The 72,089-nt window shown below is 36.7% G+C and overlaps 2 protein-coding genes and 2 long non-coding RNA genes across 12 annotated transcripts; all 4 read left to right on the top strand.

Moving 5' to 3' along the window:
- The first annotated feature begins 6,786 nt into the window (after positions 1–6,786).
- LOC103411304 (replication protein A 70 kDa DNA-binding subunit B-like) lies at positions 6,787–11,769 on the top strand. 8 transcript variants are annotated; one of them, XM_070822599.1, is made up of 12 exons: positions 6,787–6,927; positions 7,037–7,072; positions 8,351–8,506; positions 8,605–8,878; positions 8,979–9,078; positions 9,499–9,623; positions 9,706–9,787; positions 9,910–10,030; positions 10,279–10,436; positions 10,526–11,003; positions 11,103–11,197; positions 11,436–11,769. In XM_070822599.1, exons 3-10 carry the CDS (start codon positions 8,363–8,365, stop codon positions 10,998–11,000), a joined length of 1,479 nt encoding a protein of 492 aa, XP_070678700.1. In that variant the 5' UTR covers positions 6,787–6,927; positions 7,037–7,072; positions 8,351–8,362; the 3' UTR covers positions 11,001–11,003; positions 11,103–11,197; positions 11,436–11,769. The 8 variants fall into 8 exon arrangements, with proteins under 8 accessions (XP_070678700.1, XP_070678703.1, XP_070678697.1 ...); XM_070822602.1 differs by having other exon boundaries at positions 8,955–9,078; positions 10,299–10,436; XM_070822596.1 differs by having other exon boundaries at positions 8,955–9,078.
- A 21,167-nt stretch (positions 11,770–32,936) lies between these two features.
- Positions 32,937–36,287, top strand: LOC139195952 (uncharacterized). The gene is made up of 2 exons (XR_011581036.1): positions 32,937–33,277; positions 36,095–36,287. It is a non-coding gene; the product is annotated as an uncharacterized lncRNA (long non-coding RNA).
- Positions 36,288–44,472: 8,185 nt separating this feature from the next.
- LOC103411704 (uncharacterized methyltransferase At1g78140, chloroplastic-like) lies at positions 44,473–45,776 on the top strand. Its single transcript, XM_017325860.3, has one exon. It carries the CDS (start codon positions 44,643–44,645, stop codon positions 45,759–45,761), a length of 1,119 nt encoding a protein of 372 aa, XP_017181349.1. The 5' UTR covers positions 44,473–44,642; the 3' UTR covers positions 45,762–45,776.
- An 18,018-nt stretch (positions 45,777–63,794) lies between these two features.
- LOC114825247 (uncharacterized) lies at positions 63,795–65,822 on the top strand. Of its 2 annotated transcripts, XR_011581502.1 has the most exons (4): positions 63,795–63,833; positions 63,953–64,146; positions 65,063–65,100; positions 65,584–65,822. It is a non-coding gene; the product is annotated as an uncharacterized lncRNA (long non-coding RNA). The 2 variants fall into 2 exon arrangements; XR_003773897.2 differs by lacking the exon at positions 63,795–63,833 and having other exon boundaries at positions 63,842–64,146.
- The last annotated feature ends 6,267 nt before the right edge of the window (positions 65,823–72,089 follow it).

Here is a 72,089-nt window from a genome sequence, read left to right as displayed (position 1 = left end):
AGTACGTTTTTTAAAAGGAGAGAGAGTTCAAGGTTATTAAAAGTTGAAGATGAAAATTTTATAAAGAAAGCCCAACTACTAATGAAGAACAAAAGAAGAAAAGAGGAAAATAAATCATTATGAGTCACAAGTGAGCTGCCATCATCAGATATTCATTGTGCAGTTATGTGTCGTTCATCAAACTGCTCAATTTATTGCCTTGGTTAATTGTCGCACGTCTCTCTCGGTTTCATTTCCAACTACTCTATTAGTTTCTTAGACTTTGTGTTTCCCATATGCTTCATTTGATTAACCAAGTCATTGAAGCGCCTTTACAACCCTTCACAAAGACCTACTTGATCCAAAGAAGGTAATTTTTTATGTGTGGAGATGAGATCAATCTGCATGCTTATGGTAGAGCATTCATATAATGATCTTTTGAGCGTATACACTTTAACCCCAAACACTTTGAATGACAATTTGAGCATATGTCTTGTGAGCTTAAGGGTTAAATTTAAGTGTGTGTGTGTGTGTGTATCTCCCCTCTTTTTTTCCCTCTCCTTCCCTTCCCTCCTATTTGAACAGTTACGGTTAAGCCACGTCAACATATATTAGATTGATTTTATATAGAAAGAGAAAGACAAAATAGAGAATATGATCCAAAGTTGTCAGCAATGATATCATTTGATCCAAACTATTCCTCAATTCCTCTTTCAACGTTTCTTTTGAGGTCAAATTAACTAATTTCTACCAAAATTTTCTTGCACGTTTAATTAAGTACAACACATTCTCTTCATTTTCCTCCAATAATATTTTAATACACTTTGTTCGCTTATTATCGTTTTGGATTAGCGACACCTGATTTTCATTTTTTCGAAGAAGATTATAAGTTCAAATTTCACAGGGAATCATTTTAGACAACCTTTCTAGACATCATGACTTATTCTTATTCAATTTATCCTATAAAAATAAGAAAAAACAATACTAAGGTCTGGCTAGTGGATTAGAGAGGTCTTAATTAGTTTTGAGTTGTCTTAGTTAATTTAATAAACACGCTTGGACACATTTCAAGTCAAATAAGACTTGAGTCATCACAATATGATTCAATTTTTGTGTGTGTATGTGTGTTAAAGTATTCATGTCGTGTAAAAGGTTAGCACACACCGATACTATACCTCAGCGTACTAAAACTTCAATTAAAATAGTCAACGTTCAAACTTCAAAGGTCTTATACACGCTTTTACTTGCATGCCAAACTCCAATCTCAGTTAAAAATTGCGATGCAAGAAAATTATATCTTTATATACTAAAACCCAATCAGGGTGGTACTGTGGATGACCAGTGGTGGGACGATTTTGCCCCTCCAAATTTTTTCCTCTTTGCGCTTTGTTTCAGCTTTTCTACACTGAAATGACGCTTATACCCTTGCTTTCCAGGTGTTAGCCATTGCTGCATCCTCTTCATGCTTCTATTGCTTTTCATTGTTTTGTCTCGAACTGCTCTTTCATTGTTTTCGGTTTTGCTGTCCGTGGCTCTGTGTCGCTATCTTCTTTCTCGGTCTCACTCGCTCTCAGACTGGATAGTTTTTCGGTGAGTTATTCGAATCTTGCATCTGGGAGCTTTTTTAACCAAATCTATCGATTTTGTTTTGTTCAATTTGAAGTGTTAAAAATTGAATAGTTTTTGGGTAAAATTTTTAATTAGATTGTGTTATGGGTTGTGATCAACCATTGACTTGGTTTGGGAGTTTTGATTTAATGCGAGAGGTGGGGAGTTTTCTTGGGTGAAATTTTAATTAGATTATGTTTTGAGTTTGAGAATTTTCTAGCTTGCTTATCCAAGCATGCAATTTTGGTAATAGACTTGGAAGGAAATCGGTTTCGAGGTTTGCCAGATTTGTGGAGTTGTGATTGGGGGTTGAAGATTTTGGTGTTTTTGCGTTTGTTTTCATCTGCGATTGACGAATTTTGGCCGGATCTGTTCCCTGTTTTTTTTCTCTGTTTGAACGACGGCTGCCTTTCGGTTGTTAAGCGACGACTGTCTTTAGATCGTTGGAGAATAAATTTATTACAACTGAGGTATATTTCATAACTGTTGTGTTTCACTTTTGGTTCTGTGTTTTTGTTAATTTGGATGAAGTTCTAATAATTTTGTTTTGGATTAGTTGTTGTCCTCTGTTAGGAGGTTTGTGTTTAAGACTTGAGAGTAGTGGGGTCTCTTTCTTGCAGGTCCTGCTGACACCAACTCATCTAGCCATTGTGATGGAGTAACTGGGGGAGAACTCTTCGAGAGAATAATCAGTGCTGGCAGATTTAGTGAGGATGAGGTAAAGTAGTTTCAAAGGCAGAGAAAATTTTATCGAAAATGTTTTTAGTGTACAGTCGGAAATATGGGATGACTGAATGTCCCTTGAAATGGAATCCATCTCGATTTTTGTTTAGTTTTAGATAGGGAAAGTTAGGTCTGAAGCATTTTTACGTAAACAGTGTCATAATATAACTAAAACTTACATAATTTTCCGATTTAATTGTTGTTTTGCATCAGGCAAGGAGGAAATAATTTGTTTCAACAGTATACAACTTAGTGTCAATAGTATACGGCTCAGTTTTTGAATAACACTCAGGTAGTTTTCGAATAACAATATTACTAATTAGTTTTCTAAATGCCAATTACAGCTCTAAATTTTGTCTTAAGTGGAGTATTCTTAATAATGTGTCATTTTGTTGGCACATCAGTATGTTTTGATTGTATCTCTGCTTAGACAGAGAATTGTTAACGTCTGGGTGAGAACGTGGGCTTGCTCATGTTTTAGTCTCTCTGTCGTATGCAATTTTACTTGGCATTCTTCAATGTAGCTATAGTTAAGGTAACACTCTCAGTATTTCATAATCAAACCACCATTTGAACTTTTTTCATCCACAAAGTTAGGCTTTTATGTGTCATCTTGAATAGTTATACGTTATTGCTTCAGATTACTCCAGTGCGACATTGTTGTTCTCTTACTTACCTCTCAAGCTTGCTTAATATACCTAATCTTATTATTGTTGTATTGTTAAGGAATACTCAACCGCGGTTCCAGTTCATCGTTATGAATCGGCGCAATACGGGTACAAATTCTTTACACCCACGGTACGAATTCTTGACACCCAATGTTAGTTCCTATATTCTCTCATTTGGTTGATTTAATGACAGAATTGGTGGACACCTACAAAATTAGTTGAAGTTCAGTGTAAGCATATCCTATATGTCTGATTGTCTGGGATATTGTAACTGTTTTTTGGTGCATATTGGCGAATAGATTGCTTTTAATTAGAGCTTTTCTGATGGTTGCTACCAATACTCGCCTATATTGGGCAATTATTATTTTTTGTTTATCAGTTGTAGTGGCATACTAAGTCATGACTGCTATAACCTCTAACCTTCACCTTTTTATTTATTTTTTATTTATTTTTATTTTTTAGCTTATTTAGGTGAAGTTTGCAATCCAATACATGAGAAGAGTTATCCAGAAAAAGGCAAAATATGACATATTAACGTGAACACCATTAAGGTATCTGATCTATGAATATTTTTTCTATCTGTTCTGAATCTATGACTAAACAAGTTGACATCCCGTATATATGATAGGTTGAATCTGTTTGTTCATCTATACATATAACACGCCCTTACTCTTTTAAACCACTATTAGAATTTAATTATGATTAGAATTAATTGATGTCTGGGGTGTTTCAATTGATCATCTAGGAAGAAATATATGGTTCTTTAGTAGCACCAAAGGCTTGAGAGTAGGAGTTCTTAGTCATGCAAATGGTTTGCTTGCTAAATCTATTTCAAGGCTGGAAGAAGAGTTAAAACATATGTTATTGTGTTATATGTTTGTATTTGAATGGTAATGATGTTGTTCTTCTGGTGCAAAAATCTTCCTTTGAATTCATTTTAGCTTAGGCTCTACTTTTCTTTCATTTCAACTTCATTTTCATGTTCATCATTTACTGTTTGTATGTGTGTTGTGTTGGCATTGGAGGGTGGTGGTCTGTCATTTTGTTCTTCTTTTGTCTAATTGTAAGACCTTCTAACAATTGAATTTATTTTATGTGGAAACAATCATTTTGATCCCGTAGTTTGAGTTGTTTCAGTTACGTATCAATACTTAGCATTATTTTTATCATTTACAGATGTGTGCTTTTCAAGCTTTGTTATATTCAAATTTTAATGCACTTGATACTTACTTCAGAATCATTGGCATTGATCAAATAAGGTGACCAAATTCTTATCATTGATCATTCAATACCTTCTCTCTTTGCAAAGTTTTTTCACCCCTCTTAAAGCTTATTAACTTTGATATGCTTCAAGTTATTCCTTGGTATAGAATCCACCTCAACTGCTTTCAAAATAATCAGATATTCCTTTGAATTATTGAAATTTCAAAAGAAATTGATTTAATTTTTAATTTTTATATTTTTTTTATATTTAGGCAGGCGAGAGAAAAGAAATTGACAAAGCAGAAAGCTTTAGTGAAAGCTAGAAAGCTTCAGTGAAAGCTAGAAAGCTTCAGGTAATAATTTATCAAGTTATACCTTGGTATGGAACCCACCTTAACTGCTTTCAAAATAATCAGATGCTCTTTTACATAATTAAATGAATTTTTGAATTTTCGAAAGAAATTGATTTAATTTTTTTTTTTGTATTTAGGCTAGCAACAGAAAAGGAATTGACAAAGCAGAAAGCTTTAGAGAAAGCTATTAGAGAAAGCTAGAAAGCTTCAGATAATAATCGTGAATATATTTTGGGTGAATATATTTTGGGTTATTCTTCTTTTCATAAGCTCGAAGTGCAAATGGTACTTGAAATGCAATGCTTATTTTGTGGTTCACAATTTTCCTGAAAGGTATTAAGATAGCTTCTTTTGTCAAATTTTCCTTCCTTTTTGGTTATGGTGGGAATAATAGCGGTTCATCTTTCAGAGGAAAAAACACACCAGTGCACACTCGGAAATAGCTGGAGTTAGGCAAACCTCACATTGTATATACATGCTTTACAATTTGTGGAAAACCACATGACTTCTGAAAATGATAGGAGAAAATATGATGTATTGGGACTAATATTTTATTAACATGCTTCTGGCGGTATTGGAGTTATACCAGGATGGGTAGATTGGGTTGACAGTTGTGCACATTACATTTGTGTTATGATTCTTATAAATAACATCTTATTTCGTGGATGAATTTATTTCTACTCTTCGTTTAGGCATTGAAGATGATGCAACTCTAAACTTTAACATCTTGATAGATTGGAAGTAGATATCTGTTTTTTATTCTCCACACTTTTGTCTAACTTCTTTTCGAGTGATAGTTTAGTTATTTTCTTACTACTTTCTTGCTGGTTACATACATATGGTTTATACAAAGTAAGAGTTTCTGGTGATGGGAATTATCAGATATCTGCAATAATGAGAATGCAAAGTAATAGGTTTGTCATTTTTTGATTTATATTAATTTCTTATTGTTTCGCAGATTAATAATTATGAGACTGATTATATTTATTGTGTTACTGTGTAGTGTTGCAAGGTATAAATTCTATTATGAATTCTTCAGCTGATTTGGGGCAGGTGATATGAACTTTTATCTAAAGTTTATTTGTTTTGTTTCTTCACGATGCTTAATGTCATCCGGAAACAAATAGTATTTATCATCACCAAGTGGTACAAAAAGTATTTTAAATTGTTCTTTAACCAATCTATCGCCAAGTTTTCCAATGGGTTTCTTATTTTATTATCCATTTTTTCTTTTGCAATAAACCAAAGTCTTTCCATGCTCGAGAGTTAATGTGTGCTCAAAGAGATAATTTGTTTTGTTTGATCATTCTGTTATAATATTCTAAGTAGTTGCAAGTTTTAAAAAAGGAGGATAGGTCTTTTTGTTCGCTGAGAAAAAAGGAAATGTAGGGAGACAGGTCTGTTATATGAACAAATTAGCATGGTTCATCCTAATGCTATATAAGTTAGGTTACTGATTTGTTCATCCTAATGGTATATAAGTTAGGTTACTGATCTGTTTCCTCATTTCTTCATTGGTGATTCGTATTTTCAGTGATTTTAAGAATGGGTAATAAGTTTTTGTCAAGAGTTAATGTGTTTAGTTTCATTTTTTCTAATTTCTGTTCTATATGGTTTTGTGTCATGTGATTGGAGTTTCATGTGATTCGAGGTTCTAAAAGAGAAACATAACTTTTTATTTATTTGGTCAGAGGAGGGGGGAGGAAGTTCTGTTCAAATTTGGTTTTTCCAATGGCTTTGGAAGAAATTATATCGCTATTGTTATTACAGGTGTCCAGTTTGCAGAAATGACAAGGTATGCTACAATCTATTCTTTGGTAGATTTGATTCAAATTGGTAGATTTCGGTAAGAAATAAACTTTTATCTTTTCTTTTAGTTAAAGACAGTTAGGACATCAATTTGTAAAAGATATGAATATTAACAATGGTGATAGAACCATCAAGCCATATAGTTGTAAATAGATTTGAACATATATGTAAATATTACATATTATTGCATATCGTGTGTATTTATAACTTTCTACATGTTTTATACAGTTTTGAACCCGCAGCATCGCGCGGGCACCGTTGCTAGTATATACTAAAAGAGAAAAAAGCCTAAAACACTGTTCATAGCACAGTGCACTGACGATTTTGCCCTTGCTTTGGTTCTTTTATTTCCTTTCTGCCAAAATCGCAGTTGGTGCCCGTCTTTGGCGCCACTCCTGATTTACACGTGTTGTTGGTAATGTACACGTGTTCGTAATCTTGAAAGAAGAAGGCGGAAAAGCCGACCTTTATCCATTTGCTTCCAGAAACAACGAGCTCTCTCTCGCGCAGCAACCACAAGCTCTATTTTGGAGAAACTACGAAACATCTCGACTTCTCTCTCAGAGCCCAGCTCGAGTCCTCAGGTAAAAAGGAGAAATGCTGATGGATAATTTTTCTACGAAACATCTCGACTTCTACTGATCTTTTGTTTCTTGGGTTGATTGCACTTCTTTTTCGTTATTTTTGATGCAGATATGAAGAGGATTTGTGAAGTTGCTGTGATTTCATGCTAAGTATCTTTGAACGGATTTGAGAATTTGGGATCGTATGGGGTGTTTTGAAGGTTTTTATTTTTATTTTTTATTTTGGGGAAAAAAATGGTTAACAGGTCCTCTGTTAGGATTTTCCTGGCAAAGAGTATAGAGCAAGGGAAGGGAAAAATGAGAGAGACATGGATTGGAGCATTTTTTTTTTAATACGGGTTGAGGCTTTTTTTTTAATTGATTTGGGGTTCTGTTTGGGTTTGGGGTTGTGATATTTCTGTGTTTAATTTGGTATTTCATAGTTTGGAGTTGAGCGGTTAATTTTTTGGACCTTATGATCTCATTTGTGATTATCAAGTGCATAATGGTTAATTTTTTTTTAAATGGTGCTCAGAATTATCACCATTTTCCCCTTTAATTTTCGGTGGAAGCACTGTTCTCTTCATGCTAATTGTTGAATTGTTCGAACCAGTCTGTTGTATATATATATTTTCCCCGTTCCTCTGTTTGTTGTCTGTGTAAGTACGAATTCATCAATTTATCAATTGGGTTGTTCTTCGTTTGTAATTTCATTAATTGGGTCTTTAGATACATTTTATTGTTGAGGAGGTGAGATGTTGCCTACAATAGGCATCAACTATTACAAAAACCTTTTTAATGAAGAAACAAGAGAAATAGAGACAATGAAGATTGTAATCAACAGCTGGGGGGCATGATCGTTTATGATACCTTAAAAAGAATGAAAAACAAAACTTAGTGCTTGGATACAAAGAAAATTAGGAAGTCAGATAGATGTTAACATAAGGAAAATAATTCCACCGCTTCCCTCCTCTAACTTGATGACCATCCTTTTGGAACAATGTTTGATGAGTTCTTATTTCGAATGTGTTTGCCTTACCATTGTAAATTGCTGGAGGTCCTTTTGTTCTTTATCTTGCTCACAAGCATATTGATATGTAAATGTATGTAATAATTTGTGTACTGATAGGATATATGCATTACACATGTTATGTTTGTTACTATTTTAAAGCATTATTAGATAGCATGTTGCATATTCTTTTAATACTTACTTTATTATTGCAAATTTGTGAATCTTATACCATAGCAAATCTTATGAATTCTCTTTTTCCACTGTATCCAAGGTTGGGCAGATGGTGTGCTTCGATGTATCATTTTGATAGCTTTTGATAGCTTTTGTGTAATTTTTTTTCACTGCAAGTTTGTAAACATTTACATATTGCCAACATAGATTTTGATATATAAACACACTTTCTTTCTAACAATATATATACTTTGTCTGCAGACTTACAAAACAATGAGCATCGTACCAATCTGTGAATTAAAGCCTTTTAGAAACGATATGAAGATCAAAGTTAGAATATGCCGGTTGTGGAGACCCAAAATGTTTGGACGCCAAAACCAATTCAATGGCTTACAATGTGTACTGGTTGATGAACTGGTGAGAAAACCATTTTGTTTAAATGTAATATAGTTAAAACTATAATTTCAAAAAGAAGAGAAAGCTATAAATAACTCTTTATAATTTTTGTAATGCAGAATGATGCCATTGAAGCCTCGGTCTTAGAAGCAGACTATGAGATAGTAGCTCCAAAAATTAAATTTGGTTGTATATATGAGATCACACGGTTGCATAGCCGTTCCAGTAAACAAACGTACAAGGTCGTACCACACACTGTACAACTATACTTCAATGGGAAAACAACTTTCAAACAAATACCAGAAAGACCTCCACACATTCCTGAGCACCGCTTTTATTTAGTGGATTGCAGTGAATTGTTATCCCGTGTAGATAAAGTTGAAATTCTCACAGGTAATTAAATACATTTATAAACCTACATCTATATGCCATTTTTGTTTGTCAACATTTTTTCATGCTATAATCTTAGGATATTGGATTGCCAAATTGCAAGATGTTATGGGACATATCACATCAGTGCAACCATTGGAAGACAGAATGGTTAACAAAGAAAGACTGGAAACAAAATGTGACGTTCACCTTCAAAACACCAGGTAATCATTTTATCATGTGGTAATCGTTCATTAGACATTGAATACGTGTCAAGCGTATATTCAACTATAACATGACTGACATTATGGGAAAGAATAGGCAATTGTATTTAGATGGGTGGAATACAAAAACTATTGATGCAGGAACCTGAACCTATGGTGATCCATATGCAATTTAAGGTGATTTCATTAATGAGTAATCAAGTTCTGTTTTTAATTTTTTCTTCTTTTGATATGTGAATGTTGATTGTCGAAGAACTGAAGGTTGCTAGGTTGGTGAAAATCTGAAAGTAAACAAGTTGGAAATGCTGTGCACAGAAATGGAGTGTTCTGCAAAATGGTTTTCACACACACATATATGGACTCCAAAAGTAAACGAGTTGGAAATGTTTCGTAATATTTTGCTCTAACTTCTTTGGTCAGAAACGAAGAAGTGAGAGTTACACTTTGGGGAGACTGCGCCAGGACCTTTGATATTGAAGTTGTAACACAACAACCATCACCAATTGTGGCTGTGTTCACAAGTCTCAAAGTAAAACGGTTCCTAGGTATACAACTTAACTTTACTTCTTTCCAATGTTTACATTGTATTACAAAAAATAACATGCTTCCATATCTGCAAACCCACAGGAAACACAATGCTTAGCAGTACCGGATGCACTTTGTTTTTCATAAACCCAAAAATACCAGAAGCAGCAAATTACAAATCAATGTAAGTTTTTTTTACCATTTTCTGAACAATATATATATATATATATATATCACTCAAATAATATTAAAATTCAATCTCATTGTGTTACCACTTAACACAAAAATGTGCAAAAACTTTGCCAGTTCCAGTCATGCTTTGAAAATGATTCCAACCTCAGCACAACTAATGACACCAGATCAATTGGATGCCGCTGAAAAACTATCAGTAGGGCAATTGAATATCTTGGATCTAAATCTTTATCAGGTAAAATGGAATGCATTCCAAATTTAACAATGTTGTATATTTAACAGTGTTATATTGGTCTCAAAATTCGTTTTTCTGGGTTGTCAGCTTTTGTATCCATGCAATTAGTATAATAGAAATTCTGTTTTGATTGCACATACAGTTTTCATTGATGTCTAAAACATTTCCTGAAAACTGGATGAAGAGTATAAGAATGTAGGTTCGTGTCTGTTCAAATTATACTCATCATTCTTTAACAAATATTGCAGAACACTCCATTTCTGTGCAGAGCAGCAGTTGCACGGTTTGATTTGAGTAACGGCTGGTGGTACAAGGCATGTCTAATCTGCTTCAAACAACTAAAACCAAAGCCTCAAAGTGACATGCTGGTTTGTCCAACTGATGATATTCAAAACCCTATTGCTTGGTAATACAAAATTACTCTGAATCTATTACTATATAAAACATAAACTTAATTATACTTCTTTATAAATAATCACATCAATTTCAACGCAGGTTCAAAGTTAGTTTAATTCTTGAAGATGCCAATGACGAAACCAATGCCATCATTATAGGTAAATCAGCCGAAGAACTATTTGGAATCACATGTGAAGAATTAGTAATCAACAAAAGTTTCTGTGACCAAAAGGAATTACCACAACAAATACTCCGAGTAAAAGGTCAAATCAAACTTTTCCAACTCAGACTTGGGAAAGTTAAAAGTGACACAAGCAGAAATGACTTGCTCATCCAAACTGTTTTCAAGGATCAAGCACAAATTCACCCTTCAAACAACAACAAAGATGATGAAGCAATAAGTAACCTTGGGAAGAAACATATGGTTCATGAAATGTTACCATGCACACCACCACTCTCACTCAAGAAATCTCTACCTTCATCTCCAACTGAGAGCAGTTCAAGTTCAAAGAAACGACAAAGGGAGCCAGTCAAAAAGAGTCTTTTCACCTCTACACCAACAAAAAAAATCTAAAAGGTTAGTCTTTATAAAAAAATAAATAATTGACATAAACCTTTTTTCCATTACTAGATGTGCACTGATGCTTTAATCTCTCTTCATTTTACATGATCCAAGTGATACCACAAGTGGATACAGTGAAGAGACCTATGCATTTGAAGAGACCGATGACGAGAATGTAGCAAACACAGATATAACTCCCAGTGAATAGAGTATGGATCCCAACACTCATAAATCAATTTTCTTAACAATTTTTTTTCCCATCTTCAATGAGTAGTTTCTCTAACACAGAACTATATCTTATAAATATTGCATAATATAGATATAAATATTTTATTTGGGTTGTCGATGAGACCAACTGGAAAATCTAGAGAGTTTATTTATTATGGCTGCAAAATATATGCAATTTAGAGTCATTCAATTCTTATGTCAATGTTTTTTTTTCTTCAGTTCATCGTTGTCATGCAAGATGGAGGAGGCACCATTAACGTGAGGAGTTACGTATATGGGTGTCTTTAGTGAAACAAATCTTACTTTTTGAGTTGTGTACAGTTTTAGATGTAAAAGTCTCCCTGGGATAGGACCATAGCTTTTGAAAAACAATCTCTGAGGATGATATACTAACATCCTCAACTTTTTGCATGTAATATATAAATGTAAATAGAACTCTCTGGCTATGGCGTACGACCATCCCAATTTTTGTCGTGTAATATAAGAATGTAATATATGTATATCCCTTACTTTGGCACATATTTTCTCATGTATATAAGCCCTACTTTGTACACGTTTAAGATCATTTTGAAACCCACAGCATCGCGCGGGCCTCAATTGCTAGTAGTAACAAAAACTCTACAAGAGTTGGTCAAATTACCTCTATAGTATTAGTAATTGTTAATAAAACTAAAAGAAAACATAATTGAATCAGGACAACTTAATAAAAAAATAGGCCTAAAAATATATAGTAAAACATCTTTATAAGAATGCTCTATTTAAGAATAACCTTCTTTATAGTCATAAAAATTTATGGTCAAAAATTGGAGCTAGTTATGTATATAAATAAACTCTACATTGTAATAAGTTATAATTGTCATATGTCCCGTATTAAGGAAAATCACCTCCATATAATAATAATTGTCCATAAGTACAAAAATATGCAATGTCACAAGTAAACATTTAAGATGAACTAAAATATTTCTCTATAATTATTTGAGACAATATTTTATTTTTTAGAGTTAATATCACGCCTTTGAACTTACGAGTACGTAATACCTCGTCAATATGAACAATTTATTGTTGAAGCCATACTGTTTTTAGCTTCACAAGCATGTTTATAGATAGGCATTTAACTTAAAGAAAGTACTACATACGTACATATATGCAATAGATTTTAAAGGTTGAGTGTATTTTTTTTTTTTTTCAGATTTTACATCTTGGAAACCAACGTACTCCACTAATAGTTCTTCTTATCTTTTTTTTTTTTTTGGTCAATAGTTCTTTGTATCTATACAATTTTTATTGAGGATAACTAAGTAAACAATAATACTATTTTTTTAGCTGCACCTTTATTAAGTAATAACCTGCTTAAAGCAGGGTCGGTCTTGAGATTTTTAAGGCCCTGGGCGACCCAAAAAAATGTGACCTAACTTTATATAAGAAAATTATTGTTTTCGCACGTAAAACTTCAATAAAGTTATTACTTACAAAAGCACTTCAAGCTCAATAATTTAGAAGCACGGAAAAATTAATTTCTTTTGTACAGGAACGAAAAAACCTCGGGCTTACAAGTAGATGGATGATGAGTCTTGTTTTTCTACCTGAAAGTTTTTATATAAATCGTGATGTGTTTTTTCTTATTTACTAATCTTGTCAATATGGGTCTATAAAAATAATGATGCTTTCGAGTCTTTAATTGATATGTATAAGGAATAAATGATACTAAATTAAACTTATTGGTGACACATCATATGATTTGCAAATTTGGTCTATGCATTACTCTTTGTTTAAATTTAGACTTGAATTGACACAAATGTTTTAAAATTGCAACCCACATATCTAATAGCTAATAATTAAAAAGAAATTAACAACCAAATAGAAACTCGTAAAAATTGAAAAGAACAAACATGCACACAACATTTCGAACTCAAGATCTCTCATTAATTTTAGCAACAAAAACCATTACTTTTGATTAACCTCTAGATCATTTAGCCAATTTTCATAACTTTAAACCCATGAAAAGAAATTCGTAAAAGTTGAAAAGTAAAAGAGACATATATTGTTTTGAACCCGGGACCTCCTTGTTTATTTTAAATAAAATAAACAACTACTTACCAAATTTTATACATTTATACTCATATGAAAAGAAATTTGTAAAAATTGAAAATAAAATAAACACACATGGTGCTTTGAACCCAAGACCTCCTCATTAATTTTAACAAAAAAAAAAAACCACCAATTATAGTTAAATTTCTTTGTCAATTAACCAAATTAAAATCTATACTCTTATAAAAAATATATATCAATATAACATAACACTTTAATAATTTTGGTGCCCCCAATTTTTTGGGGCGTCGGACGATCGTCCAGCCACATTCAAGTGAAGAGGAATACCACTAGACCATAGTACTGAGTGGCAGCTCAACTTAAATTAGGCGTAAAATGTTTCTTGCAGGAACTTAAGAGTAGAAAAAATGTGCTATTTTTGGGCATCAAGAAAGGATTGTGTTATTATATAATTAAGGCTTAAATGTTAAAAAGATCCATGTGTTTTAGTCATTAAGTCAATTTAGTCCATATGTTTTTAATTTGACCAATTTGGTCCTTGTGTTTATCTCCTTTAGCCAATTAAGGATATTTCCATCTAATTTCTGTATAAACTATTATAACTTAATTATTAAATTATTACAAAAAATTATAATTATTATAAAATTATTTATTTGATTTTAAAATGAAATAAAAATTAAAAATTAAAAGAAAAATTAATGTCCTCCCAACTCCCCGAAGTCTCCTTCCTAACGTTACCCGCTCTATTTTCTATGTCACAACCTTAATCATTTTTCAGATTGGAAGTTTTATCTCTTATATGTGTTATTTCTCATTGATTTGCATTTTTCTGTAAAGAGAAAGGGTAATCATATATCTTATAATTTTTCTTATGATTTTTTTTAACAAGACTGAATAAAATGTCCTTAATTGACTAAAGGAGACTAACATAAGGACTAAATTAGCCAAATCGAAAACATGTGGACTAAATTGACCATATATAGTTATAACACAAGGACAATTTTGACATCTAAGCCTATAATTAATTAGCTTTGATTTTTTACAGGTCCACAATACAGTGAAACCCTAAAACCAAAACCCTTGCGGATATGACTACCCATTCAATTCTAAGTCCTTAGCATATAATCATCATTTAATAGTCAAAACAACGAAACAAATAGATTTATATTAAAAAATCAAAGTCATATGAAAGTTGGTCTTAATTGATGCATGTAAAAAGCCCCATGTTCCCCATCTATTCATTCATTCCTTAATTCCTTCAATCCTTTCTGTTTTTCACAGACAGATAAAAGAAGCAAAATCTTTGTTTTCGCAACAAACCTTTAACTTTATCTTCATTCATTCCTTCATTTCTTCTTCCGCAGAAAATTAGATGCAAAATAGTCTTTGTTTGCCCAACAAAATGAAGTTTCTAAAAATATTTTTGGTGGCAGTGTTTTTAATGGTTTTTCTTATGAACATGCAATCGTCCGAGGCCTGCAGAGTGTTGCATGGGGAAGAAAAGTTTATGCATCAGATGGATCGTCCCTTCTTCCCTTTGATCAGGCAAATACTTAGGAGCACTACCCCTTCCGGAGGTCCAAATCCGACCACACCTTGAAGTAGTACCAATTCCAAAGATTCTACATCGAAGTGCAACCATCAACGAAAAGCATTAGCAGAATTAATTTTAAATCAAATTAAACATTTTATATATTTTCCTAGCAGTGAATAAGCACAGGAAAATGCCTGCAGTCTAGGTTTTTTTTTTCCTTACATGTAAAATTAAAGTGTATTAGCTTTACAATGTATATGAAGAAGTTGACTGAATATGACGAAGTATAGAATAAATTCTTTATTTACTATTTCTTTTTGGGCATGTATGCATCTTTAGCTCTAGCATGAGTTTATTTACCTTTTAATTTATGAAGTTTTAACAAAAAGCCCACGGTACTGTTTACCTTAACGAAAAACCACATTTTTACACTAAAAAGTCAAACCTGGTACTATTTACTTTACCCTTTATTTTGTCCTTATCGTTAAAACTCAAAGTTTTCAAGCTCTTTTCATTAGTTTTCTTCTAATTTAAGGTAGTGCTATTCACACACCTCTTTTTACCTCTAACACATCATTGGTAATTTTGTCTATTAATTTTTTTAATTCATTCAATCTGATGGCTAAAATTAAGAAAAATGTGTGAGAGGTAAAAAAAATGATGTGTATATAGCACCATCCTTAATTTAACAGTGAGTTTAAGAGCAACTGCCATTTTATTGACAAGAAGTTAAACTGCAGAATTGCGAAAATTTATTACCTGCTCCACAAAACCTCTGACAATGTTTGCAGAGATGCCTATTATACCATATATATGTGTGTGTGCATAGTGAGGACTCTACATCTGGTTTAAAAGGCACCTTTGATGCCAACCTTGGATTGAGACGGCTCCACTGTCACTTGGTGTTAGTACTTCGCACGTTATAATTTGATGGATAAATAATATTGTGGAGCCAAAACTAATCATAAGGTGACACGTGAATTTTTGATGAAAAGGACAAACTTACCCTTGAGGCACACCGGATTTCCTACGATCGAGCAGTGGACAACCATTCTTCAATCAAGCCAAAAGTGCCCAAAATAGGTAACAAATTCAAAATTATTTCATCTATCTTCATCCTATATTCTCCATGAGGTATTTGTTCCATAATCTTCAAATTCCATATAAATTGAGTTAATTGGCTAATTAATGGATTTATTACCTAATTAATCTATTAATTGCCAATTAAATCACCCATCTCACACAAAAATACCCCAAAGGGCCGGCCACCTTTTCTCCAAAGGGGACCGGCCATGCCCTATATATATCACCCCATTTTCTCTAAAAACCTAGGTTCGACACTCTTGCAAAACTTCCAAAAACTCTCCAAACACTTTTCTCTCTAAATTCTAACTTTGACATCAGAGGTTCTTCGGCCAAAGCCCCCCCCATTCATTGTGGGCGCGTGAGGCTTTTGGCCTTGACCTAAGGTGTTATTTGTTTTGTAGATGTAATTTTGTCCAAGAACAAGGAGCAAAAGAATTTGCATCCACAAACATCACATGACAATGTAACTGTCACATCGAAAAAATGACTCAATCGGTATAGTAAAACCTTTTTAATTATACGTGATATCTAAATTAATATGCATTGACGTGAGTCATGTAATAATGAACGTTTTCTTTTTACAATGGCATGCAATATCATGAACGATATGCCTGTGGACTCTGGAGCATCAAAATATATATCAAACACTTGGCGTGCACTAATTGAATTCAATTCATATACTCCTCCCCATTGAGCTAGTTTGAGTTTAAACTAATTAATGTTGTTTTGCATCGTTTTAAAATTTGGAAATCATCAAGAAAATTTACATGCAAAAGATATGATATGTAATGAAATAAAGAAAGGGGTGTGCTATCCACACACCTCATTTTACTTCTCACACACCCCTTGATAATTTCTGTCTGTTGATCTTCTTCAATTCATCCGATCTGACAGCCGAAAATTAAAAAGGTGTGTGAGAAGTAAAATGGGGTGTGTGGATATCACACCCCTAAAGAAAAGTTGCATGTCAGAAAGATGTCACAATGCAAGTGATGGATTTGCTTTGGTGAATAGAGTCTTTCTCTTCAATTTATTGTGTTACGGATTAAACTCTTTTCCTTTTCTAAGTGTACGTAAACTTAGAGTAGTATATTATTATTTTCATTTAAAAAAAAGTTGTCACAATATATTACCCGAAATTATTGAGAAACTCTTTAAGTGTAAGTTGTAATATCATCACCTGATATGTATTATTAATCAACTCTTTTGTTATAATAGCAATCTCACACATGCTATGCATGTAGGAGAAACATATCGAAAGAGAAGCTGGAGAAAAATGTGGAAGAATTTTAAATAAAAGTCTATTTTAATCTTATTATATTAAGGTTATTTATTGCAACTAAGGATAAAAAAGGGGACCTGTGGGGACATAAATGGTATTTGAAGAAAAGTCAGAGAGAGTGTGTTCTCTAAATAATATTATAGACAACAATCACGGTAAATGGTCTAGTAGAAATGCAGTAAAATTCCAAACCATGTATACTTTGTGGCCTTTGAGTTCGAGGTACGAAGTTGGCAAAAATACATATGATTTTTTAGTTGAAAGTTTTAAGAAGATGTGTGCCATTTGACCATAGCCAAAAGTGGAGTGTAATTAGGCCTGGCAAACAGGTCGTGTCAGTCGTGTTCGTGTCGTTTTTATGTAACACCTGTTATCTTAACGGGTCGTGTCGTGTCACACCTGTTATCTTAACGGGTCCTGAACAGGTCGGGTCACTTTACCCAATGGGTAAAGTGACCCGACCCGTTATGACCCATTAAGAAAAATATTTTTTTTCTTCTTAAATTTGCACATACCACACATTGTCACATAAATATTACTTCAAAACATTAAAACACATTTTTCGCTTCAGTACTACATCTACACTCGAAAATAAGAGCCTCATAAAAAATACACTACTAATCTATTACAAATATTAAATGTGCAAGGATATGCAAAATGAAAGCGTTTTTGTTTTCAAGGTTGTGAAGCCTTTCTCAAAAATTTAAACCTTGCCAATGGAACTCAAAGCTTAATGAAAGTGACCCACTAGTGTGTTTATTCGTACTTTCATTAAGTATAACATAAGATTTTGTGGTATCCACTAGTGTAAATATTTTAAATTGAAGATCGAATTCAATCATTGTATTCATATAGGGTCAAGGAGTGTAGTTGTAAAAAATTATCAAAATTGGAGTTAAAATAACAGTTAAATTGTGATTTTTCGTTTATAACCGTCTAAAAGTTTTGTCCCGTTACTTAATCTTTAAATGTTTGTTTTTTGCAATTTTTGGCGTATGCGATCTCGAAGCATATACAAACAAGTATGACGGTTAGATCGTTGAAACTAGTTTTGTAGAATGTGTATCCCATCAAAACAATAGATTCACTAACACTTAAAAGTTTATTCTTACTTTCATTAAGTATAACATAAGATTTTGTGGTATCCACTAGTGTAAATATTTTAAATTGAAGATCGAATTCATTCATTGTATTCATATAGAGTCAATGAATGTAGCTGTAAAAAATCATCAAAATCGGAGTTAAAATAACCGTTAAATCGTGATTTTTCGTTTATAATCGTCGAAAAGTTTTGTCTCGTTACTTGATCTCTGAATGTTTGTTTTTTGCAATTTTTGGCATATGCAATCTTGAAGTATATACAAACATGTTTGACGGTTGGATCGTTGAAACTAGTTTCGTAGAATGCGTATCCCATCAAAACAATAGATTCACTAACACTTAAGAGTTTATTCATACTTTCAAGTATAATATAAGATTTTGTGGTATGCACTAGTGTAAATATTTTAAATTGAAGATCGAATTCATTCATTGTATTTATATAGGGTCAGGGAGTGTAGCTGTAAAAAATCATCAAAATCGGAGTCAAAATAACCGTTAAATCGTGATTTTTCGTTTATAACCGTCGAAAAGTTTTGTCCCGTTACTTGATCTCTGAATGTTTATTTTTTGCAATTTTTGGCATATGCGATTTCGAAGCATATACAAACAAGTTTGACGGTTGGATCGTTGAAACTAGTTTCGCAAAATGCGTATCTCATCAAAACAATAGATTCACTAACACTAAAGAGTTTATTCATATTTTCGCTAAGTATAACATAAGATTTTATGGTATCCACTAGTGTAAATATTTTAAATTGAAGATCGAATTCATTCATTGTATTCATATAGGGTCAAGGAGTGTAGCTGTAAAAAAGTTTCAAAATCGGAGTTAAAATAACCGTTAAATTGTGATTTTTTGTTTATAACCGTAAAAAAGTTTTGTCCTATTACTTGATCTCTGAATGTTTGTTTTTATTGCAATTTTTGGCGTATGCGATCTCGAAGTATATACAAACATGTTTGACGGTTAGATCGTTGAAACTAGTTTCGTAGAATGTGTATCCCATCAAAACAATAGATTCACTAACACTTAAGAGTTTATTCATACTTTTAACAAGTATAACATAAGATTTTGTGGTATCCACTAGTGTGAATATTTTAAATTGAAGATCGAATTCATTCATTGTATTCATATAGGGTCAAGGAGTGTAGATGTAAAAAATCATCAAAATCGAAGTTCAAATAACCGTTAAATCGTGATTTTTCGTTTATAACCGTTGAAAAGTTTTGTCCCGTTACTTGATCTCTGAATGTTTGTTTTTTGCAATTTTTGGCGTATGCGATCTCGAAGCATATACAAACAAGTTTGACAGTTGGATCGTTGAAACTAGTTTCGCAAAATGCGTATCTCATCAAAACAATAGATTCACTAACGCTTAAGAGTTTATTCATATTTTCATTAAGTATAACATAAGATTTTGTGGTATCCACTAGTGTAAATATTTTAAATTGAAGATCGAATTCATTCATTGTATTCATATAGGGTCAAGGAGTGTAGCTGTAAACAATTATCAAAATTGGAGTTAAAATAACCGTTAAATCGTGATTTTTCGTTTATAACCGTCGAAAAGTTTTGTCTCGTTACTTGATCTCTGAATGTTTTTTTTTTTTTGCAATTTTTGGCGTATGTGATCTCGAAGTATATACAAACATGTTTGACGGTTGGATCGTTGAAACTAGTTTCGTAGAATGCGTATCCCATCAAAACAATTGATTCACTAACACTTAAGAGTTTATTCATACTTTCATCAAATATAACATAAGATTTTGTGGTATCCACTAGTGTAAATATTTTAAATTGAAGATCAAATTTATTCATTGTATTCATATAGGGTCAAGGAGTGTAGCTGTAAAAAATCATCAAAATCGGAGTTAAAATAACCGTTAAATCGTGATTTTTTCGTTTATAACTGTCGGAAAGTTTTGTCTCGTTACTTGATCTGTGAATGTTTTTTTTTTGTAATTTTTTGCTGATGCAATCTCGAAGCATATACAAACAAGTTTGACGGTTAGATCGTTGAAATTAGTTTCGTATAATTCGTATCCCATGAACTTCAATGGTGTGTGTATGTATATATATATTTATTTATTTATTAAGTAGATTTAAATCTATTTATTTTGTATGTATAATTATTATAGTTTTTAGGGGGTATAAAATTTAATATATATATATATATATATAACTATTATAGTTAATATTTTTGGGGTATAATTATTATAGTTAATTTAATATATATATATATATATATAATTATTATAGTTTTTAGGGGTATAAAATTGTTAAATTAATATATATAATTATTATAATAGTTTTTTAGGGTTATAAAATTATTAAATTAATATTCTGCTTATCGTGTATCGTGTTACCCACGTGTATACCCGAACCAACGCGTTATCTTAACAGGTGCTTATCGGGTTACCCGATAACGACCCGTTTCGTTATCGTGTCGACCCGAACACTTGTTAATTTCGTGTCGTGTCGTGTTGGATTATCGAGTCGTGTCAGGAATTGTCAGGCCTAGGTGTAATGCCTTAGCCTTGACAGGCCTCACTGAGAATTAATCTTATTCTTCGGGATGTGAGATACCTCCAGATTTGACAAAAAAAATAAAATAATAGTATATACAACACTTATATTAGTAATACCTTATGATTTTTGAAATTTTACAACGAGGATTTATTAATCATAATTTATATTCGTTAAAGACACTTTATTCTCTCTCCAAATAATGCATGATAAATTATGTCAAGGTCAAATGGGACTTTAGCGGCCAACGATAAAATTCAATTTTTTTGTCCGAGTATAAGTCACGTCGTGTAAAAGGTTCGCATATTACAAACATTCAATCGTTCTATGCACGTGGGAGAAACATATTGAAAAAAGATGGAGAAAAACGTGGAAGAACTCTAATTTAATTTAATAATTTAAATCCACAAAATTCCTATTTTAATCTTATTATATAAAGGTTATTTATCGCAACTAAGGATAAAAAGATGTGTGGACATAAATGGTATTTTCACAAAAATTATGACAAAGTCTGTCCTCTTGATAGTATAAACAATAACCACTGCAAGTGGTGCAGTAGAAACACGTTAGAATTTCAAGTTCAGTATGCTCTGTGGTAGGCACAAAGTTGGCAAAAATACAAGTGATTATCTGATTAAAAATCTTGGGAGGAAATGTGGTATTTAATTGTGGCCAGGGATAGGCTGGACTGTTAGCCTTTCCAAGCTCCACTAAAAATTAGTCTACCTTTTGGGATGTGAGATACCTCAAGCTTTGACAAAAAAATAAAAATAAAAAAAGAAGACAACACTTGAATTGTAACTACATGTGATCATATCCAACAAATTTTCAAAATTTACAACGAGGACTTTTTAAACCATAATTTATATTCTTCAAGACACTAAGTTACTCTCCATATAATACATAATACATAATTCAACTTTTTGAGTATAGATAAGGTCGTGTAAAGGTTTGCATACCCAAATACTACAAACATTCAAACTTTCTTGTGCTATTTGTAGCACTACTCCTCAATTCCTATTTCAAAGTTTCTTTTGGGGTCGAATTATTTCTACCAAAATTTTCGTGTATGGGTTACTAAATACAGCACCTTCTCTTAATTTTTCTACAACAATATTTATTACACTTTCTTTGCTCATTATCGTTTTGTGTTGAGAATTATCTTTGTAATATATTTGCAAGATTTACCTTAATTTCCTGTTTTAGTCTAGATCAAAGGTGGATCACGGATTCCTAGCCTTAGAAATAGGCGTAATTGGATGTTGAATTTGTATGTGTGTGTGTGTGTGTATATGTTATTGTTGACATAGAGTAATCAGAAAATCATTCACCTAATTATCTATTATTAAAATTTTAGCCCTTTACCACAGTAGTGGAAAGTGTTGTGCCCTTACATGATGACATAAATTCAAACCTCGTTGGTAGCTAATCTAACATTTAATTTACTAACATTGTCGCTCGACTCATAAATAAAAAAGCAACAACTCTAGCCAATTCTCTAAACAATCTTCCCTAGTTTGGTTTCTTTTAAGAGCTCTGGGTTAGCGGCTCTAGATTTCCCTTTTTTTTTTGGAGAAGATTATGAGTTCAATTTTTTTTTCTTTCCAAAATATAGAATTTATTATAATCGAATAGAAAAGTTAATATCTTGCACTAATTAATATTAAACAAGAACTCATGACCAATACAATCTCATACAAAGGAATGACCCTCCTTAAACACAAACTTAACCACCGAGTGAGCAGCACGGTTACTCTCTCTAGACACAAAGTCAAACGTTACCGACCTCAAACTTTGCGCTAGAGTCTCAATGTCACCAAGGATACATTCAAGGCTATAATCATGAGTCAGTCATTTGAATAATCACCTTTTCATCGGATTCAATAATCAAGTTGTCAACTCCAGCTCAATGCAAAACTCCAAAGCTTCACAGATTGTTGTAGCTTCAGCCTCTGCTGCATTATGACAATGCATAACTCCCAAGCCTCCCGCTGCTTGCAGCAAACCTGCAAAATCTCGAACAACCCAGCCCACTCTCGCACGCAACGTATACTTGCACCAAGCCGCATCGGTATTAATCTTAATTGTCCCAAACCCCAATTTCTGCCATTGTTCGTTCTGTCGTTTCAATGCCAAGGTCGTCGTCCCCGTATTTGGACTCACTCCCGCTACCCCATGTGCCTTCGCATCTCTGAATTCAGAGATGTTCCTCTTCCATACCTCCAAAACCTCTAAAGGCCATCAGTGCACTCCATTTAAAACCACCTCATTTCTGTTTTTCCATAGTCTCCATAACCCGAAGACAAATTCTTGCATGATCTCAGCTGCATTTTCCATTCCCTTAACACGGTTACAGAATTTCTCCTAGCTTTCTAAGAAGTCAGCGCATTCCAAATCAAAGGAATTAAGTTGAAGCGGCGAACATAACCAAAATAGGTGGCTGAGTTCGCAGTGGAAAACCAAATGGTTTTCCGTTTCATCACATAGGCTACACACCCCGCATACATTATCAGTCTTCATATGTCGTCTCTGCAGATTTTGTCTAACCGCCAAAGCATTTTTGCAACACCTCCATACAAAAAATTTCATTTTATTAGGGACCTCCAAACTCCATATCCTATTCCACACCTGATTGTGATTTGTTTTCTCGCCGATCCCGGCCCTTTCCTCCACAGTGCTCCATTTTCCATAAGACCCAACGCCACCCCCTAGCCGGATTTAACCGTGTACACCCCATTCGTAGTGTGGTGCCACACCAACCTGTCACTACAACATTTCCTGCTTAAACGGAATGCTTAAAATCGGTGCCACATCGTCCTGATTAAAGCCCGCCAAGATCACGTCTGCATTCCAAGTCTTTGAGTTCGAATCAATCAGTTCACTCGCCATTGTTGCTTGCAGGTGTTAACAGAACTAAGGAATGGTTCTATGAAGAACAACAAACTGAAGAATGAATGCGAAAAGAGAGAGAGAAAGAATGAAAAATATTCTGTGTATTGATCTTTAGAGAGAGAATGAATTATTACAAACTGTGTTGTATTTCAGACTTTATACACGGGATCTCATCTTAGCTAGGAAGCTATCTCACTAACTAACTAACTGACTTTCTATTTGAGCTGGCAGCTATCTAACCATTGAAAAACTGACTTGATCTATCATGCCATTCTAGCCGTTGGATCTCTTATCATTCCCCCTCAATCGTGGCTTGGGCACCAAGCCTAAGATTGTAACAATGTTTGAGAAATGTTGGACTATGCAGGCCTTTTGTAAGTACATCGGCTGTTTGATCTTCTGTTGGGATGTAAACAACCTCCAAATCCCCTTGTTGAACTCTCTCCCTTATAAAGTGAAAATCCGTGTCAAGATGTTTAATTCGAGAATGAAACACTGGATTTGCACTGAGTGCAATGGTGGACAAATTATCACAATAAATCGTAGGTGGCAATGGCAAAAATACTTCCAAATCCTTCAATATTCCCCTCACCCAAGCAACATCAGCGGCAGTGTGAGCAAGGGCCTTATATTCTGCTTCCGTGGAGCTTCTTGACACTGAACTTTGCTTCTTGGATTGCCAAGACACAGGATTATTGCCCAAATATACCACATAACCTGTGATTGAACGGCGAGTGTTAAGATCTGCTGCCCAATCTGCATCTGAAAATGCAGTTAATGTTGTCACTGTGTCAGCAGAATATAGTATTCCATAAGTCAAAGTCCCTTGTAGGTATCTTAGTATGCGTTTCACTGCTCCATAGTGCATTTCTGTAGGGGAATTCATGAATTGACATACTGTGTTAACAGCATATGCAATATCTGGCCTAGTGAAGGTCAGGTATTGTAATGAACCAACAAGACTTCTATAAAGAGAGGGATCGGTCATGAGAAGACCATCTGAAATAAGCATTTGATCATGTGGTTTACAGGGAGTATTAGCAGGCTTACATGAGTCCATACCTGCCTTATGAATCAAATCCTTTATATATTTGGCTTGATTCACAAAAATGTCCCCATTTGACTTGTAAGCAATCTGCAATCCCAGAAAATATGTCAATTGTCCCATGTCCTTGAGCTCAAATACTTCAGACAATTCATCAATCACTTTCTGTACGTTAAGAGAATTTGAGCCTGTAAGGATTATATCATCGACATATAGGAGAAGAATGACAATATCATTGCCATCTTTCTTAGTGAATAGGCTTGTATCAGAAGCAGAAGGCTGAAAATTCATTGCTGCCAGATAGGAAGTGAACTTCGAATTCCATGCTCTTGGGGCCTGCTTTAATCCGTACAGGGACTTGATTAGTTTACACACATATGTAGGATGAGATGCATCAACAAATCCCTGTGGTTGCTTCATATAAATGTCTTCTTGTAAGTCACCATGCAGAAAAGCATTTTTGATGTCAAGTTGCCTAAGCTTCCAATTATTGGTTGCAGCTAAGGCTAATACTATCCTCACAGTAGTGTGTCTCACTACGGGACTAAAAGTCTCTAAGTAATCCACACCTTGCTCTTGAGAATATCCTTGAGCCACCAGTCTGGCCTTGTATCTTGAAACACTTCCATTTGAATTTTTCTTCACTTTATACACCCACTTGCTACCAACAATGGATCTGTCATTGGGAGGAGGTACCAAAATCCATGTGCCTTGACTCCTAAGAGAGTCATACTCATCTTGCATCGCTTGTTGCCATTGAGGCATTGAAGCAGCTTTCCGAAATGTAGTTGGTTCTGATACATCAGCTATTGTAGACAAAAAACTATAGCCTCCCACGAACTGATCTTCTGTAGTTATTTGCAGAGTTTGTAACTCAGGAAATGATGCTATAAAAGCATTATAATTCCGTCTTTGAATGGTGCCACTCTTCAATCTTGTAACCATTTGATGCATCGAACAAGAATTATTCACACCAGTAGAATTGTCAGTATGAACATTTGTTTCAATTTGTGATGATATTGGTAAAGTTACCTGAAGTTGAGAAGCTGATTGGACAGGCAACATTGATGATGTACCAGAGTGATGATGAGGAGAATTTGGAACTGTTGAACTGGGTACTGTGTTTTGCTGTGAATTGTCATGTGATTCCCTTGACTGATCTGTACTATCACTATATCTGTGTGATGTAGACAAACTTGGAATTGTAGACTGACTTTCAGTACTTTGAGAATCTGATAACACTGTGTTTTCTTCTTGTATTCTATATTCACCATCATGTACATCAAGATGTCTAGAACTGGGAATAGGAACCTGAATAACTACATGACCTTGAGTGGACTGTTGAGAACGACTATGATCAATATCCTTGTTGACAGACTGTCGTTTGAAAGGATATGTATCTTCATCATGTATAACATGCCTTGATATTATAAATTTCCCAGTATGTATATCATAGCAAATCACTCCTTTATATCCTACTGCAAAACCAAGAAAAACAAACTGACTTGATCTATTCTGCAGCTTATTTGCATTGTAAGGTCTTAGATATGGATATACTGCAGTTCCAAATATTTTAAGATTGTGAATTGTAGGATTTTCACCAAAAAGCAGTTGATAAGGTGATCTATTGTCAAGACTTTTACATGACATTCTGTTGATTAAGAATGCAGCATATGAACAAGCATGATACCAAAAACTAGCCGGAATGGAAGCATCTGTCATTAAGCTTAAGGCTGTTTCAACCAAGTGCCTATGTTTCCTCTCAGCAATGCCATTCTGTTGAGGTGTATAAGGACATGACACCTGATGTATAACACCTTTTTGATCTAAGAAACTCTTCATCATTCTATTCACATATTCTCCACCACCATCTGTTTGTAAGCATTTGATTGAACTATGAAACTGAGTATGAACAAAGGCATGAAATTTGACAAAGATTTGGAACACATCTGATTTATTCATCATAGGAAAAATCCATACAAACCTTGAGTAATCATCTATAAAACTCACATAATATCTATACCCTTCTATGGACTTATGAGGAGATGGACCCCAAACATCAGAGTGTATCTTTTCAAACATAGAAGTAGTTCTAACTTGTTTTACAGAAAATGGTAACTGACACATTTTTCCAGAAATACAAGCTGAACAAAGAGATTGAGAAGAATCATTATTCATTAATATTCCTGCATGCTTCAACATTGTAGACAACACTTCCTCAGATGGATGTCCCAGCCTTCTATGCCACACTGAAATCCTTACTTTCTTCCCAAGAAATGCAGCACAATTCTCTAATTTTGCAGCAAAGGAACTTCTGAAAACTGAGACTGGTATCTTGAATAATTCTCCATCATCACTCTTTCCTTGGTACAGAATCACCCGAGTTGCCTTGTCCTGTATAAAAAATACCAAATCATCACAAATAAACCAGCATCCATTATCTCTACATAGCTTCTTAACTGATAACAGATTCATTGTAATTAGTGGGACATGCAACACATTATTCAACAAAAATGTATGTGTATCAGTAATGAGTTTAGATGCACCAATATTCTTGACACTCAAACCTGCTCCATTGCCTATAGTGATTTTAGCTTCACCATTATAAGGAGTGACATGATTGATGTGATCAAGATTGGCTGTCATGTGATGAGTTGCACCTGTGTCCACCACCCATGTATCTGCATTTGAAAACCCATGGACACTTTGAGCCTCTTGCATTGTAGTTGAAGTCTGAGCAGACATTCCCATAGGTGATTGATTCAAGGTTTGAGGTGGAGGAGGTCCTTGATACGAGTAGTTGTTCCTGTGATAGCATTGGAGTGCAGTGTGACCTTTCTTGCCACAGATTTGACAAAAGATTGGCCCTCTAGGATTAGCTTGACCATTATCAGTCCTGTAGTAACAATTTGGTGCAGTATGCCCTCTTCTAGAACATATTTGACACTCTGGAGACACAGCAGACTTGTAGTTTGTGTTACCAGTCCATCCACTTCCTTGCTTGAAACCATTTTCACCAGAAAAGTTGTTTGAACCACTATAGTAATTCTGAGATCCCTTGTTGTTATCAGTCAAACCATTAGAGCCATAAGATTTGTTACCAAAGTTGGAATAAGATCTTGAATTGCTGCTGTTGTTATTTCCATTAAACCTTCTGTTATTATTAAAACCAGATCTCTGTTGAAAAGATCTACCTCCATTCCCAGCAAAACCAGAACCACCATTAAAACCTCCTTGATATCTTTGTGAATTAGAACTTTCTCCTTGCTCGAAATTCTGAAAACTACCTTGAGGTCCTCTTGCATTTGACGATTCACCATTCATATACATTGCTGACATTGTTCCAGCAAGAGTATTCATCTTTGTTTCAAGTGCAGCTTCAACACCCATCAACTGAGCTCGAAAATCTTTTAGAGAAATGAAAGTATCTCTTGCAAGAATTACAGTCTTGATAACTTCAAACTCTGATGGTAGACCTGACAAAACAGCAATCATTAAATCATTCTCAGTAATTCTCTCCCCTGCAGAAATTAGTTGATCTTTGATCACCTTCAGCCTTAACAGAAACTTGTCAACAGAATCATTCCCTTTCTGTGCAGTATGAAATTCAGTTTTCAACTGATTTATTCGCACAACAGAAACAGAAGCAAATCTTTCCTGCAAATTTTCCCATGCTTCTTGAGCAGTCTTGCATCCGATTACATGATCCATAACCTCATCACTTAATGTAGCAACAAGTAAACTGAGCAAAGCCAAATCTTTTTGAACCCACTGTTTGTAGGCCATTGAGATCTCATTTGTAACCCCACCTTCAGATGTAATACAATATTTTGGCGGACACTGTGACTCTCCATTGAAGAAATCAAACAAATCATAACCCTTTAAAACAGATGAGAATTGATAGCTCCATTTGACAAAATTATCTTCTTGCAACTTTACAGTAATCAGTCCAAGTAACCCTTCAATCTTGACAAAATTTGCAGCCATTGTAACGCACGGAGTAATAGACAAAAAACTACTTCTGAAACTTGATTATCAAAGAACAAAATAGTATACTAATGGCTTTGGCCTTTCTATGAAGTGACACAATTACAATCTTTCAACTTTTCAATGTATCAACCTTCCAATCTTTATCAAACAATCAGACTTCGAACATCAAACTTTCTTAAGCAAACAACTATCAGATTCAAACAATTGGCATCGGCCTTCATATCACTTGTACATTTCACTGAGGCAATATATCAAACACATCATATGCAACAAATTTCAAGCACCAATATGAATCAAAGATCGAGAATACCAGCAACCCAGAAATGAAAATGAATTCATCAGCAAGAACCCCGAAATCTTAGTTGTAACAACGCCCTCAGAGTATGCAGCTTCAGCGGAAAACACCAAACAGATCGTCCTGAGCGATTGATACCATGTTAACAGAACTAAGGAATGGTTCTATGAAGAACAACAAACTGAAGAATGAATGCGAAAAGAGAGAGAGAAAGAATGAAAAATATTCTGTGTATTGATCTTTAGAGAGAGAATGAATTATTACAAACTGTGTTGTATTTCAGACTTTATACACGGGATCTCATCTTAGCTAGGAAGCTATCTCACTAACTAACTAACTGACTTTCTATTTGAGCTGGCAGCTATCTAACCATTGAAAAACTGACTTGATCTATCATGCCATTCTAGCCGTTGGATCTCTTATCAGCAGGCCCTCCCAAGGCCGTACTTTGAAAGTAGTGGGTTTAGGAAACCACGGGTCCTCTCTAATATTGATACAAGTTCCATTACCAACCCGCCACCGAATACCATAATCTAGCACCTTACGTGCTTCAACGATACCCTTCCAACCCCAAGACGTTATCCTCCCACCACTCGCCTCCTTAAATGTCTTTCCTGGAAAATATTTGTCTCTCAACACTCTAGCTAGGAGAAACTCCAGGTTATGGATCAGTCACCACCTGATCTTTGGCAGAAGGGCAAGATTAAAGCATTGAATATCTTTAAAACCCAAACCACCATATCGCTTTTGCTTCATTAACTGTTCCCAAGAAACCCAGTGAACACCCTTCCAATAATCGTTTCCCCTACACCAATAATTCCTATTAGCTTTCTCTATGTCTCTGCATACCCCAATAGGTAACTTGAAACATCCCATGGCATGATTTGGCATAGCCATGGCCACTGCCTTTATAAGGATTTCCTTCCCCACTTGAGATAGGAGCTGCTCTGCCTATCCCCGCCACACATGTCTCAATCCTTTCATGCACCTCCTTAAAGACTTTTTTTTTTAATGATCAAAATCTGCTTGTAGTCCTAAGTACTTCCCAAAGCCTTCATTTCTTTGAATATTCAAAGTTCGTTCAATTTTTTTCTTATTTCGTTTCGTAGCCTTGGAACCAAAGAAAATCGAGCTTTTTAACATATTAATTTCCTGACCTGACCCGGATGCATAAACCTTCAACACATCCACCACACCTTGCGCTTCCTCAACTGTTGCATTACAAAACAACTTTGAGTCATCCGCCAAAAAAAAAAAATTATATCGGCACCCCATTAGGTGTCACCCTGAATCCATGTAGAGCTCATCTCTCCATACCATTCTGAAGTCAAGAAGAGAACCCTTCGGTACAGAGAAGAAATAAGTACGGAGATAATGGATCCCCCTGCCTCAGCCCCCTCTTCGGCAAAATATACCCCATTAGGTTTCCATTCACTAAAATACTAAAGGAAGCAGTGGAAGTGCATTCCTTTACCCACCTACAAAACATCAGCACAAAACCCAATTTAGCCATCATAGCTAATAGGAACTCCCATTCTACAGGATCATATGCCTTCGTCATATCCAATTTTATTGCCATACCCGTCTGGTCCTCCTTTGTTTGATGCATAAGGGAATGCAAGATCTCATGCACAACTAGGATATTATCCTGAATATGCTTCCCAACCACAAAAGCCGATTGATTGTCACTTATCACCTTCGGCATCAAACTTTTAAATCTATTTGTAAGAAACTTAGCGAGGACCTTATAGCTTGTGTTGCATAAAGCACTAGGCCGATACCGCGTCATGTTCTTCGGACATGTCACCTTTGGAATGAGTACCAAATCTGTATGATTTAGTTTCTGTAAAACCATGTCGGAATGCCAGAAAGCCTTGACAATATTCACCATATCCTTCCCCACCACCTCCCAATGGTCCTGATAAAAGCTACCGGAGAACCCATCTAGTCTTGGAGCTATCGTAGGAGGAATTTGAAATGCCGCCTCCTGTATTTCTCTATCCGTCACTGGAGCCGTCAGAAACATATTGTCCTCGTGTGTCACCCGATTATCCAAACAACTCATAATCTCCTCAATTTGAATCGGCCAACTAGACTGAAATAAGTATGAAAAATAGGACACCTCAATCGAACATATTTTGGTTTCACTCTCACGCCACACCCCATGCGAATCCTTCAACCCCTAGATCTGGTTAAACCTCTGCCATTTCATTGTTTGCGCATGAAAAAACTTTGTATTATTGTCTCCCTCATTGTACCTTTGGATCCTCTGTTAGAATATGAGCATGAGTATGAATTGGTAAACTTGGTTGTAGGATTAGAGATTGAGTAGGAAGTCTTGTTGGGAATGGATTTGTAAATCCATGTTGTAACTGGACTGCTATTTAGGATAAATTAGTATTCTATATAGATTTTAATAGGGGAATCCTTATAGAATTTGGCTAAGATTGTATAGTATATATATGGTGGCCTCTGCTCTTGCAGTGTGTACTCAATATAAGAGTAAGACCTATTACTAGTTGAGAGTCTCGTTCACTGAAGAGAGGAGAAGATGCACCACGACTTTGCTGCAGAAATCAGACATGGCAGTAGCTTCGAACTCTTCTGCAGGTATGTTTTCTCTCTGTGCATTGCTTTATGGTTTATGGTTCTGTGTTTTAATCACGGTAACTTGCTTTGCATGATCATGGTGTTGTGTTTATGCTAACACCCTCGACGTCACTCGCCAAAAAGTCTCTTCTTCCTTATGCGCTTTCCTAAGCTCCATCTCCTTTAGGTGCACCTCATTCATGGCAAATCCATTTGACTTATATGCCATCCTAATCTCTCCTTTCAATTGGTCAATAGCTTTCTAGTTCCTGCTTCTCCCTTTATACCAAACCTTAAGACTCCGCCTAAGAGTTTTCAGTTTTTCGCAAAACCGAAAAGCATGTTAACCACCATAATTGTCACGTCATTCCCCAACCACCAAGTCACGACATTCAACTAGCTTTCCCCATCATGCATCATACGTGAATCTTCTTTCCCTCCAAGCCCTCATCTTCTCCGTGGAAAGAACAAGCATTGCGTGATCGGATCCTTCTAACACCACATGCAGGATTTTAGTACCCAGATAAAGATCATGCCACCCGATGCTCGCCAACCCACGATCGAGCCTTTGTTCAATTGGCTTAGACTCTCTATTATTCCTCCAAGTAAACGGATAACCTTCGTAGCCCAGGTCTATAAGTTCGTTCTGTGCCACAAACTCTTTAAAGTCCCTTATACTAGCCGCTGTTATGTAGTTCCCACCTTATTTTTCTTTGTTGCTCAGTATGTCATTAAAATCCTCTCTCAGGAGGTACCTATCACTTTCATTCTCTGTCTGTTTACTTAGCATCATCCATTGGTCCCGCCGTTTTTTCTCATTAGTACTAGCATAAATAGCAAATAAACACCAATAACATTGTTTACTATCATTTCATATTTTAACGTCAATCACATATTTTAACGTCAATCACAAAGTCCGCGTATTTCACCAAAAGCACTTGTGAATCATCTTTCCAAAACAAGCACAAACCACCACCAATCCCTCTAGGTTCCACTGCATGCATTGTAATATCCCTCGTTTAAATTAAGAGTGAAGTGTGATTATAATTGTTTTTATACAAAATTTTAGTCTACTTAGTGTTTATTTTGTTTAATAGCTTTTAATAATATACTTTTTATTTATTAGATTTCCTATTATTGTTTAAAAAAAAAATAATAATAATGATAATAATAATAAAATAATATTCTACAAAAGAAAGGAAAGGACCATCCTTTCATACCTTTCCTTTCTGTACGATGGAAACAAGGAAGTAGGGAGGAGGTGGCCTTCCATACCTTTAGGAAAAAAAAAATCTTCTTTCTTCATATCCAAAAATCAGATAGAGATTAGGACACCTTGTGATAGGTCGACCTTTGATTGATCAAAGGAGTGTGTCATAGATAGTTGTTCATCTCCTATTTCACCAAGGAGTGTGTTCAGCGGAGGGTGAACGGAGAAGAGACACAGAGGTCTATAAGCAGGAGGTGGACGACCTAGGAAGCTAGGTTTTTATCAGGACTCTGATAGGAGTTAGTAGGATTAGAGAAACTATAAAAGGGGTTGCAGAGAAGTGGGAAAGCATCAGAAATCAAAAAGGGGTAGAGAAATTGAGAGTTAGAGAACGTGATTGTGAAGGAAGGATTCAGAGATTTGAAGGGTTCTTCAGAGAAGCAAAATTAATCGAATTCAAGGTAGGGGGTTCTGGGAAACCTTCTATATATATATATATATATATATATATATGAATTTAAATATTTCTTACTTAAGTATATATACAAGTTTGATATACATGTTTCTATTGGATATTTGAGTATAATGAATGTTCGAAATGAAATTTGGGTCCATGATGTGGGAGTAAAGTGGGATTGTTGGAAAGAACTTCGGGAATCTAAGGTGGTGACTATTAGTTTTGTGTAGTTGAGCCAAACTCTTAGTAGGTACCAGGTCTCAGGCGAGCCCACAGTGCACAGATTCTTTAAGGGTAATTCGGGACTGGAGACGAAGAGTTTAGGCAAGATGACTAACAAAAAGGGGAGTTCGGGGATGTTTAGGGATGGGGGTTAGTTCATATATTTAAACACTCGGGATCAAATGGTATAAGTACGGAATGGGACGTACAAGGTCTGGGTGTTTAGTTATGTGGATTAACGGGTATAATTAAGGCATTTGCATTGCATACTTATGCACCATTCTGATTTTGGTTTTAATTCTGCTATCATAATTATACTTTATTATTTTAGAAATGAAGGTATTGATAGGAGCATATTTATGCGACTTAGTTGGCTTGTTCTTGTGCATTTATGTCGTGTTTCCTTAGTTATTTTAATGTTTAAAGTAATTTTCGTGTGTTTTCAGACTCTAAGTACAAAGTATGCAAGAAGATGCATTTTGGAGGCCTTTGGAGCATGTTTCGGGCTTGGAATGGATAGCAAATGCATGGGCCAAGTGGATGGACGAATTTGAGAACTAAAGAGGCCAAGAATATGAAGAATTATGGTCCAAAAGATGAAGAAAACAGCCCAAAAATCTGTCACCCCAACTTGCATTCCTTGCCATGCAAACCACATAGAATTCCCTTTGGATTCCATGCCATGCTTGATCACTCTTGTCCCCTACATAATTTCTAATTTCATGCTTCAATTCATTTAATTATTACACTCAATTGCTTGATACCTCTTGTTCCCTTCACTCATTAGATTTTAGACAACATTTACATCCATTACATGCACCAATTGATGCTCCATCATTCACATTTGGAATCCCATGCCTTGTGTACCACATGTTGCTGCACCTTTGACCCATTTATTGACACATTTTCACCTCCCTTTCCATCTCTATGCAATGTACACAATCATTCATGCCCCCTAGCTACAAGACCACTCCATTTTACCCTTCACACTTTGCATCATCACTTCATTTTCACCCTTGGACCATTGCACACCACACACACAAATTGCCATGCATTTCATCCTTAACCTAACCTGATTTTCTAAGGTTTTTGGGGCCTATAAATACATGTTTACACCCCTTGGCCAAAGAACAATCCCCCATATTCATCATTTTATCACAGAAATTCGTCCATACACACCCTAGGAAGCAAAACACCCCAAAAACACCATTCTAGTGCCTAGAAAACATAACAGCCACTCCACCTTCTTCCACCCTCTTTGCCTAGTTCTCCACCACCTTCCAACCATCAAACACTCTTCCACACTCACCCTAAACCCCTCCATATCATTCCCCATCCATTCTACACCATAAATCCACCCAAAAATCTGTCCACAAGCTTCATGCCGCAACAAGGAGGAAGGGAGATCCATTGATGCACTTGCTTTCCAAGTTGGAGCATTTTAGGTGTTTTCTTTCCTTTGATTTTGATGTCTAATTTTATGTATCTTTGTATTGCAAGAATGAGGAACTAAACCCCCTTAGTTGGGGGGTGATTCGAAACCATGTACATGCTTGCAATATGATTTGATTACATTCAGTTGTTATTTCATAAGTTGCGGATTCAATTCGTTCATCTACTTGATTGATAACTTATTTGTGTATGTTGATTGAGAGTGCACGCTTAGTTTTCATGCATGAATATGATGCTAGATTATGAGGGAGTTTCACCTAATAGTTACAATCTTATAATCACAAGTAGTGAAGGTCGCTTGAAAACGATCGCGTTGAATGAATTCTTGGCACTAGTTTCATGCTCATCATAGTAACGAATGCCTCGTCAACACTTATAGTTCTCATTGTGCTTCATGATTCTTGATTGTATCTTTATTGTGCTCATCACGTAAGGAACCTTTGAGGAATGCTTTGAATTGTTGTATGCGCTTTTCCATCCAATTCATTAACTTAAGGAGAACTTGAAGGTTAATTTAAGCGTATCTAATTAACTTGGGGTGTTGAGTTTCATAATTTATTGAAAGAACAACTGAAAATCATTTTGTTTGCAAGTGTGTCATGTGTGGAGAAGAACCTCCTAACTAGCCTTTTATCCATCATTTTCATCCAAAAACGTTTTACAATCTGTTTTGTTTTAAAGTTTCTGTTTTGTTTTCAATTTTCGTCCAAAACAAATCCCCCTTTATTTTGAAGTCTTAGATTAGTTAGAAAGTGTTTTGATTTGTGTTTCTAAGTGTTTTGATTCAAGTTTTCATCCAACTTTGTCCAAGTTCTTGTTAGGTTCTCAAAACTGCCCAGAAAGTGGTTTTTAGGCAGTTTTGAGTCATTAGGTTGCTGTTTTGAGTTTTATGTTTGTTTAAGTATTTTAAAGTATAGTTTTGCATTCTTTGAGTCTAGTTTAGTGTTTTAAATTTTGTTTTTATGTTTTTAAGTCAGTTTTCAAGGGTTTAGCAATCCCTCCTAATCCCCGGCCTAGAACGATCCCTACTTACATACTTTACTACATTTGATAAAAAGAGGGTTTAATTTTGTGTGTTAACTTATTTTACGCATCAGGTATATGCCCCTACTGAGCTTTTTAAGCTCACCCTAATGAAATTTTGCAGGTACAGAACCAGAAACCTAAAAGTCTACTTGCTGTCTGTTGTGTAATTATGTAGGAGAAATAAAAAGATGAGCTTGTTGGCTTTTGCTCTCTTGTTTGAATAAAGAACTACTTTTGTGTGAACTTTCAGTAGTTCATAAGTTGTAAATTTGGCTGAAACTTTCAATAATGAATCTGTTATTCAGTTAATTTTATTCCAAGCGAGTTATACATGCTTTTATTTCATGTCACATTCTTAATTATATTAGTTAAGCTTATAATTAAGGTGTGATTCACGTTCTAAACCAAGGTTTACGTTAATCCTTGGGTTGGGGCATGACATGCATAAACTCCCATAATGCCTACTTTTATTCTTTGTTTCTAGCAAGATCACTATGTAGGGGTTATGGAGCCTATTTTGCTCCAACAATTTGTTAACTATCAGGTCACCCCCAATACCCTGACAGTTCCATGCTATTAGATTCATGGGGACTTGGGAGACCCCTCAAGGCTGGTCTCCTCCGCCTCAGTAATATCATTGGACGATCGACGTCTAATGCTCCTGGACTTCGTTGCCATTACATCTTCGAACCCTTCTACCTCTATTAATACCTGCTTATTTGCCTTTCTCTCCTGAGAGATGGCCTCAATAATTGGTCCCAAATTAAAAAGATCAGAATCTTGGGTTCCAAACATCGAAACCAACTCCTGAGCCTCAGGTAGCTCCTCCCTCACTCTATTCAACTTTTCCATAGGAACATGAATAGCCCTCTTATCACCAGTTATTAGATCATCTTCCATCGGCATGAGATTTAGGTCAATCACCACACCAAATTTCTCGGGCACCAACACTTTTGTAATTCCTTTCTCCACCTCCTCTAAACTAAGTAGCACCACATTTCAACCCCCAGCGCCACCGTTCCTCCCAGCCTAATCAACCTCTCATCGAAGGCTTTCTCCCTTGCCATTCTCTCCTATCCCTCTCGCTTTTTTCTTGCCCGAATCTTTTCCGTTAGTGTTAACCTTGTACTTTCTGTCTCATTAACAAATTTCTTTTTCACTGGCAAGCTTGTTGTATCTACCATTTCACCATCCCCATCAACCTCCACCTTCCCATCACCACTTCAACTAACCCCTCGATGATATTCATGGCAATGGACGCCACTCACACTACTAGAAAACCAGTTATTAGTGGCGTTTTGAAAACCGACAAAAAACATATATTATTGTCGGATTTTAAGCAAAATCCGACAGAAAATGGATGCAGTGGCGGATATAATAAGCGACAGAATTGTTTGCGTCAGGAAATTAATTTTCCGACAGAAACTACTCTAAAACCGACAGAAATTGTGTCGGATATAACCGACAGAAATATTTCTGTCGGATAAAACCGACAGAAAATCATTAAACCATCCGACAGAAATTAATTAAAAATGAATAAATAAAACCATTTACTGTCGGCTAAAACCGACAAAAATTAATTAAAAATAATAAATAAAATCATTTACTGTCGGATAAAACCGACAGGACTTATATTAATAATAAAAAAAATAAAATCACTTTCTGCATTTTCCATATCCCCGCATTCACCATCCAACCTCGCCGGAGCTCGATCTCACCGGTGACTGTCAGGGAGGGTCATGATCATCCTTTCTAGGCTATAACAAATTAACAATATAGATAAGAGAAGCTTGCTAATATTCGTTCTAAATCCTCAACCTAAGTCTTCGTATGGTTGCAATCAGGGAAAGAAAATCACAATGACAGACAAGATATCGCAAAATTATCGCAGGTAGAAATCTTAGAAGTTAAAGAAACGAGCGATAATGTAATCCATCACCCAACTGCGGTTGCATTTGGATTTTATACAGATACATTCTTGGCCAAACAAAATCGGAAAAAATGGTTGTATCAAGTACCCTTATTCATGTCAAGCACATCATTTCATTATGTGAGGAGACTAGACAAACATCCATGCTAACATGAACAACATCTCTTCAGTTCGAGGAGAGGAACAAAATAACACAGATTTCCAGAATCCCGTAAGCCTGCAAGAAGCCAAAACAAGCTAAGAGTCGTTGATACAATATAAACACGAAAACAATAAGCAAGCAACGCCAAACCTAAGTACATAACCTGAGAAACCAAAGGATATAAAATATGCAAACACAATGACAGGAACCAAGGAGCTGAAGGAATATTGTTGATTTCCAAGGCAGCAATAACAGCTAGCACTAAACTGATCGATGGATTGGAGAGAGCACCTGCATAGCTGCGCAACCAAAATAGCAAATCCAATGTTTAATAATTTCAGATGAGAAGCCATTCATGTACCTTTCGAATAGGAAGGATGCAGCAGAACCCATACCTCTAACTCCTATGTCCCTTCCTCACTCTCTCTCTGTACCCGTTCCGTTCCCCTCAACCCTAACCCCATACTTTTCCCCATCTCTCTCTCTCTCTCTCTCTCTCTCTCTCTCCCCGCAACCAACGTCAGTGGACAGAACCCACCCCTCACCCCCCCTCTCTCTAGCTCCTACCCTTCCCATTAACCCTCCGTCCACGCCCAACCCTTCCCATCAACCCTCTGTCCACGCCCTCTACAGTGTGTGTGGAATTGTTGGTTGGAATAGGTTGCAAGTGTTCGAACAGAATAGAAAAGAAGAGAGGAGAAGGAGAAGGAAATGAGGACAGGAGAATAAGGGAAAGGGGGAAGCAGGAAGCATCGGCGCAAGGAAGATGGATGGGTTTTAAAAATTTAGGTTATTTTATTTACTGTCGGTTAAAACCGACAGAAACATTTTTTAAAAATAAAAACTGACAGAAAAATTCCATTACTGTCGGTTATAACCGACAGACAAAAAAATGGCGGCAAACTTCCTTCCGAAAATTTTAAAATTTTCCCTCAAAATTTTAATTTCCCCCCAAATTTTGTTACAATTTAAAAAAATAAAATAATAATTGTTTGGTTTAATAAATAAATAAATAATATGTATTTAAATAGAATATGTTTTTAAAAATTAAATAAATAATTGTTTGGTTTAATAGATAATTTTTACACTTTTGGTTTAATAGAGAATAATGCATGTAAAATATGCGATAAAATGTCATCACACAAACTAAATATTGTCTAATCAATACTTGAAAAACATAAATAAATATTGTCTAATGAATAAATTTGATATTCGATTTAAAATATTTACACTTATACTTAATGGAAGTATAACATTAACTCTAAGTGTTTATTTAATCTACCGTTTTGATGGGATACGCATTCTACGAAGCGTTTTTCAACGATCCAACCGTCAAACTTGTTTGTACACACTTCGAGATCGCATACGTAAAAAATCACAAAAAACAAACATTAAGAGATTAGGTAACAAAAGAAAAGATTTCAACGGTTATAAACGAAAAATCACAAATTAACGGTTACTTTAGCTCCGATTTTGATGATTTTTTACAGCAACACTCATCGACCCTATAAGAATGCATTGAACGAATTCGATCTTCAATTTAAAATATTTACACTACTGGAAATCTTATTTTATACTTAATGGAAGTATAACATTAACTCTAAGTGTTTGTTTAATCTACCGTTTTGATGCAATACGCATTCTACAAAGCGTTTTTCAACGATCTAACCGTCAAACTTGTTTGTACACACTTCGAGATCGCATACGTAAAAAATCAAAAAAAAACTGTAGACATCGAAATTTCGGTAAATAAATGTTGACCGATAAATCAAAGTGTCAACGCTCATGTATTACATAAATTTTACACGTAGCGTGTGACTCAACGAAAATTGAAATGAGTTGGAAAAGTCATCAAATAGGAAACGTGTCAACACCTGACAGAAACGACTTATTTCATCTGAGATATTATATTCAAAATTAGGCCTTGGAAAATTCTATAAATACAAGCCCATTTCATTCATTTGATCAACCAATTCATATTACACCTTGAAGCTTTGAAGCTCTGAAACTCCGAAGCTCTTAAGCATCTAGGTACCCGAAGAATCAAGAAAGTGTTCTTCGTTCTTCGTTCATCGTTCTTCCAAGATCAAGCCCCAACGGCCCTTTGGATCAACAATCATCCACCAATTCAAGATCAAGCCCCGACGGCCCTTGAAGAAAGTGTTATTCGTTCTTCGTTCTTCGTTCTTCGTTCATCGCTCTTTCAAGATCAAGCCCCGACGGCCCTTGAAGAAAGCACCATCATTCATCATCCGTTCATCCAAGATCAAGCCCCAACGGCCCTTTGGATCAACAAAAGATCAAGCCCCAACGGCCCTTTGGATCAACAAACGTCGACAAATCCACACATCCAACCATTCTTCAAGATCAAGCCCAAAAGCCCTTGAAGATCCGCTCATCACCGTTATTCAAGATCAAGCCTCAAACGGCCCTTGAAGAAACATTCATCCTCAAGATCAAGCTCCAACGGCTCCTTGAAGATCCGCTCAAATCCACCTTCAAAGATCAAGCCCACGGCCATTTGAAGAAACTTCCAACTGTTCATCCAAGATCAAGCCTTGACGGCCCTTGGATCAACGAAACACCCACAAATCAACACCTTACGGAGATCGAATCAGAGGATCAAGTTAGAGAGAGATTGTAACCCAAAATCATCAAATACAAATATTTGTTTGTGCACGTTGTTCTTGTCTCTTTCGTTCCAGGAATTTTCCGTGTTCACAAATTGGCACGCCCAGTGGGACAATCTCTACCTCTTATCTCTTTCTCCGTTCAAGGAATCCAAGCACACCTCAAAGTCAATGGCATCAAGCAAGGGACAAGCCGTTCTTGCAACCACGGAGGGAAGGATCCTAAGCACTTCTGCCGCAAACGGACAATCCATTGGCGCCACAACCGCTCCTCAACATGCCACTTCAAAATTGGTACCGCTAAAAGAGCAAGGGGAGCATCCAAGGTGTGAGTATGTCATCAACCTGACCTCGCTGGGGGCACCGAAGCATGATGTTGGGGCACACAAGATGACATCCCAAAGCAGCCAACGACGTTCTTCATCAGCATCCTGGATGTCTAAAGGAAAGTCACGTCTATTGGTCGCACAAGTCATGACTATCGGCGTTACCTCCGTTGAAGAACAACTGGCTCAAATGAATGAAGCGATCACAAGGCTAACACGGATTGTTGAAGAAAAAGACTTGCAAATCGCTGCACTCATCAGCCGACTGGAGCCACAGGACGACGAGAACCCCGACCCAAAGAATGATCCACTAAAGAGAAGAGATGACGAAAAAGATGAGCCTCAGGTGGAGAAAAACGATGTGAAGCCGAAGCCAGACCAAGCAGCGGCACTCATGGGATCTCTTTCTATCCAGCAGCTGCAAGAGATGATCACCAACACCATCAAGGCACAGTACGAAGGGAGCTCATATACCTCCGGGTTGTACTCAAAGCCGTATTCAAATAAGATCGACGCCTTAAGGATGCCGAGGGGTTATCAACCACCAAAGTTCATGCAATTTGATGGAAAGGGAAACCCGAAACAGCACGTTGCCCACTTCGTTGAAACTTGCAACAACGCAGGAACCGAAAGGGATTACCTCGCCAAGCAGTTTGTGCGCTCGCTGAAATGAAACGCCTATGAGTGGTACATAGACCTAGAGCCTGAGTCCATCAACAGCTGGGAGCAATTAGAGCGGGAATTCCTCAACCGCTTCTACAGCACCCGCCGCACTGTGAGCATGCTAGAGCTAACGAGCACAAAGCAGTGGAAGGACGAGCCAATCATTGACTACATCAACAGATGGCGCACTCTAAGCCTCGACTGTAAATACAGGCTCTCGGAAACCTCTTCAATCGAGATGTGCATCCAAGGTATGCAATGGGGTTTGCAATACATCCTTCAAGGCATTAAACCACGGACTTTCGAGGAATTGGCCACTCGCACCCATGACATGGAGTTGAGCATCGCCCATCATGGGAAGAAAGAACCGATCGCCAACTACAAGAACGACAAAGTTCTTGGGCCAAAGTTGGAGAAGACTGCATGGAAACCCACCAAGGAAGCAATGACGGTCAACACAGCTCCCGTCAAAATCCCTACACGAGGCAAGGCGATTCAAACCGAAGCTTTTCGTGATCAAGAGATGCGTAGACGCACTTTGAAGGAGCTTGAGGAGAGGACTTATCCATTCCCCGACTTTGATGTGGTTGCTATGTTAGAAGACTTGCTGGAAAAGAAGGTGATCGGTTTGCCTGAGTGCAAACGGCCAGAAGAGATGAATCGCACTGACAGTCCAAGGTACTGTAAATTCCACCGCTTCATCAGTCATCCAACAGAAAAGTGCTTCGTACTGAAAGATCTCATCCTGAAGCTAGCACAGCAAGGGGAGATCGAGCTTGACCTCAAAGACACGGTTGCGGCACACACTACTACTATCGTGTTTGAATCACTCGATCCTGTGCATCTCCGAAGCATGCATGACCATTCTCGTCAATGTTCAAGTCACATGGCACCTCCTACACAACCATCACCGGGGGCAAGCAACCAAGATGCATCTACTGGTGATAAGAAAGGGTGGACATCGGTGACCTACAAAAAAAATGAGGAAGCCAAGACCACAAGCCACAAGGCCAAAAGAGGAGCCTAAACCCGCCCCTAGAACTTTAGTCTTCGAAAGGCTGAATTATTCAAAACCTAGAATTGCAGCACTTGATCGCATCAGTGGTCGAGACCAAAATTCCGTCTTCAAAAGGCTTGAGACGCCAACACCGCAAAGATCAGTCTTTGAAAGGTTATCAAAACCCAAGAAACAAAGCGGCACAGCTAGATCTCCTCCGCAACGGTCGGCTTTGGACAGACTTGAAGAAACTAAGAAGCCTTCTAGAAACAGGAAGACAACGCCAAAGGGAGAGAAGCTCGACAGTCTAGCAGGAAAAGACGATGTTCAAAGCTTGATTCCTTCAAGGATGAAGCGCCAAGCAACTTTGGAAGTCGACACAAAAGGACCACTGAAGGTAAGGAGGCGCACCATCATCTACACCGGCCAATCTTCACGGCAACAAACCCAAGAAGGCCACACTGAAGAGAAGGCCCAAGAAGACAAAGAAGACGAAATCCTGGAAAAAGACGTCACTTCCGGCTCTGTCAACTCAAAATTTTCACCTCAATCACTGGGGGCATGCTCCAAAAACATGCCAGTCAAGCCGAGTGAAGTTGAAGGATGAACTTATGTCACTCTGAAGAAATTGCACAAGAAGCATATGTCTTCTCCACAAGCTCACCAATGGGAAAGGGGGAAAAACAGTTCATGTTCACCTCTAGAACAATGTGAAAGTGTTGGAGATAATGAAACTTTGACACGAAGATCATCTATCCCCATCACGATGCGTGACATCTTCCCAGAAGACTTCTTCAACTACTCAGTCAAGGCTCCTTGCTACGAAGATTGCGAGGAACGACTCTCTCAGATCGCTTGACGAACCATGCTCCTTGTTCGCACGAGCCTAAACTGCACGAACCAAAGCTCCTTGTCTGTAAGAGCCTAAACTGCAAGACACAAGGCTCCTCGCCTGCACGAGCCTAAACTGCATGGCACAACGCTCCTGGTCTGCACGAGCATAAAAGGCAACATCAACGCTCCTGGTCTGCACGAGCATAAAAGGCAACACGAAATCGCTTCTTGCCTGCATGAGCTGAAACTGCAAATGGCACAAAAAAAAAGAAAATCCAAAAAAAATATGTATTTGAACTACGTTACGACTTGATCTCTTCTTTGGAGGGGTACGTAGGCAGCTTGAATATTCAAAATTTCGAGTTCAGTCACATCAAAATATAAATAAATGTTTTATTAAAAAAAGTCAATTTTATTACAAAGGTAACAATAAATAGTTCTTTGTAATTTCAAAAAATAATAATAATAATAGATAAATAAGGTGTGTGTGTGTGTATATATATATATATATATGTTCTTCTTCTTCAAAAAAAAAAAAAAAAAGAGGTTTGATTAAAGTTTCATTGATGAGGGTCAATTTCATTGCAAATTTATTTTGTTTAAAAATAAAAAAAATAAAAAAAATCAAGACTAGCAGGTGGACCTCAAGGCCCGAGACATAAACTCTTGTACATTGGGCTTTGGCGATGGCCTCCATTCCACCACTTCAATCCTCAAAGTTCCAGAAAAGCAGAGACCCAAATCCAGTCCTAGGCCCAGCTTTCAAATGCACTAACCGCAAGTCTACTGTCTCTATCCCAGGGTTAGGGTTCGGAGATCAAATCGACGGGGCAGCAATCGTGCTTCGTGGCGCGCGGTGTGATGGTCCTTGCAAAGCTTTATCGTCGGCCCCAACGGCGGCGGCAAAATCACCCTCTCCCGCAGCACCCGCTACATCTCCTGCGTCCGAGCCCGCTGTTCCAGCTCCCCGATTTCCTCCAGAGCGTTAATCTCAACTCCGAGCCAGTTCGATCGAGAGGGAGAGGGACATGGCTGACGACCTGTTTGAAGGCCTCCCTCCGCCATCTGCAAACGCTCCTCCTCCTCCTTCTCCTGAAATCCAACTCCGGCAACAGCCGCCTGAACCACACACCAAAATAGAGCGATCATGGAGACGGTGGTCGGCAACCTTTGCTCCCCGTTTCTTCTGAGTCAACTCGGTAATTCAAGGCCTTGTCTTCTCAAGCTCAGGACTTCTGCTGCTTCACGGGTTTTCAAGTGCTGTTTCGCGGCGGCAATCAAAGTTCGAGCTGCTGCTTCGGGTGCCGTCGTCGAAGTCGAGCCAACCGAACCAATTGTGGTGCAAAATGGTGGCATCAGCAGCAACAACATTTTAGCTTGTCCGATATGCTACGATCCATTTTCAAGTTCCGGTGATCCGGGCTTATCTGTTGAGTCTGCTTCTGGGTCTAGTTTTCAATGTGGCACTTGTAAGAAGACATACTTTGGCAACGAAACACATATTGACCTGACAACAGCAAGCGGCACCAAGGACTATGGTGAATCAATGCCCGTTACCACAGAAATATTTAGGACTCCATTGGTATCGTACCTCTATGAGAGGGGCTGGCGTCAAAGCTTTACTGTATGGGGTGGATTTCCTGGCCCAGAGAAAGAGTTTGAGTTGATTAAGGATTTCTTAAAGCCAGTCTTGGGTGGTGGAAATATCATTGATGCAAGTTGTGGGAGTGGGATGTTTTCTAGACTTTTCGCTAAGAGTGGATTGTTTTCTCTTGTTGTTGCTTTGGACTACTCGGAGAACATGTTGAAGGAGTGTTATGGATTCATTCAGCAGGAGGAGAACTTCCCCAAAGAGAACATGATCCTGGTCAGAGCTGATATTTCTCGGCTTCCGTTTGCTACTGGTTCTGTGGATGCAGTGCATGCTGGTGCTGCCATACATTGTTGGCCTTCACCATCAACAGCTGTTGCTGAAATTAGTCGAGTCCTGCGACCTGGGGGGGTGTTTGTTGCATCTACTTACATACTCGATGGGCCTTTTTCGCTCATCCCATTTCTAAGGAACATAACACAGAGAACAAAGCAAATAGCGGGCAGCGAATCTCCCATCAACTTGTATAACTCTGCATGCCCATCGGACGCAGAGGCAGGCGTACTCTTAAAATCACCAGTTAGTTCCAAGAGTCCGAAACACAGGCCTTCAAAGTCAACTTCCTCATCTACGTCTTCTACCCCAACAGACAAGAAAAAATTTTGGGGACACTAACTTGGTCGGTTGGGTGAAGATGAAGGTCTGAGATAGACGGGAAAGGTGATGCCGCTGTCACTGACGCCGATGCGGCGGTGAAGGTGGAGAGGCCAGCTGGAGTCGAAAAGCTCGAGAATGGTGGTTGCGACGATTGGAGGTTGATGGCGCTCTCTTTGGGCAGAGAGGAAAGACGAGGACGGCGGCGTGGAGCAAGTTTGTCTTTAGGGGAGCCCTGGGAATTAACGAGGTGGGGTCCGTTGGCTGTGCTCGGTGGTTGTGCTCCGTAGCTGTGCTCGGTGGCTGTGCTCACTTTCTCTTTCTGCCCATCAGCTTCAGCGGCATGTACAGCCCCTCATCCTCCGTCTCTTGCCTCGCATTTTCTGCCAAACAACCATCTTCTCGGCCTCCTTGCTCCGCTCCCTGCAAATTCCCCATCCCGTCATCCAAATTTATACAAACAAAAAATAATAAAAAAATATATATGGTGGAACACTGCACCATGATAAAAGAAAAAAATAAAATAAAATAAAATAATAAAAATGCATGGTGCGTCGGGCACCATATGAAAAAAAGGGGGAAGGGTGCATCTGGCACCATAATTAAAGGCAAAATATATATATATATATATATATATATATATAATAAAAAAATAATAATAATAAAATAAAATTAAAAAAAAATAATAATAATAATAAGTTTTTGATCTTTGGTGCGTCTGGCACCATGTGAAGAAAATGGGTGCACCATGATTAAAGAAAAAAACAATTTATATATATATACACACACATAAAAAATGAAATAAGGCTCATCTATTGATTTCTTTGAAAATTTACAAAAAAATGTACATTTTACATCAGTAAAAAAAAAAAAAAAAGTCAAATCAAATTTACAGGAGGGGATCTTCAAGGATGATCAGGTGGCGCCTTATCACTCGGCGAAACTCCAGGAAGAAGAGGAGCCGGAGGTTGATCATCTGGAGCTTCATTACGCGGTACAGCCCCAGAAGACGAAGGCAAATGCTGCTGGAACAAACCCACAAATCTCTGATAATCAAGTAAAATCTGACCATCAGATTCCTGCATCTGGTCAATCTTCCTCTTCATGTTTGTCGCATAGCTATGTGCGAGCTTATGCAACTGTTTATTCTCCTGCTTGAGCCCTCTAATCTCCTGTTTAAGACTCGTCACTTCCGCCGCCAATGATTCAACTTGACGGGTTCGAGCAAATAGGCGTTGGGCCATATTAGACACAGAACCTGCACACTGCACACTGAGAGCCAGAGAATCCTTAACAGCCAACTCATCAGACCATTTGGAAAGTAGTCTGTTATCTCTGGGAGTGACAAGGTTTCGGGCCACCACAGCAGCGGTCATATCATTCTTCACCACCGAATCCCCAACGGTAAGAGGACCAGTAGGGGATATGAAGGATGGGCGCCATATGTTGTCTGGAGAAGGCGGGATTGCCTCTTCACCAAGGTTCAAGTCAAAACGACGGTCGGAGGGTCCAGACATTTTCAAAGTGTTAAAGAAAGAAGAGATCGGACAAATCAAGATCTTAGAAGTGCAAGAAGGGAGTTTTCACAAGCGAAAATTCAAGTGTGCTTTGAAACGAACTGCATGCCTCTATAAAAAATCAGCACTTGACAAGCTCAAAATTCGAAGAGGCCATTCAAAAATCTAAGAGGCAAGCTCGGAAATCGGAGAAGCATCTTGCTTTTCCAGACCCGTCGGCACCCGTCACACGCAAACTCAGCTTTGCGGAAATCACGGGTAATTTGTCGAAGCGCCGATCCCAGATATCGAAGAGGCGCCAGTCTTTTTCAGCCGCGTTATCACCTGTCATATGCACACTCAACTTTGCGCAAATCACGGGCAATTTGTCGAAGATTTTCGGTGAAGGAGAAAGCACGTGAAAGTTTACTGTTCAATCACGCGTTAGTTGCCGACACAAGTGAAAGAATAGTACCTCTACAGGTATTAAGGGACCGCCTATAACTGTCCACCTTCACCTTCCATAGCAAGGCAGACATACAGAGCCTTTCTTCATCTCCAAAAATGCTTTCCCAACGAAACCTCTCGAGTTATTCAGTGTTCCTTATTCCTTGGGGTACCTCTGCAAGCCAATGACTCCAAAGAAAAAGTATCTCATATCACTAGGGTAGAAAGAAAGAGTATCTCATATCATGCGTTCTTCCTGTCCTTTCCTTTGTCCTTATTCATACCTGCAAAGACAAGGATAAAGAAAGCAATATGCCGGAACCTCCACTCAAACTCGGGTAAGGAACCGACTGCTTGGAACCCTTCCCTGATTGCCTACCTAGCACTGCTCTCGAGTACTCGTCTTCCACTGCTGCTGTACTTTCAAAGAAGCTGCCACATCTGCCTGGAGAACAAATAAGGCAAGTGAAAATGATACCTTGCAGCATGTGGAGACAAGGTGCAGAAGGAACAAGCAGAGAAGAATGCGGTCTGCACAGTCAACTCAGCAGAAGGAGTCCGAGCTGAAGAACTCGAGAAGCTGCCACATCTGCCTGAAGAAACAAACAGAGAAGAATGCAGTCTGCACAGTCAACTCAGCAGAAGGAGTCCGAGCTGAAGAACTCGAGAAGCTGCCACATCTGCCTGAAGAAACAAGCAGAGAAGAATGCAGCATGCACAGTCAACTCGGCAGAAAGAGTCTGAGATGAAGAACTCGATTTGACCCTCAAATTCTTGGGTCGACTTACTAGGCGTTGTGGGCTGCACGTGCCGATTCACCACCCTTGAATCAAATCCTTAAAGATCAAGTCACCAACTAGAAGAAGAGTTCATCAATCTTGAAGATCATACCGTTGACCAAACTGCTTATGTGTGAATTAGAAAGATTGAACAAAGAAATAGGTCGTCACCTTCACCTCGTGCCTGCTTGCCATATGTTCGAGTCAACCTTCAAGAATCAAGCCTCAACGGCCCTTGAAGAAGTTTCCAGCCAAATTCAAGATCAAGCCTCGACGGCCCTTGAGGAAATCACAAGTCCGATTCAAGATTAAGTGTCTACCACCCTTGAATCAAAACCTAGTTCAAGAATAAGCTGTGGAAAATCAACAATTGGAGGAAAATCCTCCAACCCAGTTCAAGATCAAAGCTGTGGAAAGTCAACAAGCGCAACAAAATACGTGCCGATTCACCCACTACCAAAGCCAAAGATCATCTACCACATGAAGCTCCTTGTGGTCCAATTTCAACCTTCGAGATCAAGCCTCAACGGCCCTTGAAGAAATTTCAAACAAAAGTTCAAAAACAAGCCTCAACGGCCCTAGAAGAAATCTCAAGCCCAATTCAAGATCAAGCCTCAACGGCCCTTGAAGAAATCTCCAGCCTAATTCAAGATCAAGCCTCGACGGCCCTTGGATCGACGTCTACAGTAAGGGACTTCAAAACGCATCTTCTACACGAGACAAGCACATGTACACGACGCGACTTGAAGTGGGGGCATTTGTAGACATCGAAATTTCGGTAAATAAATGTTGACCAATAAATCAAAGTGTCAACGCTCATGTATTACATAAATTTTACACGTAGCGTGTGACTCAACGAAAATTGAAATGAGTTGGAAAAGTCATCAAATAGGAAACGTGTCAACACCTGACAGAAACGACTTATTTCATCTGGGATATTATATTCAAAATTAGGCCTTGGAAAATTCTATAAATACAAGCCCATTTCATTCATTTGATCAACCAATTCATATTATACCTTGAAGCTCTGAAGCTCTCAAGCATCCAGGTTCCCGAAGAATCAAGAAAGTGTTCTTCGTTCTTCGTTCATCGTTCTTCCAAGATCAAGCCCCAACGGCCCTTTGGATCAACAATCATCCACCAATTCAAGATCAAGCCCCGACGACCCTTGAAGAAAGTGTTCTTCGTTCTCCGTTCTTCGTTCATCGCTCTTTCAAGATCAAGCCCCGACGGCCCTTGAAGAAAGCACCATCATTCATCATCCGTTCATCCAAGATCAAGCCCCAACGGTCCTTTGGATCAACAAACGTCGACAAATCCACACATCCAACCGTTCTTCAAGATCAAGCCCAAAAGCCCTTGAAGATCCGCTCATCACCGTTATTCAAGATCAAGCCTCAAATGGCCCTTGAAGAAACATTCATCCTCAAGATCAAGCTCCAACGGCTCCTTGAAGATCCGCTCAAATCCACCTTCAAAGATCAAGCCCACGGCCCTTTGAAGAAACTTCCAACTGTTCATCCAAGATCAAGCCTCGACGGCCCTTGGATCAACGAAACACCCACAAATCAACACCTTACGGAGATCGAATCAGATGATCAAATTAGAGAGAGATTGTAACCCAAAATCATCAAATACAAATATTTGTTTGTGCACGTTGTTCTTGTCTCTTTCGTTTCAGGAATTTTCCGTGTTCACAAAAACATTAAGAGATTAGGTAACAAAACAAAAGTTTTCAACGGTTATAAACGAAAAATCACAATTTAACGGTTACTTTAGCTCCGATTTTGATGATTTTTTACAGCTACACTCCTCGACCCTATAAGAATGCATTGAACGAATTCGATCTTCAATTTAAAATATTTACACTAGTGGATAAATCTTATTTTATACTTAATGGAAGTATAACATTAACTCTAAATGTTTGTTTAATCTACCGTTTTGATGCGATACGCATTCTACGAAGCGTTTTTCAACGATCCAACCGTCAAACTTGTTTGTACACACTCCGAGATCGTATATGTAAAAAAATCACAAAAAACAAACATTAAGAGATTAGGTAACAAAAGAAAAGTTTTCAACAGTTATAAACGAAAAATCACAATTTAACGGTTACTTTAGCTCCGATTTTGATGATTTTTTACAGCAACACTCCTCGACCCTATAAGAATGCATTGAACAAATTCGATCTTCAATTTAAAATATTTACACTAGTGGATAAATCTTATTTTATACTTAATGGAAGTATAACATTAACTCTAAGTGTTTGTTTAATCTACCGTTTTGATGCGATACGCATTCTACGAAGCGTTTTTCAACGATCCAACCATCAAACTTGTTTGTACACACTCCGAGATCGCATACGTAAAAAATCACAAAAAACAAACATTAAGAGATTAGGTAACAAAACAAAAGTTTTCAACGGTTATAAACGAAAAATCACAATTTAACGGTTACTTTAGCTCCGATTTTGATGATTTTTTACAGCCACACTCCTCGACCCTATAAGAATGCATTGAACGAATTCGATCTTCAATTTAAAATATTTACACTAGTGGATAAATCTTATTTTATACTTAATGGAAGTATAACATTAACTCTAAGTGTTTGTTTAATCTACCATTTTGACGCAATACACATTCTACGAAACTTTTTTCAATGATCTATCCATCAAACTTGTTTGTAAACACTCCAAGATCACATACGTAAAAAATCACAAAAAGCAAACGTTCAGAGATTAGGTAACAAAACAAAAGTTTTCAACAGTTATAAAGGAAATATCACAATTTAACGGTTATTTTAGCTCCGATTTTGATGATTTTTTGCAGCTACACTCCTTGATCCTTTAAGAATGCAATGAATGAATTCAATCTTCAATTTAAAATATTCACACTAGTGGATAAATCTTATTTTATAAATAATGGAAGCATAACATTAACTCTTAAATGTTTGTTAAATCTATCAATTTGATAGGATATGCATTCGTCAAATATGTTCGTATATACTATGAGATAGCATGTGTAAAAAATCGCAAAAAATATAATATTTAAAACATGTGTTTATTTATTTTTAATCAATATAACATTTTAAAATAATAAAATTTTCATCTATGTCGGTTATAACCGTCAGAATACTAAAATAATAACCGCCATAAAGTAAAATAATAAAATAATCAATTTCTGTCGGTTATAACCGCCACTATTAAGGTAAAAACCGCCAGGATATGTAAAAAATATTAAAAAAAAAAGATTCAAAAATTCCGCCAGTAAATATCCGCCAGTAAATATCCGCCAGAAATTTATGTCGGATAGAACCGACAGTATTTTTCTAATATCCGCCAGTAATTAAATGATGTGTCGGATATAATTTATCCGACAGGATTTTTTAATATCCGCCACCATCATCCGCCACCTAAAGCTAATATTGTAGTAGTGTCATACTTGAAATCTCCCCCTCGCTCCCAATTTTAATACTTCCAGTCTCCCCGCTTTTTTGTTGCATTATTACGCTCCTCTTACCTCTACTTTCCCCCGACCTCAAAGCTTTATGATTAACAAGACGAATCAGGTTGCCTTGCAAGTTGGTCACCGTATCAAGATCCTTAAAAGTATAGTTGTCTTCCCCATTCATCCTGTTGCCTACCCCTACGCCAGCCCCTTCCATGTGATCTTTGCAAACCCTAGATAGGTGCCCTAGGAGACCATAAATTAGGCAGTAGTTTCGAAGACACTCATATTTAAAGTCCAACTAGATCATCCCCTCATAGGGAAATTGTACGAACGTTCATCGCATCAGTGGTTCCTTAACGTTAAAATGGACTTTGACCCTTAGAAATCTGCCAATGCACTCCTTACTCACATTTTTGTCCACTCTCAGAATCGTACCCAACAATCCTCCAATGGCTTGTGCGAGCACCCTGGTCACACTTAGAGGATGAATGTTATAAAGTTACACCAAAAAAGAACCAAGAGTGAGAGGCTTTCATCGATTCTTACCTATCTGAGTCATATCCGCCACCATGACTAGGTATTGATTTTAATGTATATTTCATAATAAAGAACCAGCTACAAGGACAACATATATATGAAAAGAAAACGGGCAGGAGAGTGGAGCTGGAAAGGAGGAGAATAATGGCAGCAATGGCAGCATCATTGTGACCTTCCTGGCAGCTAAACAAAGCATCATTGTGTCCTCCACTCTCTCTAACTTAAACTACTAATTAGCTTTACAAAGATGGTGGAATAACAACCAGCTAACATAGCACTAGGATGAGCTGTTATCTATCAAAGAACTTAAACAAATGGTTGCATTATCATTGAACCCTACGGACCCTTTGAACCCTACGGACCCTTCTTGCATTATTCTTCCAACATTGAACCCTACTTCCAATACTAGGTCTTTCTTGAACGTCCATGGTTGGTCAGCATCTATCACACAAACCATGTCTTGTTCAGTTTCAAACTGGGCATCCTTGATTGAGACCCCGCTCTTATCTCTCCATAGGGAGGTAAATCTATCAATAAACGCATCCTTATGCACCTCATTTTTTGTGAGAACCTCAGCGACAGCACAAAAATGAAAACCAATCAGAGCCTCTTCAAAATCCTTCCTTCCAATCCCCTTCCGCTCATTCTCTGACAGCTTTAGATTGGACCCTAACTTAATCCCTAGTTCCTCCATGTTACCAATCAAGTCTGGTTCACCCATATTTTCCGAGACACCGTTAAACATTAGAAGTCCTAAAGCCAGCCAATGCACGCAGAAGCCAAACCCAAAACCCTACTCACACTTGCTTTCTACCCCGTGCAATCGTCTTCTGTGCAAACCCAAACCCTAGAAGACGAAACGATGCATTGACTTTCCAAAACCCTAATCCCTCATTTCGAGGACTGAGATCTTTTATTTTTTTTCGTGCTATAACTGAAGAATAAGTATGTGGTATTATGAGTTCAAATTTCACTGACGATAATTTTTTTATAATAGAGATAGCCGTTCTGGACATCATGACTTATTCTTATTCAATTTTGTTCTATAATAAAACTAAGAGAAAAGACAATACTAAGCTTTGGCTAGTGAATTAGAGACAGTAACGGATCTACAGAGGGACCTAGAAGGTCCTAGGACCCCTCGACGACCCTAAATCGCTGCTAGAAATTTTTCGGGGACGTTTCGTACTCGAACACGAGGTCTATGATGTGCAGGTTGCAAGTTGCAGTGGCGTCTTCTTTTCGGAGAAGACAATCGCTCGAGGAGAAGAAAGAATATATGACCCTTTTTAACAATTGGCCTAAAACAAGGTATGTCGTTTGTCCATATTGTTTTAAATCCCAACCCACACCTATCCCCACAGTCCCACCATTCCCCGCTCATATGCTTCCCCCAATGCCCAACTTTAACATATTCACCCAAATTCCAATCCCCAGCTCCCCAGATTTCAAAACCCTAAAATTCTAAATTCCATCCAATCCCATATTATAATTTTATTACTCCAAAATCATACATTCACTTGTTTCAAATATCCAGGCCACCACCATTTGGTTCAAAAGTCAAGTAAATTGTTTAGTATTATGATCTAATCTTAATTAAATTATATTAGATATTGATCGAGACGTTTAGTCTATTATTGATATGATTGTTGATATGATTGTTGATATGATTGTTGATATGTTTGTTGATATGTTTGTATACTCATTTGATATGTTTGTTAATTGGTATATGGTTTGTGTTTTTTTTTTTTTTTGTTAAATGTGTAGTTTAGAAATAAAAAATATGAAGAGATTTTTCAAGCCAAAACCAATAGCACCATCTATTTGTTCATTGAGAAAGATGGTTGAGTGACAGCTTAGTTGTTTACATTGAGAAAGATGTTTTTCATGTATTGGTAATGAAGCTATCATAGAATATTTTTAGACTATAAAACCCTGTTGGGGACGCTTGAATTAGGATTTTATAGCTTGTAATATTGTTTTGCGTATGATTTTTGAATGAAATATATTATATTTAACTTTTCAATGTTAATTTTGTCTATAAATTTTTTGACCTTTATTAATGAGACCCCTCGAGTTTAAAATCCTGAATCCGTCACTGATTAGAGAAGTCTTAATTAGTTTTAGAGATGTCTTAATTAATTAAATAAACATAGCTCGGAAACATTTCACGTCAAATAAGACTTGAGTCTCACAATATGATTCAATTTCTGTGTGTGTAATGTATATATTGTTGACAATAATAACAGCTAGCAATGCCACATCAGCTTAGCTAATAGACTATTGGTGGTTATGTTGGTTAGAGCTGTTATAACTAACTGATATACTTACTGATGTAAGTAGTGCAAACTATATAAGATGTAATGGAATTACTGTAATCTTCAAGTCAGATCAATACATAAGTTTCTCTCTCTAGAACTCTTCTTTCTTCTCATTTTCTTGTTCGAGTATTCACTACATATTCGGATTTCAGTATACGTTAACATGGTATCATCGCCGTGTACGTTCCTTGGTGGCTATCATCTTCTGCTCATGGTGGTTGTTGCCGGAGATCTTTCTTGGTGACAGTCTCGAATTCGTGAGGCTTAATCAGTGTTGTGCGTTCAGTCGGAGGCTTGGTGTTTCTTGAAAGTACAGTATGTTTTCTGCACTCTATCTGTTTGTGAAAATGTCTCAAGGTTATTTCTTCTGGGTTTGTTGAATTTTGTGCGAAAGTAAACAAGGCTGATGCCATCTTTCTGCAATCTTGATTTGAGATATAAGGCCGAAGCCATTATCTCGGTGTAAACTGTTAGTTTCCTCCATAAGGCCGATAGCCGGAGTAACTTTCTTGCGAAGTTTGTTGTTTGTTGTTATTGGGTGCAACTCCATTAAGGCCGATTACCAGAGTGTAGTTCTTGTGCAATTCTGTTCTCTTTCTTCATTAAAGGCTGATTGCCTAAGAAAGGTGTATTTCTTGATTTCTGTGGTTATACAACTTGTTGTTTGAAATCTTGGGTTGTACTTTTGATAATCTTTAGTGTGTGAAGATGGCTGAATCTAATGTTAGAATTGTGAATATGTTAGGGATGTTGACAGTAAAGTTGCAAGATGATAATTTTGTGAAATGGAGTTATCAATTTTCATCTGTGTTGAGGGGGTATGATTTGTTTGATTTCTTCACTGGAGAAGCACCATGTCCACCTAAGTATGTGATTGATACAAAATCTGGGGTCACAAATGAAATTAATGCTGCTTACAAAGATTGGGTGAAAAAAATGATCTAGCTTTGTTAAGTTTGCTAATTGCAACTCTTTCGGATGATGCTATGAAACATGTGATTGGATGTAAAACATCTTATGAAGCTTGGAAATGTTTGCAAGAAAGATTTGCCTTTGTCTCAATGGTTCGTGTGAATCAACTTAAAACTGAATTGCATACTGCTCAGAAAGGTGGTGATTCGGTTGATAAATTCTTAATGAGACTAAAAAGGATAAGGGATCAATTGGTATCTGCAGGAGAAAAGGTTACTGATAATGATTTCATCATTGCTGTTCTTTCTGGTTTGCCTGCTAACTTTGAGATGATTAAGACAGTCATATTGGCAAGAGATTCTCCTATGTCTATCAAAGATTTTCGAGCACAATTGCTTGTAGCAGAAGGCAGTATTGAATCTAGAATGCATTCTTTATCTAGTTCTATGTCTGCCATGGTTGTTCAAGGTGAAGGATTAGGTTTAAAAGGCTTTCAAGGGTATGAACATGGTGAGAGTTCCAATTCTCAGAGGTCTCAGGTTAGTCTCAGTAATGATCAATTCGGTAACAACTTTCAGAGAGGAAATGGTTTTAATGATCAGTTTGGTAGCAATTTTCAAGGAGGAAATGGTTTTTCAGGAATTGGAAATGGTAATGGTAGTAGAGGTTTTCAGTCTCCACAGAGAGGAAATTTTAATAATAGAAAATTTGGAGGTGGGAATCACAATTCCAGGTTTTCATCCGGATCTAATAACAAAAATGGGAATAATGGTTACTCTGGAAGTGGTAAGAGTGTTGCATGATATGAATCTGCAAGTAATGGTTTCACCTCAACTAATTCATCTGCTGGCCATGGCAATTATAAGTCCAATTGGAATGGGAATACCAACTTTAAGTACTCAGTATCACCTGAATGCCAAATATGTTTGAGAAGGGGACACACTGCACCACACTGCTACTATAGAGCTGAGAGTGGAGGTTCACATTATTCTAGTTCTGTAATTTGTCAGATATGTGGAAAAATGGGGCATATAGCTCTTGAATGCTTTCACAGAAACAACTTTGCATATCAGGGAAATCCTCCACCACCACCATCGATTGCAGCTATGATAGCTCAAGCCAATGTAACTCAAACTGAAGGATCTAGTGTTGGTTTTACAGCTGAAGAAAACTGGATATTGGATTCAGGTGCAACTCATCACATGACTGCAAATTTAAATCATCTTAATCATGTTATTCCTTATATTGGTGATGGAACCATTACAATTGGGAATGGTACAGGATTAGAAGTAACACATATTGGTTCCACAAGCATCCCTATTTCTAAACAGTTTTTTATGTTAAAAAATGTGCTTTGTGTACCTAAAATCACTGTGAATTTACTTTCTGTTAAGAAGTTATGCAGAGATAATGGATGTTGGTTTATATGTGATGATATTGTCTTCTTCATACAGGACAAGGCAACAAGGAAGATACTGTACACAGGGACAAGTGATGATGGGGAGCTGTTTTCAATTTCAGTCAATGTCTTTGCAAAGTCTTTTGCTGCAAAGTTGAGCGTTATGCTGGCTTTATTGGAAAGAAGATTCAAGTGTCGAGGTGGCATAAGCGGTTAGGTCATCCGTCAGAAGAGGTGCTTGCTGCAATGCTGAAGAAGTTTAATAATAGTGTCAAAGTAGATAGTTGTGAGTCCATATGTTCTTCTTGTATGAGTGGTAAAATGAGAAGACAGTCGTTTCCAGTAAGACAAAATATTACTACATGTTTGTTTGAGAAAGTTCACACTGAGGTATGAGGGCCATCTCCAAAGGTGTCTGTATAGGGTTATAGATACTATGTGAGCTTTGTAGATGAATATTCAAGATTTTTGTGGATTTTTCTAATGAATAACAAGTCTGAAGTGTTTTCCATATTTGTTAAGTTTTGTGCTTTTATACAAACTCAATTCAGTGCTTCACTTAAGTGTTTACAATCTGATGGAGGGGGAGAGTATACAAGTAGAATGTTTGTTGATTTTTTGGATACAAAGGGTATAAAACACATGATTTCATGTCCTTATACCCCTCAGCAAAATGGACTTGCTAAGAGGAAACACAGACAAGTGGTTGAGACTGCAGTAACACTCATGAAAGAAGCAAAGTTACCAGCTCAGTTTTGGTTTCATGAATGTTCACATGCTGCATTTCTAATAAACAGAATGCCATGTAGAATATTGCATATGAAATCACCATATCAGGTGTTAATTGGACAAGAACCTGATGTTCAAAATTTGAAGATTTTTGGGCCTACAGTGTATCCATTCATGAGGCATTATAATGCAAATAAACTTGAACCAAGAACAACTCAATGTGTATTTTTGGGATATATGATGGGATATAAGGGAGTAATATGTTATAACATTGGTTCAGGGAAATTAATCCTTCCTAGACATGTTGTACATGATGAAGAGATATTTCCTTATTGGAATATACACGTGTCAAAGGTACAACAGTCTAGTTCTTCATCTTTCCAACATTCAAGGCCTATTACGATTCAATTACCAAGGGATACGATTACTCCATCTTCAGTGCACCAAGATAGAGGATCTGCACAAGCTATAGAAGTCCTTTCACATTCTCAAGGCTCAGATCCAGTAGCTTCAGGAAATTCTGATATGGCAATGTCTCAACCTTCAGAGTCTGCAGTAAGTCAGCATTCTGATACTTAGGTTTCATCTCCTCACCATCATTACTCAAGTCCTACAGATTCAAGGTTATCTATGTTACCAGTTCACGATTCTTCACAACTGGAGGTAATTTTACCAATTTCTCAAGCAATTGTACCACATGATATTCAAGCACAAAATGGTAATGAACATTCAATGGTGACAAGGTTGAAGTTTGGTGCCATCCAAAAGAAAAATTATACAGCCTTAATTGCAACGTTCCCAGAGTTAAACACCTTGTAGATAACAAATGATGATCCTTTTGTGGGAGGTTTCTCTTTTATTTCAGAGATTGCAGATTCATTAGAACCTACATGTTTTAGACAAGCAACATCTATTTCACATTGGTAACAAGCAATGCAAGAGGAGTATGATTCACTTCGAATTCAAGGTACTTGGAATTTAGTACCTGCACCAGATCATAGATTAATAATAGGAAGCAAATGGGTGTATAAGGTGAAAAGAAATCCTGATGGTACTGTATCAAGGTATAAAGCAAGACTAGTTGCTCAAGGGTTTTCTCAAGAGCATGGTGTAGATTATTCAGATACTTTTGGTCCAGTTGTGAGACATACAACTGTAAGACTCATTCTTGCTTTGGCTGCAATGAATAAATGGGAATTGAAACAACTTGATGTCAAGAATGCATTTCTGCATGGTGAGCTACAAGAAGAAGTTTATGTGAAACAGCCACAAGGGTTTGTTGATTCAAGTCATCCCAATTATGCATGCAAACTCCTCAAGTCACTATATGGACTCAAACAAGCCCCAAGGGCTTGGAATTCAAAATTTACAAGCTACTTGGTGATAATGGGGTTTACTACATCAGTATCTGATACTAGTTTGTTTATCAAAACTGATAACAATGATATCATCATATTATTGCTCTATGTTGATGATATAATATTGACTAGATCATGTGTGACTAAAGTACAACTCATAGTTCAAGAGCTCTCTTTTGTGTTTGACTTGAAAGATTTGGGGAAGCTGACATATTTCCTTGTTTTATAGATTCAATATAAACCAAATGGAGACATTTTTGTAAATCAGTCGAAATACATAAAGGATTTACTTCATAAGGCATGTATGGATTCTTGCAAGCCTGCCAATACACCATATAGACCACATAATCAAATGATGGTGACAGAAGGAGTGTTACTTTCAGATCCTTGTTCATACAGAAGCATTGTTGGTTCCTTGCAGTATCATACGTTTACTAGACGGGATATTGTGTTTGCTGTGAATACAGTATGTCAACACATGCATTCACTAACTGAGGTTCATTTTGGTGCTGTAAAAAGGATTCTTAGATACCTTCATGGTACGATGCAACATGGTATAGTCTATTCTTCACAATCACAGATGCATCTCACGGCTTTCTCTGATTCTGATTGGGCTGCGGATCTTAATACCATAAGATCAGTGATTGGATATATTGTTTTTCTTGGAGAAAATCCTATTTCGTGGCAATTAAATAAACAAACTTCATTATCTAGAAGTTCTACAAAAGCTGAATACAAAGCCCTTGCTCATACAGCTGCTGATATAGCTTGGGTTAGACAAATTTTGATAGATTTGAAGTGTGTTTTACTTCAACCACCTGTTATTAATTGTGATACCATGTCAGCTATTGCATTAAGTTCGAATCCAGTGTTTCACTCAAGAATAAAACATTTGGATACCGATTATCATTTTGTAAGGGAGAAGGTATAAAAAGGAGATCTTGCAGTGGCCTATGTTCCTACTGACGAGCAAACTACCGATGTTCTAACAAAGGGTCTTCACAGTCCTGCATTCATCAGACATTGTTACAATCTGAAGCTTGTCACCCCAAGCTTAGATTGAGGGGGGATGTTGACAGTAATAACAGCTGGCAATGCCACATCAGCTTAGCTAATAGACTATTGGTGGTTATGTTGGTTAAAGGTGTTATAACTAACTGATATAGTTACTGATGTAAGTAGTGCAAACTATATAAGATGTAATGGAATTACTGTAATCTTCAAGTCAGATCAATACATAAGTTTCTCTCTCTAAACATTCAGTCTCTCTCTAGAACTCTTCTTTCTTCTCCTTTTCTTGTTTGAGTATTCACTACAGATTCGGATTTCAGTATACGTTAACATATATGTGGTTAGCACACACCAACACCGTAGCTGACAACTAAAACTTCAATTAAAATAGTCAACGTTCAAACTTCAAAGGCCTTATACACGCTTTTACTTGCATGCAAAAACTCCAATTTCTGTTCAAAATTGCGATTCAAGAAAATAGTGAAAAAACTCGACAAGAGTTGGTCAAAATACCTCTATACCATTAGTAATGTTAATAAAAAAAAATTGAACCAGGACAACTTAATTACAAAATATACAGTAAAACTTCTTTATCATAATACTCTATATAGGAATAACCTCCTTAATTGTGATAAAAATTTATGGTCCCAACTTGCACTCAGTTATATATGTAAAGAATAAACTCCGCATTATAATAAGATGATTTTTATAGGTCACGTATTAAGACCTCACCCCCATGTAGTAATAATTATTAATAAGTACAAAAATATGCAACGCTACAAATACAAGTTTAAGATGAACTAAAATATTTCTCTATAATTGTTTGAGACAATGTATTATTTTTTTAAAGTTTATATCATGCTTTTGAGCTTGCAAGTACGTAATATCTCGTCAAATGGACTGTTTCTAGCTTCTCAAGCATGTTTCCGATAAGCATTAAACTTAAAGAGAGTACTACATACAACATGCACTAGATTTTAAAGATTGAGTGTCTTTCTTTTTTCAATGTTACATCTTAGAAATTGACGTACTCCACTAATAATATTTTTTAGCTACACCTCTATTAAGTAATAACGTCCCTAAAGTTATAAAATTCTCTTGGTTCTAACATGATGACTATATAGAGGTTTTACTGTCTAGATTAATTAAGTAAACAAAGCTATAGCTCGTTTCCAAAAAAAAAAAAAACAAACAAGGCTATAGCTCAACTTAAGAGTAAAAAGAACGATTGTGTTTTATTAATTAGCCTTGATTTGTTATAGGCCCACAATATGGTGAAGCCATAAAACCAAAGCCCTTGCGGGTATGACGACCCATTCAATTCAAAGTTAAAACTAAAGCCCTTGCGGGTATGACGACCCATTCAATTCAAAAGTTAAAACCAAAGCCCTTGCGGGTATGACGACCCATTCAATTCCAAGTCAAAACAAACAAATAGATTTATAAAAATCAAAGTCAAATGAAAGTTGGTCTTAATTGATGCCTATAAAAGAGGCCCCCGTATTCCCCATCTATTCATTCCTTCAATTCATTCATTACTTCAATCCTTTCTATTTTTCAGACAGACAAAAGAAGCAAAATCTAGTTTCCAACAAACCTTTATCTTTATCTTCATTCATTCATTCCTTCTTCTTCCACAGAATAAAGAAGCAAAATAATCTTTGTCTGCCCAACAAAATGAAGTTTCTAAAAATGTTTTTGGTGGCAGTGTTTTTTGTGGTTTTTCTTATGAACATGCAATCGTCCGAAGCCTGCAGAGTGTTGCATGGAGAAGAAAAGTTTATGCATCAGATGAAGAATGATGTTTTGCATCAGATGGATCGTCCCTTCTTCCCTTTGATCAGGCAAATACTTAGGGGCACTGTCCCTCCCGGAGGTCCTAATCCAACTAAACCTTGAAGTAGTACCAATTCCAAAGACTCTGCAACCATCAACGAAAAGCACTAGCAGAATTAATTTTTAACCCCTTTTAAACATTTGATATATTTTCTTAGCAGTGAATAAGTACAGGAAAATGCCTGCAGTTTAGGGTTTTTTTTTTTTTTTCTTATATAAGATGTGTAAGAATGTAAAAAAAAAAGTGTATTAGGTTCCTAATGTGTATGAAATTGACTGAATAATACGAAGTACAGAGAAAATTATATATATTTATTAATTTCTTTTTGTGCCTGTGTGCATCTGTAGCTCTAGCATGGGTTTGTTACCTTTTAATTTAACAGTGAGTTTAAAATCAAACACCATTTTGTTGACCAGAAATTAAACTATAAAATTGCGAAAATATATTACCTGGTCTACAAACACCTCTGACAGTGTTTTGCATAGAGATATACATAAGTATTATACCACAAATGTGTGTGTTTGTGTTAGAGTGAAAGCTCTACATATCTGGTTTGAAATTAAGGCACCTTTTTTAGTCTAATTTTAAAGTGAGACGGTTTCGCCATCACTTAGTGTTATTTAGCATTCCACTCATTACAACATGAATGGATAGGTAATACCATGTGACGGTGTAACTGTTACACTGATAAAATAACTCGTGCCGGAGAAAAAAACCCTTTCAACTAAACAGTGCCATTCACAATTTGAAGCCAACACCAATCCTTTCAACTAAATATTTCAGTTCACAAAAAGTGCATGGTGTATGACAGTGTCTAACATTACATGATATCTGAAATTAGTATGCATTAATAACGTGAGTCATGCAATAACATATGAACGTTTTGTTTGTTTTACAATGTCATGCAATATCATGAACTATATGCCTGTGGACTGTGGAGCATCAAATTCAAAATATATATCAAACAGTTGGCGCGCGCTAGCTGTTAGTTGGATCCATGGTTTTGGTGTTAATTCATACGCTCCTCCCCGTTGAGTTTGATTTAAACTTATTAACGTTGTTTTGCATCATTTAAAAAATAATAATCATCAAGAAAATTTACATGCAAAAGGAAAACTAATGAAAAATGCTTGAAAACTTTGAGTTTTAACGATAAGGACAAAATAAAGGGTAAAGTAAATAGTATCAGGTTTGACTTTTTAGTGTAAAAATGTGATTTTTCTTTAAAATGAACAGTACCGTGGGCTTTTTGTTAAAACTCCCAAATATATATATATGGAATGTATTAAGTGACGCACGTCTTTTTTTGGGTTATAACATTAAGTGACAAATGTGATCACTTTGTGTATGCCACGTGTCACCATCCTATGAGGTGATTAGTTGGGATGGTTAATAGCAGTTAACTATAGATAATGCTAGGGACCAAATTTATACGCCACAGCACCATATCTACCATGGCTGATTGTCCATGGACATAAGAAGTCCGTTATAAAAAGTCCAATTTAATGACAGACGTTTGAAGTTCGTGGTAAATAAATTAGTTTAACAACAGGCGTAGAGTGATCAGTGACTGAAGGTGTTGAAGCAACATGTGTTTAAAGCCCATTGTGGTTTGGCTATATATTATCACGAGGCATGTCTGTGGTTACAAAAATTTTGACAACAGCGACATTTTAAATCTACCACAAACTGTAAGTACTGTCGTTATAATTATAATTTTTCATTTTTTTAATCAACCAGTATAAGAATACACACTCAAATTTCAGATCTCAATGAAACCTATTTACCGTTTTCATATCAGACACTGCCAACCACTAGGTCTCACCCCCTATTCTTATGTCGACAATTACTCCGACCCCAAACTACTCATTTCTTTGCCTTGTTCGTATACACTATTCGAACCCTAATTTTTTTTTCTATTTCTTTGGGCATGTCAGGTATTCCCAATCTATAGGATCTTCGTCTTCGTCTCCAACTAGAGAGCACGAGATCTCGCTGGTGTATATCTCGGTGGATTTCAGAGGCGGTGGCGGAATAGGAATCGATCTCTGAGATCGATTAAATTCTGGGCGGCGAATCTCCACCATTGATGAAATTGTGATTCTTTCTTTCTATGTTATAACTTCTTCAGGTGTGCGCTCGGTATATTTCTTTAATTTTGATTTCTCAAATTGCTATTGTTTATTAGATTTTGCTTCGATCTGATTCCAGTTGAGTTCGATTTCGAACTTGAATTTAAATTTGATTTTGATTTACATATGTCCAAATTTCGTTGAAGGTATTACTTCTTCGATTTTGATTTCAAGTTCTCCATTTTGGTGATTTTGATCTCAAGTTTTAAAATCGAAAGATTAGGGATCGGGGATTGGGCTAGGGTTTCAAAACCAGAGAGATGGAGTTGGATTTATGGCTTTCTCTATGAAAATGTGTGTTTTGGGGTTTCGAATGGTGAGCATTGAAGGGGTTAAGGAGTTTGAAAACTGAGAGACTGAGGGCTGCACTAGTTTTTTAATTGCATGCTTGTTTCTGCAATCCAATCAGAGTGCTTGGTTTTTTTTTTTTTTTCGTTGTTATCTGAATTTAATGATATTATTTAGACAATTTTGACTCCCAACTCCTTAAGTGTGATTCTGATTATACTCTTTTTGGAATTGTGTTTCTTGAATTCCATCCCAAATTGTGATTCTAATTTCCCCTTCTTGGTCTTTAATCATACCAAACTCAATGCTTATTCATGCTTATAATTTTAGTTTGTGGAGTTTGATTTTATCACCAATTGTTTACTTGAAAACTTTAATTAGTGGGCAGCCTTTGGAGAAAAAGTTATGAAATTCTGGTGTTGAATATGGAAAATAAAAATCAATCGTTATCGTCAGTCCGTCTTGAATTAGTAATCTAATGAAATTAATATTTCAAGACTCTAGATTTGAGACATGCTAGCCCTCTTCTCCACAGGTAGTTTTTAACTTTTTATATGTTTTAAGTTTTTTTTAATATAAATTTTGAGTGATGTTTCATTCTTAAGCCGTGGTTTCTTTGCTTTGCAGTTTCCAGTTTCTATTTGTACAAAGAACTTGCAGACAAGGTAAGAATTTCATATTAATTTTTGGGCTAATTAATGATTTAGTTTATAGTATTGGTTTGGTTACTAATGTTTATGGTTTATTAAAAACAAAAAAGTCTCTGTTTATGGTATTGATTTGGTTAATCTTGTATAGTATATGTTTGCATAAATATATGTAGTTTTAGAGGGATGCATGAATAGAAAGGTTTAGAGGCAAAAACTGTACATGAAATTCTAGTTTTAGAGGCAGAGCAGTTGAGAGGAATACCTAGAAACCTGAGAATTGATGATTGTAAGTTAAGCTCTGTATTTACTTCATTCACTGTATATGCAATTCTAATTTTGCACTACATGCTCTTGTTAGAGTTAGGTCTGTATATCTGTTCGATTCTTTACTGGTTAATTTTTGGCTTCTTATTTGGACTATTGGAGATTCATATATCTCTACAAGCTAGTTAACTTTTGACTTTCTTTCTTTTGATCCATATGCTTATGTCCACGTAGATAGAGAGAGGCAACAATTGTTAAGGGTCAAGCATTAGGGGCAGTATTTCACTCTCAAGGCCCTTTTGTTTGGAGGTATTCAAAGAAATCTGAAGTGTTCAAGCGACAATGTCCTTGTTATGGCCTATTTGATACTTCTTGGATGGTTTGGTATTTCTTAGTATAACTCATTGGTTTGTTATTAGTTTTAGTGTACAGCTTGTAATAATTGAAATTTTAATCTATGATTTTTTATGTAATCGTTATATTGTAGTAAATATGCAATTTGTATATAAATATTTATATATATAATTTTTATTGAATTTTTTTTTTAATTTTTGGGAATTGTTTTATAACGGGCATTGTTTTTGGTCAATTTGGAATCCACAACGTCTATAGTGCACGTGGTGTTAGATTTTAATCTACCACGGGCACAATCCGTGGTTCCGTGGTTGCATCACATTAGACAACGAGCATAGCCTGTAGTTGAAACTATGACTTTTTATCACATCCAGATTACTAACGGGCACATTGTTCGTGGTGGATTGCAATCTACCATGGGCATCAACCATTATAGATGAGCTTTTTTTCTTCTAGTTGCAAACAAATGATGTGTCACCGACATGAAATAAGCACGTTAATCAACGCTTAAGTTATAATCTAATCATCCACATCCACATTCACACCATTTGGCTTAGTAATTTGCTCTCTCTAGCATTACACATATATATACAAGAAGAAAAACCCACATCTATCACGGTGAATGCCCGTGGTTGATTGCAATCTACCACGGACATTGTGCCCGTTACTATTCTGGACATGATGAAAAGTTTGAAGTTCTACCACGATCAAAGCATGTTATCAATTAAATAAAAAGTACAAGACATCATCTTATCTACCACAACAATTTTAGCGTTAAGATTATAAAATTTGTATAATGAAAATACGGTATTTGAAAAAAAGTATGGTATGTGCATTCCCTCGTGAGAGTGTTTATTACACCAAATCATAATAGAAACTAATCTAGTCATTCTTTATATCATGCATGACATTAATTTAAGGTCAAATGGGACTTCAGCGATCACGATAAAATTCAACTTTTTTATATTCATGCCGTGTAAAAGGTTAGCACACCCAATACTACAAACTTTCAAAGGTCTTTGTAAACGCTTCCCCACCATATCCTTTAGTTCTCAGTTCTCATCAGTTTGCCAAGGAAGCAAATGAATTTGATCAATTCCCAAATTTCTCACTCGGTTTACTATTCAATTTCTAACATTTTGAAACGACCGTCAATGGTCAAAACATATAAATATAGCTCGGTAAATGTTATTGAAAATTTCAAGTCGTATAATATCAGTTCTGTTAGTCCATACAATATTTCATATATATATAATAGCAGAGCTAGCAAGCCCTATAAAATATCCCCCCACTTATTATTCATTGCAACTCAATCCTTCCGATTTCCATCTTTTATTTGCATTGCATACAGCTTGAGAAGAAAAGAGAAGAAAAAAAGAGCAAATTAATAAAGTCATTGTTTGACAAACAAGGAACAACATGAAGTTTTTAAATATACTTTTGGTGGCAATGGTAGTGGTTTTTCTTGTGAACACGCAGTCGAATGAGGCCTGCAGAGTGTTGTATCATGGGAAAGACAAGTTGATGACGGTGAAGAAGGATGTTTTGCATAATCAGGACTTCCCTATTGAGGATCTGATTATCAGGCAAGTACTGCTGAAGGCTCCTGCCCCACCCGGCGGTTCGAATCCAACAGAACCTGCAAAAGTTAATTAGATTTTTATTCCACAACGTTTAATTTATATTTAATCTTCTTGACAGTGAATAAGTACAGGATGCTGCATTGTTTCCTTGGATAAGTTGTGTAAGCTGTAAAAAAAAGGTTCATTAGCTTTCCCAATTTAAATGATTATATTTGACAGAATATACATAATACAAAGTAATAAAGACGAAATTCCTTCTTTTTTATTTCTGTTTCTGGTTTATTTATATTTTGCACATGTATGTAGGAGTGAGGATCAAACTGATCGGTTCAAATTGTAAGGAGCAATTTGGTTCGGTATTGATCATCAACAATTCAAACGGTCTCAAAATCGAACCAAACGATAAAACCATGATTTTGATCCTATACAAATCACAACCGAACATCCCTTTCTTATTGTATTCGTATTTTCTTCACATGTACATGTTGGCCTATGTACTAACAACAAAATTGCAAAAGAAAAAAAGGATTGGACTTGGACACAAATATTTGGTTTGGTTTGATTTAATTTCACCCAGATTTTATTTAAAATGGAACAAAAATGATCCATCATTTAATAATTGGTTGGGTCACTAGTTTAGGTGCGAAACATGTTTAAATCAGACTGTGCCCACTGTAACGACCTGTCCCCAAATATTTCAGTTTTATAAGCGTGAAATTACGAAAATGCCCTTCAAGGCAAAACGTTGACTTTTGTTGACTACCTTGTTGTATCACGTAAGGTTCTTTTCCTTGGCATGTCCTTGTAGTACTCGTCACTACGAATACATGGGCATAAGGGAAATTGAAATTGGTGCTAAGATGGAGATTTTACGGACTCACGAACGTGAAGGGCAATTTGGTAATTTTATGTTGGGGATATTCTTGTGTATGCTTTTTGTGAGCTGTGGGGCCCACACCCCACTTTCCCTCCTTCCCCATGTTCACCCCACTTTCCCTCCTTCCCCATGTTTTCTCCCCCGATGCTCTCGAACTCTCTTGAAATCTCTCCCTCATCTCTCTATCATTCTCTCATTCTTTCCAAGCAACACACACACAACACCACCACCACATCACGTCGCCTCTTTGGCAAGCCTTTATACCACTTGAACCCTCCAGACCACCACCATCTTCTCTCCCTATTTCTCTCCCTCGAGTTTGTGATCGCTATGCAAGAACAATAAAGGTTCTTAACAACTTCGACCTAGGTAAGACTCGGGATGCCTGCGATCCTTTCTCTTTTCGATGTTCGTGAGATGCTCATGATGAATTAGGGTTGAGTTTGGGACTAATTATTCATGCATGCTTGTGTTCTTAGAATCTCTAGTTTTTGGCAATAAATCAGATAGCTTGAAAGCCAAATTCTGGCCAACTCCGGCCACTGCTGACTTAGGGTAAGTAGAACGTGGGAAATGGTTAAGATTTAACCCCAAATCAGAGCCGAGGAAGTTTCTTGGCCAAAATCCCTAGAATTCTGATTCTCCTTCGTTGGGTCCAGTGAGCCCCGAGCCCAATCGGGTCAACCCGACCCACAACCCAAAACCAGACCCAAATCCAATATGAAATCTGGTCCAAATCCTCGACCCAAAATCCAATCCATTAACTAAGGCCCAACCCTATAACTCGGCCTAACCGAGTAACCTAAGCCCAGATTCGACCTGAGCCTGAAACACAGTTTCCACGGTCAGCTCATAGGCCATGCGTGGACGCTGCTATGGCCGGCGCATGAAGCACACGCGCCTCCATCGAAGGTACTGTGCTCCGCCGTCGTCCATGGCGGCATCAATGACTTTTTTGACAAACTTTCTAGTGACCATCTATGCGCGTGCAATGGCGCGTTAGGGAACCCGATGTCCCTTCTTAGGTTTTTCGACGTGCCAAATCCAAATCCGTTGTTCGTTTCCCCAAATTCTATCGTTTTAGTAGAGTTTTATTAAACGATCTCCATTTGTGTTTAGGTGCATCAATTGGAAGTGATTCTATCATCCCTAGTTTGACCGGCTTTCCTAGAATTGAATATCTGTGAGTGGACCCCTTCTTAACTTGCATGTTTTATAAAATATTAGGCATGCATTCACGAAAAGCATGATTTCATAATCTTACGTTTTATGCGTTATTTATGATTTATCGAATTTATGTTTTACGAAAGGTTATGAATTATTGGTTTTCTGTATTTGAAATTCTCTAGATTACGAATATGATTTATATTATGAATTTATGAATATGATTTATCATGGTTTATGAATTGATGTTTTGAGCCCTTGAGCTCCGGAGATTTGTTATGAGTTTTTGAGATACGTTTTGGTACTTATGTAGTGGGTTATCATACAATATATACACACAACACGGGTATGTAGACGTCTATGGCCATAGGACACAATTGTTGATATTTATGTCATACCCCCAACTTCACTGGCGAAACCAGTGCCGGACAGCTTCACTAGCCACTGCTACTGTCGATGTGTTATGTATATTTGGGTATTTTTCTTCTCTAGCGTAACCTATAGTCGTACAGCTTCACCTTCGGGTGATAGGGCCTACCATGTTCCTTCACTGGCGTAATCGGGTGTCGTACAGCTTCACCTTCGGGTGATGGACATGTTATGCCTTCGGGCGACTATGATACCCCTAGTGGAGTACATAATTGATGTGATTTACAGATGTTTTACGAATTTACCTTCGCGCAGCTATACTACCATATCTGAGTACAGGCTTATATGTAAGTGTTTTATGAATGTTTTTCATGGCATGCTAGATTTTTCGGAAAAAAAACCTATTCTGTAGTATTATATAATGTTTCTCAAAACAAGAGCTAGTATGTTCAGAAACAAAATGATTTTCTTATTACTAGTATTATTATTATAAATTTTGGTCCACTCACTCTTTTGTTTTGCATCCCCTTCAGGAGTTAGAATTGAGGCACACAATCCTAGCGTCTGGGCATTTCCGCTTAGGTATCTTCGAGTCTTTTCAAAGTAGAACTCATTCCTTTATTCATACACTTTTATTGTAATTCTTTCACATTATTCATGATTAGTTGTATGCTCTAAACATGTTTCTGCTTTGGCATATTTCTGTCTAATTACCTATTTTATTTGTATGCATGTTTAATATGGCTTCATCACCCTCAGGTGTCGGCCAATACATGCCTATCCTAGTATTTGGGGATATCGAGGTTGAGGCGTGTCACCAACCTTTGACAAACAAATCTTATATATGAATTATTTATAAATTAATTAAAATTCTATTATGATCCTAGGTACCGTTTGGTACGTGAGATGGGACGGAATGCGCTCGTCCCACGTTTGGTGAGCCAAAGACAGTGAGACGCGTTGTCTTACAAAACGAATTTTGGTTAAATTTATGTTTCACCTCCCCTCCTGGAATGACTCGTTCCACCCCGTGGAACACAAAATTATAAAATTTTAAGACAACAATGCCCCTTATATTTTTCAATAATTACACCTTTTTTTTTCTTCTTCACAATATCTGCAGGACCTTGGCATCGAGGCCAACGACACCAAACATCAATTGAGAGTAAGTGGCGGTGACAAGAATAATGTTTCCGGCGACTGAGAGAGATGTTTTGACGACCGTGACATGGATCTTTTCGCAAATGAGATATTTTCTTCCACCATCCCTGACCCACTGTCCTCTCACTCTAATCACCCACAAGCCCTAACATCACCTCTCCGCCATTACCAAAGCTTTATTTCAAACTTCCTCAATTTCAATGGCAACATTTGAAATTAGCAACCCACCACCATATATGTGAACAAAACCCATCTGAAGACAACACGACTTCATAGTATTAGTGTGAAATTGAGAGTTCCAAATCAAGTCGTAAAGATTCTCGGATCCCGACCTGACCTTAATATCCTCCCTCAGCCACTACCATCTAATGGTTTTGTACAAACAAGTTTTTGGGTTATATAGCCTAAATCTTTGAAGATTTAAAATAGTTTCCAGGTTAGATACCAAACAAGTTTTAGGGTTGTAAAAAAAATTGTTCTTGAGAGAAGTTCATCCAAGTCGTGCAGAAAATCCTTCATATATATGGTTGTAGAAAATCCAAGTTTTGCAGGTAATCCATGAGGTTGAGTCGATGGTGTCAACAAAGAAACTTGGGTGAGTTTGTCATTTAGTCCTTCGTTCCATTCCATCCTACGCGTACCAAACACATAATAGAATGATTGTCCCATTCCATCATATGCGTACCAAACGTAGCATGAAACCTCTATTTTGTTCCATTCCATCCCGTTGGTCCTGTTCCATCCTATCTTCGTACCAAACGCTACCATAGGGAAACTTCGGAAATCTTGAAAACATGTGTATATCTTTTTCCCATTACATACTATTAATCTACATCCCATGTAAACAAAAAATTGATCATTTTGACAATTAAGAAACCTTCCACTGATTAACCCAACACGTTCAATTCCAATTTTCTCAGTCGTGTCTATGGAATATAATTGATCAACTTTTGAGTATTAATTTCTTCATGTTCACTCTTTAACCAGAACGGAGAAGGGAAGAAAAAGCGAATAAAAAGGGAATGCGATATCTAAAGAGTAAAGCATAAAACGGCGTCTAACTTACCTTTTCTCCTTGAATTCATATACTGTATATTTGTTCTCATATCTTACTATTTGTGTTCTCCCTTTCTATCTGGGATTATAGCTATACCTATATTATGGTTGGAAAAGCTTTTTTTTTTTTTCTTTTTTCTCCCTTTCTCTGTAGGATATTTTGGTCGGGCCTTTCT

The sequence above is a fragment of the Malus domestica genome, chromosome 05, assembly GCF_042453785.1.
Source record: "Malus domestica chromosome 05, GDT2T_hap1".
Lineage (NCBI taxonomy): Eukaryota > Viridiplantae > Streptophyta > Magnoliopsida > Rosales > Rosaceae > Malus > Malus domestica.
The sequence above is the reverse complement of the archived record's forward strand: the minus strand, read 5'-3'. Positions and strand labels throughout refer to the sequence as shown.

Excerpts from the sequence above, each read along its gene's own strand:
- LOC103411304 (XM_070822596.1), top strand. The coding sequence starts at position 8,363 with ATGAGCATCGTACCAATCTGTGAATTAAAGCCTTTTAGAAACGATATG. Across the intron at positions 8,879-8,954 it reads TAAAGTTGAAATTCTCACAG|GATATTGGATTGCCAAATTG; the intron begins GTAATTAAATAC and ends CTATAATCTTAG. Across the intron at positions 9,788-9,909 it reads GCAGCAAATTACAAATCAAT|TTCCAGTCATGCTTTGAAAA; the intron begins GTAAGTTTTTTT and ends AAACTTTGCCAG.
- LOC103411704 (XM_017325860.3), top strand. The coding sequence starts at position 44,643 with ATGGAGACGGTGGTCGGCAACCTTTGCTCCCCGTTTCTTCTGAGTCAA.